Source organism: Rattus norvegicus, chromosome 1 (genome assembly GCF_021556685.1).
Source record: "Rattus norvegicus strain SHRSP/BbbUtx chromosome 1, alternate assembly SHRSP_T2T, whole genome shotgun sequence".
Taxonomy (NCBI): domain Eukaryota; kingdom Metazoa; phylum Chordata; class Mammalia; order Rodentia; family Muridae; genus Rattus; species Rattus norvegicus.
In genome coordinates, this window is record NC_141534.1 from 206,365,999 (window position 1) to 206,438,087 (window position 72,089).

General features: G+C 45.9%; 1 long non-coding RNA gene across 1 annotated transcript; it reads left to right on the forward strand.

Annotated features, from left to right (window-relative positions):
- Positions 1 to 10,200: 10,200 nt before the first annotated feature.
- On the forward strand, positions 10,201 to 36,543 carry LOC147996995 (uncharacterized). Its single transcript, XR_015655379.1, has 4 exons — positions 10,201 to 13,153; positions 25,821 to 26,003; positions 32,324 to 32,389; positions 36,495 to 36,543. It is a non-coding gene; the product is annotated as an uncharacterized LOC147996995 (long non-coding RNA).
- The last annotated feature ends 35,546 nt before the right edge of the window (positions 36,544 to 72,089 follow it).

Consider the following 72,089-nt stretch of genomic DNA (forward strand, 5'->3'; position numbering starts at 1 on the left):
GCAGATGCCCCTACCCCTGGCCTTGGAAACTCAGTGCCCACCAGTCCACATGCATGCCCTGCTGGTGTGAGATAGCCTGCAACCTAGCTTGCACTGAGCCAGCCCATTTCTGTTCTCCAGTATTCCTTCCTGTCCAAGTCAGGCTTAGGGGTGGGGCAGGCTACTGCGTCTAAAGTCTCACTCTCCTACCTCCTGTGCTCCTTCCTGAGTCTCAGGGCTGAGAAACCCAGCTCCACTTCCTGTCTGCCACATTTCACTGCAATGCAAAGCACTAAAGATATCTGTTTCCTCAGCACTGAGGTAAGCTTGTTGTACAGGATTTTAACTGTTAAATAAACAGTGGTGCAGCCAAGATTCTCAAACGCTCTGCTCTTAGCCAGCTATACATTATTTCATTTCCTCTTTGTGGTAATCCTACGTGATAGAGACTTGTTTCCATTTCAGACAGAAGATCAGAAAGGAGAGAGCTGAGTTCCTTGTCCAATACCCCTTACAGGCAAGGGTGGGAGCTCACAGGTAACCAGGGGACCAGGAGCTCCTGCAGCTAGAAAAGCCAAGAGGGCATCTTTCATTCCAGTGTGACAGAGAAGAAACCCTCATTCTTGTCTCTTTGCTTTCCTGACTCTGGTTTTTTTCTCTTTAATGTTTAGTCCATCTAGTACATTGACTTGGCATTCGTGCTGTGGAGTAAACTTGGCTTCTCCTCACAAGTCGAGCTGGTTATTTCCTATAGGCTAGCACAGTTTTCCCAACGGACCTTAGGGGCTATCAGAAGCACAACTTCCCTCTTCCAGGGAAGGATTACATGTTGTTCCAATGTCTGACTGGTCTAAGTCACTTTCCAATTTTACTTTGACTCTAGGAAGCATGTTCATGCCTACGAGACCTACATATGCCATAATGTGGGCATGTTTAAGACCTGCTCATCACTCAGCTGCCCTGATGGCCTTTAGACCTCCCTAGAGGTGCTGACTGGGATGGTGCTTTGAGATTAATTAGGAGAGAAATGACATCTTTATAATGTCATGTTAATAATCCTTCTATTTGTTTATCCTGGTTTATTCCTTTCCGTAAAATTTTATGACTCGCTTCATATGGGACCGCAGACTGCTGGAGTGTGCTTCCAGAACTCTACGTTCAGCTGATGTGAAGCCATTTTATTTATTATGCTTCCCAACTGCCTCTAAAGCTTTGCATTTAGGAAAATGATGGTGGTTTCTGGGAACAAGGTCATCACTGTAATCAATTCCCTGTACCAACGTGGTTATATAAACATTCCTCTCCCCATAATTTGTGTGATCGATTATATTAATGAATTCCTTAACATTAAATCACTCAATTACTACAATACCTGTGCACATAAATGACTCTATAAACACACTGGTTTTACTGTATTAGTTTCTGAGAGTTCTGCTATGATGCACCATAAACTAGGTGACTTACAACAACAAAAACTTCACCAAGTCTGGGTTTTGTAGGCAGAGTCCAAACCTGCCCCTGCACAAGGCTGTGAAGATGAGCCTCCCCATATCCACCATACCTCTGGCCCCTTTTCCTTTGGTGAGCAGCTACATCACCCCATTATTCATCTCTGTATCCCCGCAGTCACACACACTCCTCCGTGTCTTTATTCAGCTAGGTGTGAGCATTTATAAGAATTCAATGACTATGACCCAATCTTGACTGAGTATAGCTGCAATGAGCCATTCCTTCAAGGGTGGAAAAGACCTCCTGAAGTCCTACATTTGCTTACAGGGCTCTGAGGCCTTCTTCTGTCCCAGGCATTGTTCCTCATATACAGTCACAGGACAGGCGTGGAGCAGAAATGAGTGTTGCTTGTTTATATGCATTGGGTTGTGAACAGAGCCACATTCTGATACCCTGGCATTGCCAATGACATTTATTCTGTATGACATTGATATTCCTCCAATGGTTTAAGTCTCCAGAAGTGGACCATGGCCACAAGAAGCTAGAAATGGCACCCTGTGCTTCTTCAAGCATCAAACAAGAATTCCCCTCTCAAACCCAGGAACTTCTCTTGGCCATGTGTAGGCAGTGTAGTAGCAACCTAAATGTGGGGAAAGCTGCAGGTGAGTGGACACACACCATGGAGTCTGCAATAGTGCCTCTATTAATCCCTCTGAAGAAAACTAAAGACCACCAACCCGAATTGTTGGTCAAATTAAAGCAAGCTTTATTTCTGCATACAGTAAGAGCTGTCCAGCTGCTGTCTCTCCCTAAAGTGGGCTTTGAGAAAACAGTGCTGAACACAGAGGGTGTAGGGTTTTTATAGCTCAAAACCAAAAGGCTGGGGGATCTCCAAAGGCTCTTGGCAAATGAAATACAGAAGCAGATAGCAGTCTGAGATTACTTTCCGGAACATCTTGTGGTTTTTGTGAGGGTGTAGGTCAAGGCACCGTCAAGGTGTACAGCAAGTCAGATTCCAGGAAACAGAACTGAAGTTTTATAGTTAAACAGAACTAAACTTATTTCAACCTTGTAATAAGATGGTTTCTGATTTTAAGGAGTTAGATGAGTCCATCAGCTTCCTAAGCTGACTGAAGCTGGATGTTGAGAAAAGGCATAGTTACAAAATCACAAAATCTGATCTTGCCCATTCCTTAGGTGGGCCCATCTCATCCAGGAAGCATGAGACGACACTCATAAATGAAAATGTTCCAAGGTAACAAAGAGCAAGAAACCAGACCCACGGGAGCCAATCTACAGGCTTTGGGTCCCCATGGAAACAGACTTTGGAAAACTCAGATGTGGTTTCCCAAACAACATGGATAGCTAGAAAGTATCCTATTTTCATCTGTTGACCACGTACCTGCCCTTGAATGCATGCGTCTTTCTTATAGATGGGTCTGGCTCCTGAGGAGCTGGCTCTGCTTGGGCACAACCAGGCCCTGAGTGTGTGTCTAGAAAGTGGCAGCGAGCTCCAGATTCAGCAGCCCACAGCTGCCTACATGCTCCTACCAGGCTGATCCCATGAGCAGATCGGACACACCAGATCCATGCTCTAAACCCCTCCACACACCTTAGGCCAACATGGGGGCTGATCAATGATCCTTGTAACAAATGGCCCTGTCTGCATGCATGCCTGTTCTCCCCATGCCTATGATTGCCTGGGATAGAGGAATGTGGTCTGTACTTCTCCTGCAGAGACACCTGGAGTTCCTTTGTCTCCCATTCACCTGCATGGCTTTGGACATCCAATAAAGTAGAAATTATATTTGCACAGCAAGACTTTCCTGGTAGTGTTTTCTTATAGGAAAAGCACATAGAAGCAGGAACCAATAAGGGATTTTTGGTTATTACAGAACAGCAAATGTCCTTGTGGGAAACAGAACGAAACAAATATCGACACGGAACCTTCCATTGTATTTGGAAAGGTGAATTATCCATTGTGAGGACTGAGCAGCTGAAATGAAACCATGTCCCAAACCCAACCATGCCTACTATTTGTATGTTTTTCACCAAAATAAACAAAAGGTTTTTCTTGTGGAGGGGACATACGCCATAGAAGATGGCAATATTGATTCTCTGGCTGTATGGGACAAATATGACTCCTGTGGGTATGACACTTCCTTTGTGGTGCCAGGCAAGTCATTCATAAATGCTTGTAAAATGGTACGAGGATATCAAAGATTTAAATGTGATAGGAAATGTCCAAAGATGTGCAGTTCTGCTGAAGAGGCCACTTCCTGTAGCCAGGCAGGAGTGATAGGTACATCAACCCACCCACAAAATTTTCAACCCAAAATTTATCCTATCTGCGAGAAATGCAGAGGCAGGGGATGGAGCAGAGACTGAGGGGATGGCCAAGCAATAACTAATCTAACTTGAGCCCCATCTCATGGGCAAGCACCAATCCCAGACACTATTAATACTACTCTGTTGTGCTTGCAAACAGGAGTCTAGCATGGCTGTCTTCTTAGAAGCTCCACCCAGCAGCTGACTCAGACTCAAGCACCCACATCCAAACAGTGACTAGAACTTGAGGACTCTCATGGAAGAGCAGGAGGAAGGATTGCAGCCTCTCAGGGGGCAGGAACTCCACAAGATCAAACAAACAAACAAAAAAAACAGTGTCAACTAATCTGGACCCACCTTGGGACTCTCAAAGACTGAACCACCAACCAAAGAATATACATGAGCTAGACCTCGGCCTCCCCACACATCTGTGGCAGATGTGCAGCTTGGTCTTCATGTGGGTCCTGAACAACTGGAGCAGGGGTTGCCCAATAGCTGTTGCCTGTACGTGAGATATAGTCTTCCAGCTGGTCTTCCTTGTGTGGCCTCAGTGGGAGAGGATGCGTCTAGCTTCACAGACACTTGATGTGCCAGAGTGGGGGGGGGATATCCAGGGAGTTCCCACTCATTCCAAGAAGGGGAGGGGATATAAGGGGATGGATTGTGGGAGGGGAAACCATGAAGGGGGCAGTGAGTGGGAAGTAAAGTGAATAAGTAGTAGTAGTAATAGTAGTAGTAGTAGTAGTAGTAGTATTTATAATAATAATAATAAATACCCAAAGAAAGAAAAGAAATGTAGTTCTAAACTTTTAGAGAAATGATAGCTGTCCCCCACCATATAAAGAGAGTGACTGGACACTCCCCTCAACATCACAGCAGGTAGGAACTGAGTCTAACACATCCCCCACCTCTCAGATGTGTCTGACTTATTAATACCTTTTTCTGAGATCTGAGAAGAATGGGTATACCCATACTGAGCAAAGTAAGGAGAGAACAAAGCAAAGTTCTTGGAGCCCTGCAACTGTTTGAATTATATTTGAAATCTAGTCCTGGAACTTCTGTGCTAATGTCATTTGGAAGTAGGGACCCTGGAGAGTGAGTCGTGAGGGCTCCATACACGTGTAATTTGCAGGTTGGCAGATTAAAGGATTCATGGTCTGAAGGGCAAGTAACTTTCCTACAGAGAAGACCTCTCTAGCATGTTTCCTCTACCTTTGCAGAAGGCACTGTAGCGTGCCAGTCACCACCCAGACCTCCCAGGGGATGCTGAGCACATGCAACACACACCTTGTTCTCCAACTCCTACTACCGGGGAATTAACATCTATAGATCACATGCTCTGTAGACTTGAGTTACAGCAACAATATTCTGCAATACATAATGGCTAGAAGGAGTGCTGAGAAAAATGCATGCGACCCCTTCACAGGGAGGGCCCACCACACTACCCTCAGGGATTTTGCTACTCAGGGTCCACTCTCTGACCAACGCTGACTAACTTTGCCAAAGCTGCATAAAGAGAAGGAGGTCTCTACTGTATCCCCAACATCTCAAGGTAGTAGAGTTACCTGACTCAGTCCTGAGTGCTAACTGAAACCTTCCCCTCAGAGTCTGTGTCATAGCTGACACTGGCTGGTTTGGGGCATGAGCAGAAGGCTGGCCAGATCTTGAATGCCCAGCATGTTTTGAACATCTTGAGCCCTTTCTGTCTCAAACCTCAAGACTCTGAGCAAGTTTCAGAGAGGAGAGCCAGAAACAGGATATGACCTAATGAGCTCACAGAACCACCCAACACTGGACATGACAGGAGTTCATGTTTACCGGACTCTGACCAACATTGTGATATTCCATCTGGAAATATACACAGTTGGATCATCTGGGAGCCAGAGCCTGAACAGTTAGTGAAGAACTAACAGCTTCCACTTTGAAACATTTACAGTACAGAGAGAATTTGCAAATCAGACACATTTACCTGTATGACTATCAGTGACTGTGTCCTCCAGCGTCTACTGCAGTGGGTATGTACAAGGCAGTACCACATATGAAGACCTCTCCAGCGTCATCCCAGATCAGGACCTGAGGTGCTGGTATCTCATAGTGGCAAGCCTACTGAAGAGTGTGGCATGCTCTCAGGGTGCTGTGCGGACAGATGGCGTGCACATCACAGCAGCTGTCCATATCCCCAGGTGCTCATGAAGGCCTCTCTGAATGGCCCACGAGGGCTCTGAATAGTGGGTCTAGGAATTCTGTATCTTCCTCTTCTGTAGCTGTTTCCATTAGAATGAAACCTTTCCCAAAGATAGAGGGGAGGCTCGGAAACTCTCAAGAAAGAGGCAAAGCTCAAGAGGCCCTTCTGTGAGCTTGTACATGTGTACAAGCCATGTGTGTGGCCCCTACAACTCTGGGCATGCATTTTTCTAATTCATCACTTATGCAGGAGTGGGACAGCATGGGTGGGCTTTGTAGATACGCAGCTACCCTAGTCACCCATGCACTTGTGGTTACAATAAACTCATTGGTTCACCAAGCTAGACAGGGATGGAATCATTTGTCTGTCTGTGGTTCTTCTCTCTTTGAAATTAGACTCCCCAGGAAGCCACCCAACACTGACTGTGCAAACCACCCCCCCCACTCCTGTGCACAGGAACAGAAATCTTGATGCCAGGGTCTGCCTGGGTGGGAAGTGGCTTCTGGGGAGAGGAGAAGAATGAGCCCTGTCCAGTACGAAGCAGGGAAGCAGAGCCTCCTCCCTGACTCCAGCGCTCAGCCTACTGGAGAAAAGCCCCACCAGCCTCACAAAGCTGGGATTAGAGGACTCATGCAGAGGATTTGTTTTTAATTTCAGGACAGGATTGGAATGCCCCATTGTGTCTGCCTTCCAATAAACTGATAATACTCATATTTCGGTATCTCCATTTTGATGAAACGAATAGCAGTGCATCAGCAAACTATTAGTGACTCTGCGTTCTCTAGAACTTAATCCGTGGGCTTAATGAGTAAAAGTTCAAAAAGGGGAAAAAATTCAGGTTGTTAAGGCTGCATTTGCTTTCAGCTCTGGAACTTCAGTTCGTTGCAAAGTAAGCACGACGACGACGATGATGCTCAATTACTTTCCTCCCTGTGTCTTTTCTCTTTTTAACCCAAAGTGGAAAATTATCTCTACAAACCTTTTTTGGGATTACCAAACTGCTGAGCTTCTCAACTCTGTCATCTTCTCTTCTGTTTTAAGTACGAGCCCAGTGACAGCCTGTGTCAATGCCGTGTAACATGTTGGTGGCACTATCAAGGGGGGGTTGCTGCCTACCCACAATTCCCTGCTTCACTTCCTGAGACCCATGACAGAGCATGAATGAGTGCAGTGCCCAATAGTGTGGTGACCAACTGATTGGCCAGAGAGGTGTGACCTCTTGTCTCCTGAAAGAAGGAAGGTTTCCTTGATTAGCATGACAGGCAAGGCTTGACATTAGGCAACCTGGATGTTAATGTGCATGTTGGCATCAGATTGCCAGAGACGCATTTGAGGAAGGTAACAGCCCATCGTCACGCTGTCTGTTTTTATTTTGTTTTGTTTTGTTCTTTTATGTAGCCAGTGAGTCTTCTAGTCCATACTGCTGTCCTCATGAGATCATACAAACAAGACCAAAGAAGCTAGATTTGTGAGCCCAAAGAGATGAAGTTGGAGTCAGGGGGAGAGACTACCACCACACAGCAGGGTTTATCACTGTGTGTAGTCTTCACTGACACAGATGTCAAGAAGCTACATTAGCGTGCCACAGCTGCTGAGGGCAGGGAAGATGGTTCTACAGAGTGCAAGGAACCCCATGGGGCTGACACTGGTCTTGATCTTGTTCAGCAGGAGTTCCTTGACACAGAAGATTCTCAAATTACAGAAGGTGAAGAAACAGGGAGGGAAGCTCTCAAGGAAATGTTTAACCTTTTGCTGGCCTTTGACTCTGACTCATGACCAAATGTACTCATGTGGCCAAAGATGATGAATTCATTGCCCCAAAACAGCTGCTGACATTAAAAGCTAAATACTCTGGCCTATTTAAGGAAGACATAAATAGCAGTACCTGTTTTTTTTTCTTTCTATTTCTGTTGGTTGATTTTTAACATTTCTCATGACTGTGCCACCTCTCCACCCTCCCTATGGGCCACTGTCACCTTTTCACCTTTTCAGATTGGGCCGTGGGACTGGGTTATATCCAATCCTACATATCTCAAGGTCCCACCTGCTCCTGTGTGCTGCCAGCTTCTGGCAAACAGTTGTATGAATGTCTTTATTTCTGTTTGCATGGTTCCCCATTGCAGATAGGGAAGCAACAGAAAGATCAAAGAAACAATTCCACTCAAACCTAACTTAGGAAAACAGTAAGTTTCATTAGAGTTATTTACAAGGGTGTGGGCAACCTATGGGTGGCTATACTGCTGGGGAAAAAAATCTTTTCCCTTCCCAGCCAGTACTACCTGTCTACACATCTCTGGGGAAGGCTGAAGCCTTGTAAGCCCCTCCTCTAGTAGCCATTATCTATCTATATATCCTTGGGAAGGTATGTGGTCTCATGAGGTCCTTCCCTAGTAACTGTTAACTAGCTATATGTAAATCTTGAAAACAAAAAATGGAAGGGTATTGGGACTTATGAAGGGAAACCCAACTCATAGAGGTTTCTTTCCGTAATTTTAGCAGCTGATCGTTCAAGAAGCCAATGGCCATGCTGTACTGGAAGGCAACATTCCACAGCATGGGCATACATAAAAAATAAGGTCACAGATAGCAGGGACAAAGATGGGACAGTGGCTCACATTCAAGGACAGACATGGTCACCATGAGGCAAGTAAGCAGTTGACCTTCCAGTTACCCTATTCCTTTGTTAAACTTTTTCTGGCCTGTGACTCTGAGTAGTAACCCACTAGTGGAGAGCGACTTCCCAAGCTCACCTTCAACTTTGAAACCTGCTGCATCCAAAGCCAGTGACCCAGCACTGCCCCATGCTTCTTAAGTAAGTTCTGAGAGCGTCAAAGGACCAAGGAAGCCGGATGTGTGATGAGCTGTTTCCAGAGCCTAAAAGGATGAAGTTGAGGTCAGAGGGAGAAACTATCACTTCATAGAAGACTTCATCAAAATGCGTAGTCATCATTGACTGAGACGTCAAAAGGCTACATTAGTGTGATACGGACAAGGCCTTTTCGCTGATGGAGAGGTGAGCCTCTCCGACTCTGCAGGGTTTTAGGGGTCACTGGGAACACAGCATCCCCTTTGGGCAGAAGGAATCATTGCACAAAAAGATAATGGATGGAGTGTCCACCTCTGGCCTAGCAAGCAAGAGCCAGAGATGAAAACCTAAAGGTAAGGAATTTGAATAGCCCTGTCTTCCTGTTCAAGTGTTTGATGAGCCTGACCCTGAAGCCTGTTTGTGCAGGTGCCTGCCAGACTGTCAAGTGAAGAGAGAGAGAGAGGGGGGCGGGGGGGAGCGCTGTGGGTAAGAAGACAATGTGAGAGTACAGTGTAGAAGGAAAGACTCAGCCTCTGTGTGGGAAAGGCAGGGCAAGGAAGCAGGTGGTCCAGAGTTGACATATATAGATGACAGGAACTCCAAATCCCACTCACATAGCGGAGGAAAGCGGGGAAGCAAAGTCAGCCAGCAGAACACCCACCTCCTACTTCCCCCACCTTCCTGAAATGATCCTGCCTGAGGCCCCCACTGTACCAAGCAGTGGCCCTTCCCTGCCAGTGATGGGCAGGTCTCAGGTCCCAGACTTGTGGTCCTGCACACATGCCTTAGTCCCTCTGATGGTACTTTCTAAAATATAAACTGGATGTCACCAGCAGATGAAAGCAGTGGGGAGGGGGGGTCACAGATTGTTGATCGTGACTTGGGAATACTAGACTGATTCCCTCACAATGGCTCTCTTCCCCATTCTATTGATACCTTCTGGGTCGTCTTTTCCCACATATGGTTTCCATTCGTTCATTGCAACACCTGAGAGCTGTCTCTTCATTTTACATTTTGGCAAGCAGAGACAGAGATGGGTGACAACACACACGTGCAGAGTCACACAATCTCTGAGACATTCCATCCATCAGCAGAAATGGGCCACCAGAGAAAACATGGCTGTTAGGAGGGAGTATTCCCTAGCCAGGCCCTAAGACTGAAGCCCATTCCTGCCCCTCCCCCTTCTTGGCACCATCTCCAACTTGGGAACACTGTTTAAGAATCAAGCTTTCAAGTTGCTATACTGAGACAAGGTTCAAAACTCCGCTTCTGAGTGGCAGGAGCTCAGCAGGCTGGCCACCCTCCCTGCACAGAGCTCACTGTCATTGGGTAATGTTGACAGCCAAGTGGAGTCATGAGGAGAACATTCCCCATTCATTGGGAGTTACATCTGTGGTCTGAATCTGGTCATACACTCATGCCTGCCTATCAGAGAGGTCTATGTCAGGAGACCAGAGCCAGCAGGGAACAGCTGGTGGGGAAGAGCCTAGCTCTACACAGACTAAGAGGCAGAGGGGCAGCAGTGGAAGAGAAGCAGAGAACTACAAGTGAGTAAGGCAAAGAATCACGCAAAAGGGAAGCCAGAGCCACCTCTCAGAAGGGAGGAAGGCAAGGAAGACCACTCGAGTGCATGGATGAGAACTTCATGTGAAGTTGGGATTGTTGTAAGGCCTCAGAAATGTCCAGAGGGTGACATTTGGAAGACCTTCTAGAATCTGAAGAACCTGCCTGCTGCATCAACTCTGGGACAAGCAGGAGAACCCAAGAAGGAAACCCCTACAGGCTGCTGAGCTGCTGTCTCCAATAAGCCTCTTCCTGCTCACTTCAACAGGGAATTGGAAACAAGTCAAAGGTAGCTGTGGAAGAGGACGCCTTTCCCAGAAGCCAAGCCCACTGGGGGAGACCATCACCACAGAGCATAACAGTAACACAGCTCCTCTCCCTGATCCTAGCACTGGGGGCCAAATCCAGGACCTTGCACGCCAGTCAAGTGCTCTACCATTGAGCTAACTCCCCAGCCCGCAGGCACAGAGCCTCTTGGTCTGGCTGTGGTGAGGCCCTGAGAGCAGCTGTACACACAGGAATAGAGGCTTTATTTTCCTGAGCTTTGGCTCCTGCTCAGGGCCCTAAAGAGAAGAATTCACACCAATCTAAAAAGGGATTTATCAATCTTGCCTCCTGCCAAGCCTTATCCTTTATAAAAATAGCTGGTGGTTAGATTTTCTGGGACAGAGCTCCACCAGTTAGTTACCTGAGGCTTTGGGAGCTGAGAGAGGAGGAATGCTGGCTAAGATGCCAAGAGCCATGGCTCTAACTGCCCATGTCACTGGATCCATGCCAGAGCTCACCCTGCCTGCCTGCCCAGGACTCTAGTGAGTGCAGATAGGGACACATGAGTCTCTGTTCTGCAGAAGCCATCAACTTCCAGTCCACCTTCCCACTTGCTCAGTGCACTCCTGGTTTTGTGTGTCAGGTTAACACAAGCTAGAATCATCAGAGAAGAAGGGGCCTCGGTTGAGGAAATGCCCCCAGGAGATCCAGCTGTAAGGCATGTTCTCAGTTAGTGATCAATGGGGGAAGGCCCAGCCCTTGGAAGGTGGACTATCCCTGGGCTGGTAGTCCTGGGTTCTAGAAGAAGGCAGCGTGAACAAACCAGGAGAAGCAAGTCAGTAAGCAGCATCCTCCATGGCTTCTGCAGCAGCTCCTGATTCTTCCCTGTGTGAGTTCCTACCCTGACTTCCTTTGATGATGAACAGAAATGTGGAAGTGTAAACCGAATAAACCCTTTCCTCCCCAGCATACTTTTTGGTCATGGTGGTTCAGTTGCAGTAATAGAAATCCTGACCAAGACATTCGGTAACTCTGTACACCTATGGAGCACCTACCTAAACCAGCTACTTTTATGAACGGTACAGTCAGCACCCAAGCCCTGTGAACTCTTAGAGTCTCATTGGAGAGACATAGGCAACTTGGATGTCTCAGGATGCCTGAGGAGCACTGGTGGCTGTGTGAGGACGAAAAAGCTCCTCAGGGTAGTTGAAAAGAAGCCCATGAAGGAATGGAAGCCAGAAGAGGCTACTTGGGATCTGTGCCGACTGCACTCCTAGCCCAGTCCAGTGGGAAAATTGCTCTGTACCTGTGAAACTTACTTTAGCCTGTGGAGAGATCACATGACTGGGGACATGACTGTTTGGCCAATTAGGCACTAAGTTCACGTTTTAGCCAGTATTACTGAGAGTGCGTGTTCACAGTTAGCAGCTATCCCAGAGACATTTGGCATGTTTCAGATCTGTCGCTGCTAACTTCACCACCACTGTTAGAAATAGCATTTTGTCAATGTGATATGCAAATAAGACCCAAATGTAATTTCTTATGTAAATAAGTCACAATTCCCAAATAAGAACTGTGGAAACAGAGCTTCTTCCAACGTAAATCCATATGGCCGTTTATGTCACTTATAAAAATCTAACTCAGGTCTGTCGCAGGGCTCTGATATACGGCTGCGACGATTGAGTGTTACAGCGTTCAAAGGAAGATTCACGTTGCAAAGGCTTAAGCGGCTCAACCGGTATGCTGGGTTAATTACCTTTGTGATTGAAGTTGGATGGTGTAAAAGCCCATTTTCGCCTTCATGCAGTGAAGCTGGGTGTATTGTACTCTGAATGTATTGAGAATAGCCTTTGAATGGCTGGTTCATATTTCCTTAAATGAAATACAGTAAAATCTCATTATAACAGACCTCTCTATTTATGGCCTGGATTCGGTCAAATGTTTGGTTAATTCAATCATTCATTAAATACAGTGAGTTCTCCCGGCCTTACCTGTTCAGATCAGGGCACAGCTCCTGTCTCTGGCCACTGAAAATGAGACCTATCAGCAGGGACCCAGCTCTTGGATTTCCTCCATAAGCTTTTTTTTTTTCTGGTCCCAGCCCTCGTTTGCCTAGCTCCTGGCAGCTTCCTCTGTGCTCTGAGTCATGAGGATGAGGTGTTGGACAACTGACTGAAGCTTGCTTTCTGGAGCTGGGGTCTTGATGTTCATGTCATCTATCCCGGGAGATAACTCTTGGTGCCTGCCTATGGGCCCTGGGCAGATGGTCACCTAAAGACCCTAGTGCTGACTGTGAGAGGCCAACACATTTGCAGATGACCTTGTCTATTGGAAAGATGGCCTGCCAAGACAGAAAGGGGCCAAGAGAGAGGGCCTGTCATCGAGTGTCATGAGCACCTCCACCAGCAGACAGTTGACTCTGCTCTTTCTGTCACCTGCTCTGGGTTCCATGGGAAGCTGGACAATTTGCTCTTGAGCTGCAATGATTCTCCTTGATTCTGATGAGGGGAAAGGATGCTGCTACCTTTGCACTTAGGGTCCCAAATGAAAGGGATTGGGATACTCCTGACTCCCAGGTGAGACGTTTTTCTTCCAGGTCTTTGGAAACTCCTAAACTCTCTTAGAGGGCCGTAGACAGCCATGCTCAGCAGTGCCTAATATAAAAGAAGTCAGGATGGGACTTCCCTGTACTTCCCCATTCCCTGCCTACCCACACACTCCTTACATTTCTTCCCTCCAGGTATCAAGAGTTTACTAAGCCCAGAAGCCAGAGGCTGGAAGTTCAGATACTATTGCCTGCCATGAACAAGCAGGCCCCATGACTCATCCCTCTAGACATTTGTTCTCTGGGAAGAAAGATATTGCCATAGAAATCTAGGCACCAATGCCTGCTTCAGGCCACTTCAGTGCCACTGGGGAAGTAGAGGGAGGTCAAGGTCAGGAAGTTAAGATCCTAAAGAAGAGATGTGCTCATCTGCCTGGGGCCTCTAGGCCCTCTGCTCCTGCATGGAGGACAAGGTCACATGGAAGCATGGGGATCCTCACATCCCTACTACACATAACATGCATGTATTAGTTTTCTGTCTTGACAGAATACCCAACAAGATCAACTTGGGGAAGGGGATTTGTTGTGTCTCACAGTGTGAGGAGATGTAGTCTGATATGGTGGGGCAGCCATGACAAGGAGAGTCTCAGGCTACAACTAGAGACTGAGGCTGTGGCTGCTCATAAGGGTAGACTAGGAAACAAAGAATAACACAGCCCAGGACTAGATGTGGCTTTAACCTTCAATGGCCTGCCCTAATAGCCTACTTCCTCAAGTCAGGACCACATCCTAAAGGCTCAAAATAGTGTCACAAGCTGGGACTAAGTATATAAAATATGTCCCCATTGGGACATCCCATATCAAACACGTTAAATACCAAGAAGTAGCTCCAGTCCCAGGAGCCACTGTGACAGCACATACATTTCTCATAGCTACTCTCACAGGTGACAGAGGATACATGATCAAGTGGCCAGGGGACTTTCTCTAAAGGAGCAGTAGATGCCAAAGGACTCTTCCCAGTAGACTGGTGGGTGGCCTCTCTTGAGACTTGTATCTTGCATGAGTTAGAGATGGAGTTTGATCAGCCCTGGCTATGTTGTTCCCTGGCTGGCCTTCTGATGAGGAGTCTGTCTATGACCATGGCCTACCTGAGAGGGGTTATTCCATATGCAGCAAGGAACAGAAGGCAGCAGCCGCTTCACACAATGGCCTGAGTATGGCCAGACAGTCACAGGTCATGTGGATACACCAACCTGGTGTCAGGGATGGAGGTCCAGGCACCAGGGCACACCAGTACCCTGGAAGTCTGGTAGCCTCTTGAGTATGCATCAAAATGCAAAGAACATCTCTGGAGACCTAGACTTAAAAGTCACATTTTTGTATAAATCGCTGGAGGCAATTTTGTTCTAGTTTACAGTTTAGGTATTACAGAGGGATAAAATAGCATGGGCTGAGAAACCCAAAGGCAGCCAGCACCTGCCCTGTGCAGTCATGAGTGAAGGCTGCTGGAGGCACAGGCTTCACCAATGCCCCAGTGCCTTTTCAGTAATGACTTTCTGCTGGTGTATATGGAACGTCTGTTTATTCCCACCATGTACATGCTTATTTAAGGGAAACAGGTACAAGACAGAATCCAGGCTCACAAGAACCCTGGGATGGATCTACATAATAGCAGCAAAGACTCCCACCTTCTATGTTCAGGCTTGTACCAGGTTTTTAGGACAGTAGAGCTGCCTAGGGTTGGGCAACAGTCACTACAGGGAGTACACACAGGTTATGCACAGACATTGGCAGTCACCCCAAGGCACAAAGGGCTTCAAGTGTTTTTATTGTGGCTAATATGGGAGACCTATCTAGAGGGTTCGAGACCCACACTACAGGTTAACTTTACATTTTTGAAAAGGCCTAAGTGGGTCATGGCTACAGAGGACAGGACAGAAGGAGGTAGGGCAGCCAGCAGGAGAGCCTGGCACCTGACAATGAGCTGTGTCTCTGAAGTGAAGCAAGCAAATCACCTAGGCAAGGGGAGCCATGCAAACCCGAAGACAAAGAAAGAACAAGGTTTCATGAGTTAGGGACAGGAAGCAGAAGCACACTCCTTTGGCAGATGCAGAAAGGGACAAAACCCCTGAGACTCCATTAGCTGGACGCTCTCAATGTCCAATATCATGAGGGCAAAGGCAGGTAGGTGAGTATCCAGAGGAAGTGAGCTGGCCTCATATCCTGCAGGAACATCCGACAGTGGACCATAGTCCCCTCCTCTCTCCCTCTCCTGACTCCATAGCATACGAGCAGGGTTCTCCCACAGTTGTGGTTTCCAATACCTCTGAGCAGAGAGGATTTTCAGGTATGGGGGGGAACCACTCATAAAATGGAGGCTCCAATTTCAGAGGCGTGATTGTTGTGTGCCCTTTATAAAACAAGGCAGTGCAGGAGAACTGCACCGAAACACAAATGGGTGGGTGTTGCTGGTAATTACAGGAGAGAGCACATGGAATGAGGTTCCATCCAGAGCTGTTACTACAGCAGAGCAGAGCAGAATGCCCTCTGCTTGGGGCACCCTAATTTGTTCTTCCACCATTGTGCTTATTTCAAATTAATATGCTTAGGATGGGGACCTTGCCTGCATTCTGTCACCATGGGAGACAGACAGCAGGAGCTGAGGCAATTAGAACCAGAACCCCAAAGGAGTTTCACTGTTCAAGAGCACCCGATGCCGAGACCACAAGCACTTTCCCTTTACAATCCCAGATTACACAGGAGGCTTAGAATCCACGGGCTGACAGGTTCTAATCATGGAAGAGCTGTGTAATTACATGAGTGTTCTGTAAACCATTTAATTCCACCAAGACTGTGATAGGCAGAGTGACTTACAATTGTATCTATAATTGCCTGGCTTTAAACTTTTATAATATACTAAAGCAAGACACTGATAAGAAAAAGTGATGTGTTCTCCTTTCTTTGCCAGATTAGATCTAAGACCAGTGGGCACTGTATAGAAGGAAAAAAACCACAGCACATGAATTTTTGAAACTTATTTTAACAGCTTTTTTAGGTGTAACAGACATACCATAAAGTGCACATATTGGAGTACATTATTTAATGTTTCTAAGTCTACAGATACTGTAAATCCATTATTCCCATCAAGTGTCACTCTCAGAGGTTCCTCTTGCTTCTTTGTCATCTCTCCTCCTCTTCCCTCTCCCCTCCTCCTCCTCTTCTTTCTTCTCCTCTCCTTCCTCTTCTCTCCTCCTCCCCTTCTCCCTCAGCACAAGTAGAGATGCTCTAGTGGGCAGTCTATAAACAGGATCACAGAATGGGTTTTTAGGGAGGACGGAATCTGGCTTCGTCCACTCAGTATAATTATTTGGAGATTCGGTTGTGCTATCACCATGCCCATTGCCTTTTACTGCTAAGTGGTTGTCCTAATTTCATTCTGTTGCTGTGATAAACCTCTCTGACTAAAAGCGACTTGATAGAAGAAAAGATTTATTTCACCTTATACTTCCAAGCCACAATCCATCATCAAGGGAAGTCAGGACAGGAACTCAAGCAGGAACTTAGCGGAGAAAGCACAGAAGAGTACTGCTTTCTGGTTCACTCAATAGCTTATGCTCAGCTCCTTTTCATATATACTCACCCCCTTAGGGATAGCACAGCCCACCATGAGCCAGGCTCTCCCATATCAAGGATCAATCAAGACAATCGCAGGCAGTCCCCAAGCCAATTCACCTGCTGACACACTTCCACTGTTTGCACTGCACTGTCACCAAGCCAGCTGCTGTGTTTATTCACAGGTTGTAGAGGCCCATGCCTTCCTGCCTCTTACATAACTAGAGTGACTGCAGTCTGAAGAGATACCTCAGTCAGTGAAATGTTTACCTTGCAAGCCTGAGAACTTGAGTTCCATTCTTCAGATACCACGTTTTAAAGGCCTAGCTGTAAATGTTCATAATTCCAGCTCTGGGGAGGTAAAGGCAGGAGGATGCATGCGGCTCTCTGGTCAACCAGTCTAGTTTACTTTATGAGTTCCAGGCCAGTGAGAGACCTTGTCTCATGTCTGGAAGAATGACAGTCCTGTGGCTTCACACGTATATGTACATGCACACAAAGGAACACACACACACACACACACACACACACACACACACATACATGTACACACTGGGTCTTAGAGGTAGGTGTACGTTTGCATTTTTTTAAGAAGATGGTATGATGCTCTCTAACAAGCTTATCATTCCAAGTGCCCACCAGTAGTTACTCTGTATCCATTTGCCAGCACTGGGTATGTGAAAACTTCAAATTCTCGACAGTCTAGTAGGTATGTCTTGGTGACACATTGAACTTCAAATTTGCATTTCTATGATAAGTAATGTTACCAAGACATTTTGTGTGCTTCTCATATATGAATCCTTTATTCAAATGTGTCATTTTGAAAGTAACTCCTGCAAGTTTATTTCTCAGCAGTACTTTTCAAAGAGCCAAATTATTGGGGCTGAGGAGGAGAGAAGGCTCATCAGGTAGGAGCACATGCTGCAAGGGCAATAGAACCAGAGTTCAAGTCCCTAGCACCCACACAAAAAAGCCAATAATGATCGCACATACTAGTGACTCCACCCATACTAGTGACCCACCCTCCAGGTGGTGGGTGAAGAGGCAGGTAAGTCCCAAGAGGTTGCTAGTTAGCCATCCTAGTAAAAATTGCTTTGGGTTCAGTGAGGCTTGTCCAAAATAAGGTGAGGGATAACAGATAATGATATCAGTATCTTTCTGTGGCTTCTGCATATGTATATGTGAGCATGTACAACTGTGCACACATACACACACACACACACATGCATCTACACACAGATACACACACACACAGAGAACATACATTAAAAAATAGTCAAATTATAAAGCTTGCTATAGTCAATTTATCAATCATTTTAGCATCTTTTATTTATTCTTTGACAATTTCATATATGCACGCAGTGTGTTTGGATCCTACCCACCCCAGTCCCCCCAGTCTCCTTGGCATGGCCAGGCTTCTTCCTTCTATACATGAGCTCTCTCTTTTTGGGTAACTCACAGAACCCAATAAGTACTGCCTGCTGGCATGCTGGATGCTTTAGTCAACTTGATCAGTTGCTGCAGGCCTTGTAATCTCATTCTTATACAGACTTTTTATGGCAATTAATAAAACTTCTTGGCACAACCCAAATTTGCAATGACTTTCTTTACTTTTTCTTAGAGATTTGGGTTTGAGTCTATGATCTGTTCTGAGTTGATTTCTACATATGATGAGATATTGAAGTTCATCTATCTTTTTTTTTTCCTCAAAAGGTTGACCAGTTAGCCCAAACCCATCTGTAGAGGAAATTACTGCTTCTCTCTGTGTTTCCTGTGGACATTTGCCCACAGCCAGTTAGCCATACTTGTAAGTTAGCTCTCCAGATTCACTCTTCTCTGTTGTTCCATTTCGTCCCCTCAGAATCCCCATGCCAGTTTTACATATAAGCTGCCAGCTCAAACACTAAAAGGCTGGAATTTCTGTGGGGCTCACATCAATCAGCAGCAGTGGGGAAATCAACACCATAATATACAGTTTCCTGATCCACAAATTTGCCTGAGCGCTCTCTCTCTTCATTCAGTGCTTTCGTTTTTCTCAGAAAATGTTACATGGCTTTCATTCTATAGTATTACACCTCCTTGGTCAGATTTATCCTTAAAAATTCCATATTCTGAGACTATTACACATGGGATTTTAAAATATTAATCAGAATTGATGCTTATAAATGGAAATGCAGTTGACCTTTGTCCACAGACCTGGTTTTCAGTGTTGCTGAAGTTATTTGCTAGTTTCTGAAAACCCTTTTTCTTCAAGCTGCTCTTGTCAGTGTGCTTTGTCACTTCCAAGGAGAAGCAAGGTGGGACAGACACTAAAATCTACAGCTACCATCATCCATAAAGTATGGGAATGTCTACCCACACCAGGTCTACTAAATCTTGAACCAGATCTGGCCATTGTAATAAGGCAGAGAAAGGAAGCAAAAGGTACCCATTTCGGAAAGAGTGGAATAAAATGTATCTCCAATGGCGGGCCCTCTTGTGTAGGTCCCAAGGGGTGTAGTGGGCTTTCGGGTGGCTTTAGACCCTGTCAAATGGACAGTGAAAGCTGGCCAGGGAAGTGCTATCATTAAGTCATGAAATTTCTTGTTATTTTAAGTGTGCCAAGATTTTTGTTTAGAAATGAACACTGGGTTTAAGTTCATGCCTTGCTATTGTGTACTTTGTTAACTCTTCTCCGTGTCTGCTTCATTTGGGGTTTGCAGTGGCCCTCCTCCCATGACACAGTGAACCATTTCTTCCTCCTGGTTTTAGATAATGATGTCACATGTACAATATATGATCCCCACCGTGTACTGTAATTGTTTTGCCTCAATTAATTATTAATTTAAAGCACCTTTAGAAATAGCAGGGCTAAGTCAGTGATCCCCAATTCTGGCGCTCTCCTTTCTGCGAAGTCATATTTACTCCTCACGCAATTTCTCTTCTGCCTGAGGACTTTAACGTTTCTTGTGTGCACATCTTCTGGGAATAGATGTTTTTAAGCTTTTGTATGTACAGAAAAGTCTATTTTGACTTTATTTTTGAAAGGCACTTTTACCTGCTATGAAATTCCAGGCTGAATTATTTTCCCTTTCAATTCTATACAGAGTTCTTGGCTACTGTCTGTCTTACAACATTTCTGAAGGAGAGTCTGCTTCAGTTGCTGTCTTTGCTTTTCACAGTGTGATATGAAGAGCCCAGCTCATGCTGCTTAATCCCTTTAGGGATCTTTAAATTTTCCCCCTGAGAATTTCTTTCACTATGTGTGCAGTTCCACAGTCGCTTATGCAAAGGGTTTTGATGTGTTTCTGACCCACTAAGGCGCATTTTCATCTGGTTTTCATGTCCAGTTCAAGTAGAACCCATTTTCTTCTGCATCTTTTCTGGTTCTCTCTCTCTCTCTCTCTCTCTCTCTCTCTCTCTCTCTCTCTCTCTCTCTCTCTCTCTCTCCACACCACACACACACACACACACACACACACACACACACACACACACACACATATGTATATATATATTAGAATGTGGTCCCAATAGTTGTTCTAAAATATCAGTCCTGTTATTATATTACCTGCCACTCTAAATTAGTTTTGACTGGCATGCCTGCTTCCTTGCACACATGATCTTTTTGACTAAATACCAGATATTGTGACTTTTATTCTATTCTACTGTGTATTGTAGAAGTTAGGTCATTCTTCCTCTCAACTCCATGCTCCTAGAAATGAGACTCAGACTCACAATATATTTACAAATACCTTGGTCATACAGCTAGGTTTTTCTCTTATTAGATCATAACTTAAATTATCTCATTTATTCTAATATATGATGTGACTGATTATCTGTGCTCAAGTACCATGCATCCATCTCATCACATCTTCCTGGGAGAATCTTCCCACGCATGACTTTATCCCAGAATTCTTTCTGCCTCCCAGATGTCCCACCTACTATCCTAACCTTTCCTATAGGGCATAGGGGTTTTTTTAATTGACAGGTGATACATCCATACAACACACAAGATATTCTCTCCACAGTGTATCTTCGATTCATGTATTCCTCTAAATATTACTCTGGAAACAGCCTGCTCCTCTGACTTGCATGAAAGCTTGATTAGGAAGAGCCAATGTGATAAGAACTGAACCAGCTTTCCTCATAGCAGAGGAGCCCTGCGACATGGCAGCTGGCAGGAAGGGCACTGCTCCCTCAAATGCCTCTGTGTACTTTTTCTGTCACCCTCCCTGTGTTCACATTCATGTGGTGACCAGTCTTCAGCATGGCTTCGGAAGGTCTTCCAACTCCAGCCAACTCCAACTTCTGCAGACTTAGAGCTGTCTTAACAGGCCAGGGAGGTGGGGAGGCTCAGCCTGAGATCCCACACACCCACATGCACCAACCTTGAACCTACCAGGTACCACTGGAATTGTGCTCAACTCTAATCTGTCATTGTCCATCATTAACCAATATTCAGTATCCTGACCTTAATCGTTTCTATATTTTCACCTTTTTAAGATTAATTTTTTGTTCTGAGGGTAACTCTGATACTCTTAGTAAACCAAAAGACAGAGAAACCATGAGAAAATTTTAAGGTCCAATCATATGAAACTTACATACAATTAAAATGACTGCTGCAGACTTATTAATTGCCTCTACTAAGTAGAATCACGTTGTGGTTTCAGAAAAATGCATGTCATTATAATTAACAATATATTTTCCTCCGATGTAATGTTAAATAAAGCGATAAATTAATGTTTTAGTGAAAGCATGAAGATTTCTGGTTTTTTGTTGTTTTTGTTTGGTTTGGGTTTTTTTTTAGCTTAAAAGTATCTCAGGTCCTGTTTGTATAAATCCTATATCAGGGCTGCCTCGTTAGATTCAAGGCAGTGTGTCTGACACAAGGAAAACAGCTAACCATACTCTCCTTTCCCCATAAATCTTATCTTTTTACTTAGCTTTTTTGAGTATATCAAGAAATTATTCTGAGGTACAGTGTGGTACCACAGCTTGGCTTTCTCTTGTTAAGAACATCATGGGCACATTGTCACCACAGAGAAGCAGAACACCGACTCCATCACTTAAGCATCGTCACCGCAGGGAAGCAGCACTGACTCCATTATGTGAGCATCATCACCACAGGGAAGCAGGGCACTGGCCTGCATCCCATGGGCAGCATCACCGAGCACTGTCCTTGAGTGAAGTACCTGCGTACTTCCTGCTGTGGAGCCAGGACTCCAGTCTAACTATAGTTTCACAGACGCTTCAACTCCATCACTTTGCAGTCCTCTTCACTAACACTCCAAGGGTGTTTAATCTTGCCTACCATACTGTATAATTCAGACTTGCTTGAAATGACTGACAAGCTGCTCAATGTGTTTTCCTTAGGGCAACGATTCTCAACCGTCCTAACACTGAGGCCCTTTAACAGTTCCTCATCTTGTGGTGACCCTAACCATAAGATTATTTTGTTACTATTTCCAAACTGTGAGTTTACTACTGTTACATATCATAATGTAGATATCTGATATGCTATTCCTGAGAGAGGGTCTTTCAACCTTCAGAGGGGTCGGGATCCACAGGTTAAGAACCACCTACTTTAGGGCACTAATGACTCAGGACTTATCCTACTGGGGCTGAGATAGGAGCTGCATCCCTGGGTTGGTGCAGCAGTAAAGTTTTCGGCTCTCTGTTCTCTACAGCCCATCAGGGGCTATACCATCAGACCCACCATGTTCTACCTTGACACCAGCACACTGCATAGTGACACCACGTCCCACCTGCCCACCATTCTCTACTATGCCCATCCTATGCATGTTGCTCCATTTACCATGTTCACTATCATATCCAATGCCCACCATGCTTACCATTTCCAAGTCCAAGTCCCACCACTCCTGCCATTCTCTACCATACTACCTCCACATCTACCATGTTCTGCTGCGACACCATGCCCTACCAGCCCACCATACTCTATCCTGCTCCATGCCTCACCATCACCATGTTATCATTTCCCACACTGCCCTGAGATACCCTCCATGCCCATTTCATTCCACCAAGATCCACCCTACCTGCCAATGTTCACCATACCCCACTAAACTCTTCCAAGCCTCCCACACCTTAAGTCTTCCATGGCTTCCAATGTCCCCACAATCCCCAGTTCAACTAGAGCTGTAGCTGGAGGGATGATGAGGTCATATTCCAAGCTCAGCCTTAGGCACTGAAGCAAGGCCTGTAACACCTCAGCGCAGCTTTGTTCAGTCAAGCAGAGGGAGGATCTTAGCTCCCAAGAGGCCACAAGGCTATTGGGTCCTAGCTGCCTGCAGCTCACTTATGTGTCCTGGATGGTGAACTCTGTGGGTAAGTTTGATCACATCCTCACAAACTAACCCAGAAGCCATGGTCAACAAGAGATTAGTACTGAAAACAGCAGCCCAAGTCCAGAACACAGTTTCCAGAGAGCAGAGACCTTTGAGGGCCTACACTCCTTGTCTCCTGGCCCTACAGTACCACCACCCCCACCTGTTGACACAGAGGCCATCATCCCCACCTCTATTGTCATAGAGGGGAACTGAAGAACATATACCACTGGCTCTCCTGGGTTTCCTGGAGGTTCCTGGACCTCTCCGCTGCCATAGTCATGTATCCAGCTCCTGTCTGGCGTGAGCCCCATACTGGCTCCCCCCATCCCTATATTGCTTTCCTGGAAGTCTCGAGTTACTTTCAGCCCCATCTCAAAGAAGCCACTCACAGAGGAGCCTTCTCTCAGGATTGTGATTAAGTAGGGGGAACTCCAGCAAGAGCTAAGCCGTTGTTTCGAAATAAAACACCACTAGTTTGTTTAACATCACTGAAATCTCCTTTATGGAATACTATCAGTCCCACACATTGCTTTACAGAGTGACATGAAGAGTCCTCTTGTGAATTCCACTGTTGTCTTCAGCTTCTCTTAAGAATCTGTTGCACTGAGTTTAGCTTAGGAGCACACAGCCTGGGCAGTTATTAGCACTGCTCGTAATGTTGGCTCCAGCTTCATGAATAAGACATCCTGCGTGTGCTTTCTCCTTTTGTTCCTTTTGTTCCATTTTATTGGTTTTCAATTTTTACTTGGCCTTAGCCATAATCTTGTTTAATGATTTTTGTAAGAGTAAAGGGATAGGAAGCCTCAGACAATGTGTTGTCTTGCCCCAGTCTGTAATGAGGATGGCTATAAAGTCCTAACAATTAAGGCCATAAATTACTGGTGTAATTAGAATGGTCCAGAGAAGCAGCCAGGCTCAGCTGGGTGCAGAACTCAAAGGCATTGAGTTCTCTGTTTGTGGGGTGCAGGAAGGAAAGATGCCCTGAGCAGAAAGCAAGAGGATGCTGAGAAACTGACATGGCAGACTTTAAGACAGGAGCATGAGGGAACTCACCCAGTCCCTCCAGAATAGATCAGAGCAGTTAAGTTATTTCTGAGACTGATGTGAGGTACCCCTGCCTGGGTATTCTCAGATGAGGGATGAAGAGACAGAGCCTTCACCATTGGGGTCCTGGAAGAAGCTAAGCCCTTAGTATCATGGTCACTGGATAGAGAGAACATCAAGGGGTCAATGGCAGAGCTGAGTGGTAAAACAGGAAAGATAGTGTCACATGGGGTCTAGAAAACAAGATAGGAAGATAGAGATGGGAGAGGGAAGATGCAACTAATAGTAAGGTTCAGCATATCAGAGGTTGAGAGTTAATTCTCTGTGTGAACTTGCTTGAGCCATAGTGCCCAGACCTCATACCAAAGAATGTGCCTCATGAGATACACATCTATAGACTGAAACAATCAATTAGATGAAGACTGAAACAGAGCAAAAGACTGGCCTGCACTTGTGTGGCAACCTTGAGCTGAGACCATGGCTATCCTGAGTCTCCAGCTTGCCAGCTTCTGAGGGGGAACATTCCATGTCAGCCCTGTTGAATCTTTAGCCAAGCACACCCCTATGGTAGGACCACCTACTTTTGTAAAGAACCATGACCAATACAGGGTGTGCTGGTTAGTCTTCACTGCCAGCGTCACTGGATTTGGAATCATCTAGGAGACACACCTCTGCGTGTTTGTGAGGGAGTTTCCAAAGAGCTTTAACTGAGGAGGGAAGACCCACTCTGCACATGGGTGGCACCATGTTATGACCTTGTGACTAAGGCTGAGTAAAGGGCAAAAAGGAGAGATTGAACTGAAGTCAGCAATCCTGGCCTCTTCCCTTTCTTGTTTCTTGACTAAGGATGCAGTGCAATCAGTCACCTCACACTCTCCTGCTGCCATGCTCACCCCACCATGATGGACTGTCCTCTCAAATGTAAGGCTTAATAAGGACTTCTGCCATTTAATTGGTTTTGCCAGATATTTGGTCACAATTATTAGAAAAGTAACTAAAACGCAAGGTGAACAGAGGCTCCGAAATCCAGATGGCGGGTAAGAAGGATGTCCACATAGGTACTGAGTGGCCAAGAGTAGTAGACACACCATGGGGCCAAGTGAGAGATGCACTGGATGACGAGCTGTTTTGTCAACTGTGGAGATGAGAAACGATGGACAAAGATCAGCCTTGAGAGGCCAAAGGGTCTACAATCTTTATCTCGTCTCTGATGGTCTATCTTCCAGTACTTTGTTTAGGGTCACATAGCAAAGGTTTGTATATCTTCCTAGAGACTCAGCCCTGAATCTATTTTGAGGCCTGGATGCCGGTCCACCCTACTTTCTATCTCACTGGGATGAGAGCTTCACCTTACTGTCTGTGATCTCCCTGTCAGTACAGCTGCCTCTACATGGGAGGGAAATAGATAAGTTCTCACCTGTAGATTTTTTTTCTCCTGAAGGCTATGTTTCCATCATGTTGGAGGATGCCATGTGATCTTTTGTTGAGCATTGAGCATCTGAAAAGGCAAACGCCTTCCCTTGATCTCTAGGGTCTTGCTCTGTGTAGGGAGATTCTCACTGAGTCCTGGAAGGTTGGATGTTAGAGAAATCTGCTCAACTTTTCGTGGGCATGCTCATCCCCAGGCATGTACATGCATTTTTTAATTGTTCCATATTCACAGCTGCTTTTACATGTTTAAATTTTCCATGAGAAATTAACTCTGCTTTTTTCCAGAGGCCATCCTTTGCCAGCCATCTCTGACCGTCCAGCATCTGTGACCTGTAGGCCCTGCATAGACTTTCATCATTGTCTATGGCTGCCTTTTAAGGCTTCTAGGCTGAATCCCAGAGTGTGCATTTGTCCTGTCCTGAGCTCCAAGTAAGAAACTACAGAAGCAGTCCTTTGGAAGGACCCCAGGTAGGGTAAGAATTGCTAATAACCTCTGCCCTTCCCTTCCAGTCCATGGGCTAGTACATCACCTCTCTCACCTCTGTGGCCAATGCCTGAGAAAGTAACAACTTGAGAGAGGGACGATTCATGCTTTCAGAACTTTCAGTAGATAGACTCAAGGCTCCATTGATTCCAGACATGTGCTCTTGAGGGAGAACTCTGTTGCAGAGAACCATGCTCAAATAATGCTGGCAGCCATATGGCAAATGGCAGGCAAAGACATGGGAAGGGACAGGAACAGGAACAAGATGCATCCTTCAGACAGTGACTTACTTTCTCCAAATAGGCCCCATCTCCTGTTAACCCATAACCTATCAATGGGTTAACTCATTGAAGAAGTTGGAGCCTTCATGATCCAATACCCTCTCAATATTGCCAAGAGCTGGAGATTAAGCTTACCAGAATGAGCCTTTCGGGGTTATTTCCCACACAAATCATAACAAGTGGAACTTGAATAGCTTCCTCCCTCCTAGAACTTAAGACAGGAAGAGATGGAGGCAAAAGGAGATGGAGGTCTTCCCGCTGTTTCCTGTGTGTAATTATGTAGATTGAACACTTGTTCGGTTGCTGCAGGTCTTTGACTGGTTTCTGGAACTCCCACAAGCCATTGCTGTCAGTTTGTAGTTGTAATATTTCTGTGAGGAACAAGAACACCACGAACACCACACGCGCGCGCACACACACACACACACACACACACACACACACACACACACACACCTTGAAAAGCAATACTTTTTAAAACAAACCATTGGCTCTGACTTTTGAATACATTAGCATCACAGCTCAGAGCCCAGTAAAGTTTTTAAACTTACTGAAAGTTTGCCAGTGTGGGTATGCTGCTTAGTTTTGAAGTGAACTTGACACAACTATAATCATCTAGGAAGAAACTCTCAATGGGAAATTATGTAATGGGGGCTGGAGAAATATAGCTCAACAGCCAAGAGTGCTGGCTGCTGCTCTTCCAGAGGACCCAGGTTCATTTCCCAACACCTGCATGGCAGCTCGAAACTGTCTTTAATGCCTGTTTAGAGGATCTGACACCCTTACACATACATACATGCAGTCAAAACACCGATGTACATAAAATAAAAAATAAATAAATGATACAAAACTTTAAAAAAGAAATGTAATGGGCATACTTACGGGAAATTATCTTCATTGTTAACTGCTATAGGAGGACCTACCCCACTATGGGTGGCACGTAAACTGTGTAGATATAAAAACCACCAACAAGCAAACAGGCTGCGTGGGTGTGTACTTTTCTCTCTGCTCTTGACTTTGGATGTGGTATGACTAGCTACTTAAGTTCTTGCCTTTACTTCAAAGAATGGGCCATGACATGGGATTATAAGCCAAATAAACCCTTTCGTCCCCTACGATGCTGTTTGTCAATGTGTTTTGTCACAACAGAAATCAAGCTAGGACAATAGGCCAATATTTAAAAAATAAAATTGTAAGTGCATTAAGTCAGTTGGAGATTCTAACCATGCTGACCCTCCTTCCCTGTGGCCTCTGCCTCCTCCAAAGGTCAGGGATGGGGGAAGGGCCGCTTCCTTGTGTGGGTATGGGACTGGGATCAGTGTCTCAGGAACAACCAGCGCACATATCAGGCAAGTTTATGTCCTTCCTAAGAGTGGATTTATGACCCACTTCCCAATCCCTGAGTCTGTGGAATTGAGAACCTTGCATGTTTTAAAGGGTTTTAATGGTAAGTAATTGTACATTTATACATATATATATGGAAGGAAACAAGCAGCAACCTGGTGTCTCAGCCATGACTTTGAAAAATAGAGTTTCTACCCGTAAGGTTACAGTCATGGTTTCATCCCCAAATTGTGTCCCTCCTTTATCTCCTATGGGCCTTTTTTGAGCGGAACTTAAGGCACCACGGGTGTTTCGATAAAACTTATTTTGAACCTCATGTATTTCATTACATAGAAATGGCTTGCAAGCTGCTTATCCTAATTATGGAAATGACACTATTAACTGAGTGTCTTCCAGCAGATGCAGCCACATTACCTATGGCTAGCCACACACAGCAACAGCCAAAAGATGTTCTTCTGCATGAAAGTTAGGGGTTCAAAGTCATTCTGAGGTCATTTACGCACCTGTTTGTCTCATTCCCGTTTGTTTCATGTAGCCCTTAGCATTCTTGTTTTTAGTTTACAGCCTATTAAACCTGATAAAATTGAAGTGTAGGCTCCCTGGGTCATCAATGAATACAAAGCACACTCTCAGACAAATGAAATGCTCTGAACAGAAATATTTACTGCACGTTAGTGAGAGGTTTTCATAAAATGTCTCAAGCTGTGCTTGCTGTTCTTTGTAATGGAACATGCCAAACCCTTCCTGAGAGAGCTAGCTCTGAGTTCATTCTTAACAGGAAAGAAGCCATTTCTACTTCCACCCCCTACTCCTACCCCCACTCCCATGCAGAGAAGTGCCGGCATCCAGAAAGCCTCTTAGCACCAAGGAATGGGGACATGTTCTCTTGCTGTAATATCAAGGTAGGGACAAAGGACAGATGACAGTCAAGAATATTCCCAGCTGGCACATCCAAGGCATAAGGCAGAGCCCTGCTTCCTGCTGCTCCTTTGGACAACCGGAAGTATTTCCCTCCAAAAAGATGCAAAATATGCCCTCCGGGGCAGACTCTTATGTGAAAGTCGGTCATGGCCCCTCATCCTTGGACAATGAGGCATATATCTAAGCAGAGAGCTGCCTCCCTTCCAATACTCTATTCTGGTCCCTGTATACAAAAAAAATCATCATCCAAGAGATCATAAGGCAGCCGGAGGCAACATCCTCAGCACGCCAAAGTTGATGGTACCTGGGGCTCAGGACTCACAGCACGACCCAGCATACTCAAAGGAAGTAGGGAGCTGGTGCTCTTTGCCAGCTAGGTATCGCAGGACAGCTTATGGATATATAACATTCAGAGATGGGCCTGTGACCTGGGCAAGTTATAGTGAGACAGATTCATCACTCCAGACCTGAGCAGTAGGGAGAGGAACAAGGAAGGCAGGTGTGCTGAGGGCTGCCCCAGCCCCTTCTAACCAGTGAGGTGGCATAGCCAGCAAAGCATATCTGCTTGAGTAAGGAAGAAGAACAAGGACACTGATAATTGGGTTTTGTCAACTTGGCATAAACCTAGACATTATCTTGGAAGAGGCACCTCATTTGAGAAAAAAGTACCTCCGTCAGATTCCCTCTAGGTATGTCTGTGTCTGCAGGGTATTTTCTTGATTACTGATTGATGCAGGTGGGGGCAGCCCCTGGTGGTTTGTGCCAGCCCTGGGCAGGTGGTCCTGAGTTGTATAAGAAAGCAAACTGAGCAAGCCATGAAGAGCAAAGCAGTATCGCTCCTCCATGTCCTCTGCTCTGGGTGCTATCTCCAGGTTCCTGCCCTGAGTTATTGCCCTGACTTCCTGTGATGACAGGCTGTGCTGTGGAAGTGTAGGCCAAATAGACCCTTTCTTCCCCATGCTGCTGCTGGCCAAGGTGTTTTACCACCTCCTTAGAAGACAGACAGGGACATTGAGCTTCATGGCCTTCTCTGCTTCTGATCAGGGATGACTGGTCCACCCTGATTTTCTGGGACTTTCCTATGCTATAACTGAAAGTCTTGGGTCTCAGAAAGGAAGCCCCTCTATTCAGGACACTGGAGTGAAAACTCGCCTGCCCTCCTCCTGCAGCTGAGCTGACCCCAATAAGAACAGAGGGCAGGGAGCTCAAGGGAGGACCATAGATAGACTCAGCATATAAACCAGATGGAAGGGACAGGCCAGGTCAGCATATGGCCCTAACATAAGGCAAAGTAGAGCTGTCAGATGAGCTCAAGCTTGCATACTCTCTACACACACTGACACATCTCAATAGCTCAATATCTGCCCCATTATTTCAGATTACCAATCATTGAATTAACATCATTTGTCATGAAATGTCAAGGTTCTCAAAATCTCCTTTCCACTCACTCTTATTTCCCAGAGTAACAACTGTACTAAACACAGTGTCACTCCTACCCAACCTGTCCCATTCAATAGAAAGACGTGAGTTCGCAAGCACTTAGAAAATGTCTAAATCCTGTGTTTTATGTCACACAGAATGTTCCAGAACTATTGCTACTCCATAGGATTCTGTATAATTCTGTGTCTTGGTGGTTGTAGCTGGTAGCCATCCATTTTTCTCTGATGTGTGTGTTAGTCGACTACAGCACAATGTATGTGTGACCCCACCCAACTGGACATTTAAGTCACCACCAAGTCTTTGCTATTATTAAACATGATTCAAAACAGACTTGATGCACCCCATGTGTGTGCTCAGAAGGCTCATGGAGCACGGTACCCATGGAATGGAACAGACAGTCACGGCAGGGCATCTCTAGCCTCAGCCACATCTGCAGCAGTAACATCGTCAGATGTTAAGGCCTTTTAAAAGATGAATGTGGAAGGGAGATACATCTGTATACTTTGATTTGCTTGCATTTTTATCTTATTTATACTTTCTTTTGAAATAGTTTCAAACCTAGTTGCCCAATCAATAAAGAGACTTCCTGTTTGCCTTCATTCAAATCTCCCCAAATGTTCCAAATTACCATATTTGCATCATTGTTCTCTCTTGTGATAGCTTTTCTCACCTCTAAGAGAATAGATTTTTGAGTAATGTTCTTTCAGCCATAAATATCTCAGTACATATTTCCTGAAGCAAAGACATATTTGCTTGTGTAACCACAGCACAATGATCAGGATCAGGAAACTGACGTTGCTACAGTATTATTATCTAATTTCCAGATCTTACTCAAAATTTACTGATTCTCACACTAATGTTATATATACCATAAGAAAATCTTCCCAGAATCTAACTGTGCATTATGTGATGTGTCTGCTGTCTCATCGCCCTGGTTTTGTTAATGAAGGCTACCTCACCATCTGTTTTGTTCTTCTTGACCTTGACATTTTGGAAAAGTGCAGTCCATTTATTTCGTAAGATACTCTTGCCCAGTTAGAGTTCATTTCGTGTTTCCTTGTGCAGTGTAATTTTGGAAGAGTTTACCAGGAAGTGCCATGTGCCCTAGTGTACACTAATGAGAAGCACATGACACATGATGGCCACCTGCACTGGTGTGGGTAACACGCTTTGCTCCTTGGCCACAGTGGTAGCCATCAGGTTTCTCCACTGCAAAGGCCTTTTCTTTGTTGTCTTCTTCAGTTAACAAATATTCTATGGCTTTTAAAGAATTTGTCTCAAAGAAAGAAACCTTACTCTCATTATCCACATCACAGTGTGAGTGTCTCTGTGTGTATATATGCTAGTGCATGTATGGGTATGTGTGTGCACTCAGATACACATATGTGTGCAGGTGAGTGTACATGTGTGTGCACATGCCCACAGAGTACAGAAGGTAACCTCAGCTAGCATTCCTCAGACCCTGCTCACTTGGTTATTTTAAAAGAGAGTCTCTCACTGGCATGGAGCTGAGCAAATAGGGTAGACTGCCTGGCCATGAACCCCAGAGATTTCTCATCTCCATCTCCCTGGCTCTGGGTTTACAAGCATGTGTCACTGCACCTGGATTTCATTACATGGATTCTGGGGATCTAACTTGGCTTCTTGTGCCTGTAAGGCTAAGCACTTTACCAACTGAGCTATCTCCCCAGCCTCTCATGCATTTTTTATTTGTACATTTCCATAAAACACATTTAAACCTTTTCTACTTGCTAACAAATACCACTGTGTATTTATTAGTGTCCCTTTCACCTCAGCCTGAGGGCATGAAGTCAACCATTATACTCAGCAGTCAACTGGGGTGACCCCTCACCACCACTGCTGCTGAGCTGAAATCTGAAGTACTGTGGATTCATTTCATCTGCCTGTTGATCCACTGATGTGGATGCATCAACAGCATCACTAATTTGTATTCATGAATAATTTGCATTAATTTGAGCTTGTGTGATGACACCAGGCATCACCCACACACTATCTGGCAACATGTTCAAGTCCTTTCCCACCTTTATCAAAGCATTTCTATCATTCCTACTGACTTGCAAGAGCTCTTCATTGACCCTGTATACCGTTCCTTTATCAGACACATGTTCTGATGTAGCCTTCCCCCAGCCGAGACTGGCCTGACCACTGTTCTCCTACAGTATTTTAAGTAGTGAACACTTTATTGTTCAGGAAGTACAATTTTTCTATTGCCTTTGCATTTCTGGTTTAGTCTTTCCTTGTTCAATGTAAGAAATCTTTTTCTAACCCAAATATGGCAATTATTTTTTTTTCTACAGAGTCTTCAAGAAGTTTTAATTTAATCTATGATCTATTTTTGGGTTAAATTTTATACACAGTATAAGGTAAGCACTGAGTTTCCATTTTCATATAGATATTCTGATTTTTCAAAAGCAATTGTTAAAAAGAACATTCTTTCTGCATTGAATTGGCTCGATGCCTTTGTAGGAAAGGCACAAAGCCATACATGTGTAATTCTATTTCCAGACCCTTCTTCTTATTCCATCCTCTGTGTCTATTCTTATGCTAATACCCCCACACTACTGATAAGTTTCGTATTAAGTTTGATTTCAGCCACTGTAACTCATCAAGTTTTCTCTTTTTCAAAATTGTTTTGGCCCTTCCAAGTCCTTATATTTCCATATCAATTTTCAACTCAACTTGCGATTATCCACAAAGGCTGACACCATGCCCCAGGCACTTGAAGGTATCTCATCTAAGCTGACACAGACACAAAGTGTCCTTGGCCTTCTTTTGTTCCAGGACTTCTCAGTTCTGTTTTCTGTACTCCTGTGAATCCCTGGCCATGTTCTAGAGAAGGAGCTGAACCACATGTGGTGGAGCCCTTGCCCTCAACTATGCAAAGCCTTGGCCTTCATGTGGTAGAACCCCAGACAACACTGACAGACTAGTTCTGGATGCCAGTGAAGTGTCATAGCCTGGGCGGAGTATTGGCAATGGGCCTCACTGGCCTAGAATCTTGGGACTACCAGAACTACCTGTCTTGATTCACACACCTAGGCAGAACCTTCAGTGACACCTGAATGGGATGCTAAAGCAAACATGGATGCCATACCTTCAGGATCCTGGCAGGTCTCACCTGTCTACAGCTTAGTCCTTAGAAATGGGGGAATGCTGCACACATGTGTAAAATATCTGTTACAACAGTTGTGGGTGACCATTTCATCATATGTGATGTATTCTATAATTAGAATCATGTTAAGGGTCATTTTTTCAGAAGAATCAACAGGTATTAACTGCCCTGGTTGGCATCATTTCTCTACATGGGCACACCACGGTACCTGGTGAGAGCTTAGAGGGGCATCCTCAGGATCTGAAGCCACTGGGAGAGAGGATGCCCTCAGCTCCTTGGGTTTCTTGATCCCTTACCCATCTCCTCATCCTATTACGCACAAGAGGCAGCCGGCCAGATGTTAGATCAGCACAAACTGGACACAATGCTGGACAAAAGTAAAGATGCCCATTCCCTAGAGAGACCAAAAGGTTTCCTCCGAGTCTCCACATGTGAACTGCACAGGACACTCCTGCTCTCATAGCTGTACCACCTAAAAATAGATGTTCTCTGGCATCTCTTCCCTCCTCTAAAAAGGGGGAAAGGCAAGGATATACGAAGGAGAAAAGAGAGAAGTCAGGAAGCTGGAGGATGGATGCGGATTATCAGGGAGCACAATCCTAGGCAATAGAAACCTTGCAGCTGTGAAAAGAAGCAAAACAGACAGAGCAGGGACTGGAGAGTTGACTCAAGAGCTTGAGCACATCCTGTAAAGTGTAGAGCCTTGTCCTTCCAAGACTCAAGGAAGCAGGGTACAGGGGTCCCTTCTGAACAGCAAGCCCTTTCCACATCCAATCAGAAAACCAGGGAAAAAGCCCAGTACATTTTAAATTAAAGTATAATCTTACTACTGCTATCTTAGAAATTAAAACTTTTATTTATGAGCAGGTTTGCATTGCTTCTAAAAAGGAGGGTCCCTCTTCCAAATGTAGAAACTGCATCGTGTAAGTCCCTGCGATGGGTAGAGATACAGCCACCAGCTCCCATATCCACCTCTTCCTCAGCTATGGTTGTTGTCATGGAAACTGGGTGGCAGCCAGCAGCAGAGGAACAAGGGCTCTTTCTTTTTCATTCTGTTACCTGGGTTCTTAATCTGCAGTCTGTTCCCATTTCTAGGAAATTCCATGCTGACTATGGGAGACTTTCGATGACCTTGGCCAATGAATGCTTCTTGTCCAGGCAGAAGTTGTTTCCTGTAGGCTGAATGGGGACCTCTAAAAGTCACTGGAGGAAGGAATTAGTCCTCTTAGAGAGTACAGGCTGGGCAAGGCCACTGTGGAGAGGAGCAGAGGAAAGCGATTCTGGGGAAGACACATTCTAGACAGAGGAAGAAACTCAAGGAGTCAGAAAGGAACATCTAATGACTAGTCTGTGGTGGACACGAAGCTGCTCCATGAAGGCTGGAGCAGATTTGAAAGAGGAGAAAGAGTCAGAGCCAGGCCCCTCAGGGCTAGGGAAACAAGAAAAAAGAGCTAAGACTCTGCCCACCGGGACCCATCTTCTATGGCAGGCAGTTGGCATAAATATGGACAAGCAGGCTGGACATCTCCAGGGAAGGGGGACAGGGAATTGGGAGAGGTCTCACTTTCCTGCTGTGGAGTCTGGTAAGCTAAGATCTGGAAATGAATGAGACACCTGGGGCTGGAGACACACAGGATGTTGGCAGGAAGATCTGTGTAGAACAGGCTGGAGAGGTAGCCAGCAGCCAGAAATCCTCAGGCAGTGCTTTTCTGCCTGCTTCAGGGTATTCATGTTATGAGCTCACAGGTAGAGATAACACAGGCTAAGGCTAAGACTTAGGAAGTAAGAACATGCCACACCTGGGGCCACCCATGCAGTGTTGTAACCAACCTCACAAAAGTTTGTCACTCTCGTAGGCAGCATGTGACCTAACTGTGAACACAAATGAAATCTTACACACATGGCTCTAGAAAGAGCTGTGGTGCCTTGTGGGTCACTGGCCTTAAGAAGTATAACTTTCTCATAGGGTCAGGCTTGATGCTCTAGCCCAGTAGTTCTCAACCTTCCCAAATCCTGTGATACTTTAATATGGTTCCTCATGTGTGACCCACAACCATAAAATTATTTCATTGTTACCTGATACCTGTGATCTTACTACCATTAAAAATTATAATGTAAATATCTGATATACAGGATATCTGATATGAGAGCCACCAAGGGGTCTTGACATAGATTGAGAACCAGTGTGTCTAGCCTATGCTCCAGTGAGGTGATGCTCTGAATTGGAAGCTTAACTCAGACCTCACCCCCTTGGCCACCACCTGCATGGACCCTTGTCCCATTGGTCTCTGGAAACAGACCATGGCAGGCAGATCACTTTCTGTGAGATTTTAAATCTCAGTAACCCCAAGGACTCCAGCATGAAGGAAATCAAGATTCCCACATGGTAAGGGAAGCAAGTAGCTGAGGTGAGGCAGGCTCACTGAATCTCTGAGGTTGTGATCATGTTTGTCTTGATCCAAACGGGAACATGTGGCTGATGGTCAGCTGGTTTCCATGGCATGTAGACTCTCTTTCCCGTGTCCTAAGATAGAGAGGGGTCCCCCTAGATTTGAAAATTTCAGGTCTTAACAAGGGAAAGGGAGAGAGATTGGGGAACACATATTCCTGAGATGACTAAACATGGTGGCCAATCCAGTGTCTGCTCCCCTTGCCCCAGAACACCCATGTGATTAAGGGTGTATGATTTCCATCCCATCAGACCGACGAGGAATTTCTGAAATCATTAAAACCCAGAGCATTTGGTGTGCTGTGATACCAAACACAGAAAAACACGGATATACCCATCGTTTGCTGTCTTGTCCCACTTATCAATGAAAACATCACATTTCTGTTTAGGAGCTGCTGTTTATCCTCTACCCATCATCACAAGTGTGATTTGAAAAACAAACAGAGTTCCCAGCTGCTCCACGATTAAAGCGCCTGACAGTTTATGTCTCCTGTTTGATGTGTGGCCTGGGAGGTGAGAACTGCAACAAATATGTCCTTCCACATTTCTGAGCTGGGCTGTCCTCTGCCTCCTCAGGATGCTCTTGAGTTTTCATCAGGGATGACATTGGGGGAATTTGAGATGATCTCCTCCACCCCCACCAAAAAATGGCCATTGAGTTACATGACAACTCCTAAGTGACTTAAACTGTAATACAGAATTAGAAAAGAATGATTCAAGAATAAGCTATGTTTCGAAGTGACCTCATATTGATGCAAGGTCTCACAGTGAGGCAAGCTCCCATAGTAAGGCAAGGTCCCATGGCGAGGTCTCAGAAACTATCTTACAAAGAGAGATTTGGACAGATCTTGAGAATACATGGGGCCTCATCATGGTTCCTCTCTTTTCTATTCATGTTGTTTTACAGTGACAAAGTATCATGGCGGAGTGGATAGACAGAGTCTGAGCCCGTCCAGGTAAACAGTGGTGGACACTTGCGAAGGACCAGGTGTTGAGGTCCATACATGCCCATCCAAGCCGGAAACACCTTCCCATACAGTACGTAAGCTTGCTATCTGAAGACACAAACTAAGTCTTTTGATTTCTCACTTATGAGGCATGCAGCCCCTCTACTCAGCAACACACTATGTCTAACCAGGACTCCCAAGGAAGTAACATAGTTGGGCAAGTGAGCAGCCCTGAGGAATGAGGAGAGATGTCCCACTCTGGAGACTCAGGCCCAGGAAGTCTGTTCTGCCTAAGGCCAGACTCCAAAGGCATGCAAGGATCCTTGTCCTGAGGAAGGAAGTCATCTGAGAGAGACAAAAAGAGAGAGAGAGCATCATCCCTCAGAGCAGTACACAGGGAGGGAAGCACCGAGGAGCCTGAACAGTATAGTCTGGGAAAACCTAGCACAAGTCCAGATCCTGTACATCTACAATGTGTCAGAACAGACTTCCAACACCCCAGGCTTGTTCTGGTCTGAGGTGGACACCATTTGGGTTTCCTACCACTTCTGGTGAACAAATCCCAGAGTACAGGATTCCAGAGATGCTCTGGAGATGCAGACCCCCAAATCACAGCAAGAGACTGTACAGAAGCCCAGCTGGCAGAACTGCATTAAGCTGGGTGCCTAACATGTGAGTTGTTCTGCATTTCAGATCCTGGTACCTGCTGGCTACACAGCTTGCGCCATCACCATGCTGAGCTAAGCACTGCTACCACTGTCCAACAGCCAGCCTTCCCACTGATCTAGCCTGTGGGTCCTATGAAATGGAAACGTCTGGTTTGTTTGTAAAGTCAGTTATATCAAGTGATGTTTTGCTGGGACATACAGATAAAAGGATGTCTTGCTAAAGTAGCCACAGGAAAGGACGTTTTCCTGAAGCAGACACAGGGGAAAGGATGTTTTGCTATAGCAGACACATGAAAGGACACATGATATAAATATGAGCCCACAGGCGGTGGGAGGCGGAGCATTAGTTTGGTTTGTGTCTCCTCACTATTCTTTGCTAACAACATGTGTGTATCGGTTCACCTTACATAGCATCATTATTGAGCTCCAGTTGTGGCAACACTGCCATTGAGAGAAACATGACCCATGAGGCTTCTACAGCTGATCTCTTGCTGCTTCTGTGGTCTCAGGCTTGTTGGCAAGCCTTGCCTGCCAAGAGGACTGGCCTGAAGATGCTGGTTTATATGTGGTGTCTGCCTGCCGAGAGGACTAGACTGTAGCTACTGATTTGTATTTGGTGTTTGCTACAGGTCTGAACTGCTGCCCAAGAAGACCAAGCTCACTCCCAAAGAACTATTGCTGAACAGGTCTACTCCCCCCATATCCTAATAACTTTCCTCTTCCATTACCTCTGCTGGAGGTTGAATGTTCATTAAAGTAGGCTGCAAAAATGCATGCCTACAGTTTGGATTAGATATTTCCATAAACAGAATCTCCCTGTATCATGCTATTGTACCACAGTCCTGTACTCTGCGGTCCAATCATGTGGCCTCCTGGTGACACACCTCAATCAAGGCTTTAGCATCCTTTCGGCCTAGAGATCTAACCTCTGCAAAGTTCACCAAGCGCATGATGAATGCCTTTCCTCAGCATTGCTGTTCCTTCGTCTTGAAGCCCACATCCGTGAGCTTGCCTGCACGGTAAACACACACAACTCTATCTAAATGTCTAAGTAGACTTCGCCCTGGTGTGCTCACTGAGCTCTCACACCTGAGAAGCCACCTAAAATAAAGGAAAGCAAAGATGAGGACGAGGCAAAGTCACTGGCCTCCAGCACATGGAGAGCTACACCCACCAAGGACTCGCAGGTTGTCATTGATAATACCCTCATGCACTGGTCACGTGTTCAATTTGATCCCATCCCAGGAAGTAACCTCACTAATGCGTGGAATCTGATATCCAGCTATATTGCAATAACGGATAAAATATCCCCTCAGCCACCTTCCCCCATTATAAGGCCTTTATGCCCAAATCAGTTTAAATTTACTTCTTAATTATGTACATAGCTTTCTTATGTGATGCTTCTGACTAGAAATATGTATCTCATTTTATTTTATGTTTTTCTATCGACCCAAACACAAAGGCATTTTTCTTAAATACTGAATGCTCATGTACCTTTTTAATTAAAGCTTAAAAAGCTCTTAATTAAAACCATAAATCACAGACAGCAATTTCTACGTAAATTGTCTGGCGAGCCTTCCTACTTCTCCCTTCAGTTCCAGGGTGACCTATGGGGTAATGGACAGGCAAGGATGGCATTCGTGTTAACGGATTTCAGAGCAGCAAGAGTGATAGGTAGGCAAGCATGCTTTCTGACCAGTCTTGGGGCTGTGCCACAGTTACTAGCCAGGTGCCTTCTCAGAACTTACTCAAGACACATCCTTACCACTCTGCTGTCCTTAGCTGCTCCAAGAGAGAGCAGAGCCCCAAGTCCTCTGTTCCTTCACCTCTGGGATATGTAAGCAGTTTAGATAGAAGAGCTAATGTGTTGGAAGGAACTGGCCACATATTGATTTTCATTTTTTTTATAAGTTAATAAGCAAACCTCACAAATCCCTGGTGTCCTGTAGTATAATTGGCAGTCCATGGATTGCTCACACTTAAAGGTACAATTTAATAAGCTTTCAAATGTTTATAGACTCAGTGCACCAAAATCAACACGAGGAAAATGCCTATCCCACCTCAAAGCAAATGTCTCTTTTAGATTTTACTTCTTAATTTTTAAATGATTTTTAAATTGGTTTAAATTACTTCTTGTTTAAATTATTTTTAAGTGTGTGTGTGTGTGTGTGTGTGTGTGTGTGTGTGTGTGTGTGTGTGTGAGAGAGAGAGAGAGAGAGAGAGAGAGAGAGAGAGAGAGAGGTTCAGTATGTGCACCAGGAGATGTATTAATTAACTCAAAGGCACTGCATCTGGTAGAGCAGCTGCAATCACTGTCTGATTGAGTTTTCAATAGTCAGCTTTCATTCTCCAGGATCCATCTGTCTTCTGCACTGGCCAGATAGGAGTGTTAAAGGGAGATGTGGTGGGAATCACCACCCCTATATCTTTCAAGTCCTTGATGGTACCACTAATTTCTGCAAAGCCCTCAGGGATGTGATACTGTTTTTGATTCACCATTTCCTTTGACAGGAAATGTCAATTGAGAAATTGCCTCTATAAGATCCAGGTGTAGGGCATTTTCTTCATTAGTGATTGTTGAGGGAATGCCCAGCCCATGGTGGGTAGTGCCTTTTCTCGGAGGTCATCACAAGTTCTATAAGAAAGCAGACTGAAAAAGCCATGAAGAGCAAGCCAGTAACCAGCACAGTAAACCTTTATGGCCCGTGCACCAGGGTGTGTGTGTGTGTGTGTGTGTGTGTGTGTGTGTGTGTGTGTGTGTGTGTGTGTGTGTGTGTTATTGCTACTGCTGGTGTTGTTGTTCCTGTATACCCTATAAACTCCCAAAGTGTTTTTACTTTAAGCAATCAACAACCCTTTAAAAGTATTTAACTAAAATGCATAGGATGTCTCTGCATTTATCCATTTTTAGGACTCTGGAAATTGAGGTTTCCTTCTGGCATTATTGTCTTCCTTCCTTTTACTGTCCATCATTGCTTATCTCTTCTGGTGATGATGAATGACCAACTTTTGCATCTGGAAATTCTTTGAACAATGTATCCATTACTGAAGAATTCTAGGTCAGCATTTCTCTTTTATTTCGTTTGTTTCCCTTCCACTGTTTTCTGCTTCCATTGTTTCTGATGAGAACTCTGCTGTTGCTCTTAGATTGTTCCTCTGTGTGCATCGGTTTCCTTCTGGCTACTTTTAAGCTTATCCATCACTGATTTAAACAATTTTATTATCGCAGGCCTACTGTCCCGCACTTTCTGTGTCTCTTGTGGTTGTGGTTTGTTGAGTGTTAGTGTCAGCAATTGAACGGTTATCACTCACATTTCTATTACCCCTTTGCAGTGCCTCCCTACCCCACTGCCATTCTAATTACAAGTTTTTAGGTTGTTTGGCATGCATATTATGGTTCTAATCTATGTCATTTTTTATGACTTCTATTGATCAAAATTCAAGTTCAGAAATGCACTGCTTGCTGCTGCTAGACACGTGTGTCTATTAACTAATGACTGTCTAGGACACAGTGGCTTAATATGCAGGGTAACATCATCTTCCCCAACACTTCCCACTAATTTTTACATGAACCTGCAGTCTTCACCCTAAAGGTTTGCATTGGAACATTTCGTGTCTTTCATGCCCCAACTTCAAGGTGTTCAAAGTTCCCCTAGCTTCCTACAGACACAAAGCAGAGTCGTAATGACTATTTTAATGTCTGTTTGCCAATTGTACCATGTGTCATTTATGAGACAGCCTTTCTGTTGATGTTTTCACTGTGTAGGGCCATTTTCCCTGCTTCTGTGTGTGGATGACAATCCTTGCTGCATACGAAACATCGTGCTTTCATTTCTTGGGTCAGCGTGTGCCTGTGTTCTTGCAGATAACCTAGCTGCCTGGTGAGAGAGGAAGCTCAGTTGCATGGAAACAATTTTGTCCTTTCAATCCTTGATTTTAAGCCTTGCCAGACAGCAACAGTAACATTCTGCCTAAAGTTGATTTGCCAAACCCTGAGGTACCAAGATGTCCTGTGCACCAAGAAGGGATCCATTCTGGAGGGTGAGGATGGACACTACAATGTAATGAGAGTCTCTCCTTTTGTTGCAGTGTTCTCTGGCCTGGGTGGTTTCCTGGTGTATATGGTCATTGATCAATAGTCAGCTAAAGACCTGAGGGTCTCCTCTAGAAGCTCCTGCCATCTTCCTGTGGTTGGCTATTTCCTCTATAATGTCCTGCCTATGACCTTGCCTTGGTCTTTCCAGAACCCAGCATTTTTTTAAACTTGGAGACCCTAGACCTACTAGTTGCCCTTCCCCACAGCTGGAGGAGATGCTGCAGAACAAGGTGGGGAGAATTTCCTGAACTAACCACTGCCCATAGCCTGGCTGGTAAAAGGAAAGTAGTGAGCTCTGTGCTCCTGAGTAGTACTTTAAAATTCACAAGTCTGGATTGACTCCCCAACACAAAGATTGTATTCAAATTTTCCAGTGGATGTCTACTAGCTCTCTTGGAGCACTCTCATCCCAGAAATTCATACCCCAAGCTCAGGAGGTAGCATGAACCCTCAGCCACCTTCTGGCTGCTTGAGAATTGGATCCAGTGCCTTTTGGGTAGGGATGGAGGACATCAACTGCTATCCACTGTAACTCCACTTCTCTCAAGAGGAGTAAGCATCAGCAAGTGAGTGAGAGGAGCCTGCTCTGTGGGTGTTTGTTATGCATGCCCAGAAAGACTCCTCTTGGTAGCTGCCTAAAGGAAGAATAAGCCCCCTAAGTTGTCATCAGATCTGCAGCTCATCTTCACAGCTGACTCCTGAAATAGCTATTAATGGAACACCAACCATCTAAAGATGTCTCATGGGAATCCTTCCTGGCGATAGCTCCCACTATTGGAAGAGACACTCCTAGGAACAGAGGAATGCTGAATCTGTTAAGACATACAACTCTGACGGGGACAGACCCATCCCTGTCACTCTACTGAGATGCTATCACCTCATCCCCATAACACCAGAACACTCACTACTAATCCAGGTACCGAGTCAGGACAATTACATCCCAGCTCAGCTTCCCCACCAGGATGTCTGTTCTCCACTTCCATTCCAGCCCAGGTCTTCACCACTAGTTTTGGTTCTTACCAGTAAGAAGCCATTCTAAGAGAGGTACTTTTTACTGTTCCTTTTGGACACTATTTGGGGGGATAATTGTTGACTTAATAAGTATCACCCATTCTGTATGTGTCCTACCCTGTTGGAGAAGAACCAATGAGAGCTGTGTATCTTTCTCCAGTCCAGTCACCACCAATGAGTATTATGCTGAATCCGAAGGCTCCTGGCTTTGAAATGTTTTGAGAGGTGGATTTCTAGGGTTACTTTTCTCTGTCACTAGGAGTTGGATGTTAACTGACAGGACTGGGTGGGAAGCATGTGTCCCTGCATTACCAGTGAGCGAGGAGTCCACAGGACTGTACCATGAGTAGCTTCACTGTCTCTAGCAAGCAGTGGATGCAAGGGGAGGGGACTGCATGTGGAATATGAGTCACTCCTCATGGGGGTCAGAAGCCAGGTATAATGCCCTAGTCACCTCAGCACATGAAGAATCATGTTCCCAAAATCCAAGCAAAATGGAAGCCACTGTCATGGGGGAAAGTCTAGTGATGATGTCCTGAATTCAGTTCACTGTGACATGGACATTTGGCAAACACATATGCATTCACCCAGTTCTACCAGGCCTGCATGAGCCCCACTAGCTATTAATCAAGGGTCTTAGACCAACATTGGTTACTGTGAATTGCTGGCCCTGATTGCATAGTTTAATGTTTGTGCACCAACTCTGTCCCCATGTCCCTAGAATGCCATGCTTATAAATAAGTCCCAACTCCTGCAACCTTCATCTCTGTCCAGGCAAATAGCCTACGGTCCATTCCCATTTGTTCTTTCTACAATATACAAAGTAGTAATGTGAGCCTTATGCTTGGATGGCATGTGGAAACCCTGGTGCTGGTATCTGAATCCACAGTGAGAAAAGCCTTCAAACCCACTCTTGGTGATGTCCTCAGAGGTCAGCCCAAAGTGGATGTGAGGAAAGGCAGAAGGTGGTCTGTAACACAGGGACTGACTCTCAATTTGCTCTCCATGCAGAGAAGTAAATGCCAATGCCATAAAACTCCTCAGCATGGGCTAAACGTCTGACTCTACAGTTCCACTGCCTCAAGTCATCTTAGACTACTGAAAGGCCTGCTGGGAAATCAACTTGGAGGTAGAAGGTGACCAATGAGGAAGGCTAAACCCTCCCCCATAGTCAGAGGATTGAGCTAGCCTGGAAGGGCAGGGCATGGCTGAAGAACCCTGTGAGCAAGCAGCTTGCTTTCTTGCAGGGAGGAACATTTTCCCTGCACTCACCTTACCATGCTCCCCAGTAGCTTCCAGAGATACCTGAGACAAACCGGTACCAGCTGGGTACTGGGAGCCTCAGGGTCTCAGCAGTTCTATTACATGACAGTGAACTGAACTATGGAAGAAATGCAGTGACTCTCCCTAAGCAGTGAAGCTGGGACCCCAAGGCCCACACACACGGCACTGGGACAGCACCACAGTCTAGTGGATGAACAAAAAGCAGGCTCAGCCATACCTCAGTCTGGCTGCAGGGTGCACTGCCCCCTGTCTGTATTAAACCTTCCTCAGGGGGTCGTGCTGGCTTTCCAGCCCAAACAGAATTATCACACTTGGCAGCCTGAAACAGCACAACTGTTGCCCAGGAGTCTGGTCTCACTCAACATGTCCTCCTCCCCACTCAGGCCTTGTTGGAATTAACCTGGGGCAGGTATTCTCTAGACTATCAGAGGAATGGCCTTCTAGACTCTCTTGCTGGCTGAAGCCAGTCCCACTTCCCAGAATTTTTTCTCAGGTCCCACCATTAGTTCTCCTCCACTCCCACTGTCAGAATTTCTGTCAGAGGGTCTCTCACACAATATGATAATTGCACAGACACTCCCAACAACCGCACAAAACTCTGTAGGCTGGAAGCAGGTCATGGATGCTGCTGGCTCTCAGAGGGGCAGGGAGGGGGCCAATGACACGAAGAATGAATTCTACAAGATGACTTCAAGGTTCTGTAGAATCTGTTTACCATGGACTGCTGGCTATTAGTAAAGCCGAGATCCCTCCAATTATCCAGACAAGGTCAAGAAGCACAGAGCGGGGTGTTCAGAGTCCAGAACAGGGGCTGGCTATGACTAAAGGGAAAAGTGGAACCTTGCAAACCAGGTAGGAATCAGTTCAGTTAAGCTGCCCGGTGGGAACTGTTTAGAAACACAGCTCACTTTATTTTCAATGATGGACAGTTTCATGGAGGCAACATTTAAAATGCATAGTCAGTGTCTGCAAAACACAGGACAATTTTACTTTTCATAAATAGTCATTACTCTGCATTTCCTGGACTACATGCAGCTCATGGCATAAAGTTCTCTCCCCAGCCCCAGGGTCTCATTTTGTATCCCTGACTGACCTGGAACTAGTTGTGTAGACAAGGCTGATCTTGAACTCAGAGATCCACTTGCCCCTGCCTCCCTAATACTGAGATTTAAAATATGTGTCACCAAACTGGACACAAAGTCTTCTTCACAGCTACAGAATAATAATGGAGTCCTCACCCAGGCCTGTGAAGGAATCACGGTGCTCCTGTGACTGTCAATGACACCCTCGAACCTACACAGGCAGGTTTAGTACATGGTGCTGAGAGAGCCCCAGTCCACTGCTTCAGGTAGAAACAGAAGCTACTCAACCTGCTGCTCCCCTCCTATCCGGGAGTGACCTGGCCTCACCTCAGACACAGGAGAGTGGAGAGACCTGGGCAAGTGCTGAAAGGGACAGACAATGAATGCAAAATGCCTTCCCAGTGTGGGAGATGTGAAGTCTGCACTTTTTAATTAATCTCTTTGGACAGTGAACACCATAAACAGTCACATAAACAATGACAACTGCAGAGCTTAGCTAAGCCAGTCTGAGAAAGGGAGGGGAGCCCTAGAGCCTCTTTCCAAACGACAGAATTGGAAGAGAAAACATGCACCTTACCACTTACTGAGAGGCCTGCTTCCTGTGGTCCAAAGATCTGCAAAGGAAACCAACACATGCCGGCCCAGTGCTCAGCCCTACCCTGTCGCCATCACTGCCTCCCAACAACCCACTACCAAAAATCTGATGTTGGACAACAGAGAAAGCTTTCTCATAAAAATATAAATTCGAATCTAGCAGATTTGCGCTGAAGAAACTTCTTTTAGAGAGTATTTGTGATTTTGTAAAATATTAATCACTTGCACAATCACCTCTTTTATAATAAACTATGTCGATCCTGTGGAATGCTTATAGAAACCACTGACAAGGAGACCTATGAGCCCATGGCTGTGTCTTACCACTGGCCAGTGTGTCTGCTTTCCCTGTAGCAGCTGGGGGCAGTATTTCAAATGTCAACATAAAAACAGGGCTCTTGTTCCAAAGAGAATGAAAGGTGGTTTAGTGTGAAGCCAAACGTGGGGGACTTAGGAGACAGAGCTAGATTATCTCAGGTTCCCTGTCCTACACGGAAGCAGTTTTATGACGTTTTATAGTAAAAGACTACATAAAGTCATAATCAAGGCAGTTTTAAAATATATCAGAGGAAACATCAGAGAGGCAGTTACAGCAAGAACTGTAGACCTCAGGTGTTTTGACATTCTTAGATTTGGGATTAGTGGAAACTAGTGGTCTGCAAGTTAATAAACTCCAAAAAGGTTTTTATCTTTTAGTCACAATATGTTAATTCTGACACAGAGGTGGACAAGTAATGGCTGGCTATGGGGGGTAGGGAGGTAAAGGTAATTAGGCTCTGGACCTGCAACATTCCAAACACACACACACACACACACACACACACACACACACAAACACACACACACACACAAACACACACCTTACTGTGATTCTAATCAGTCAGTCTTTGCAGGCAGTTTTTGTCCAAGAATTTGCATTCACACGGTGCACAATGCTGGAGGGATTTTTTTTTTATTCTGAGGGTGGGGGAGGGGTACCGCTACCATATCTTCAGCATCTGACTTTTCTCTGTCCCCTCAGCAGGGAAAGCCCTGAGAACCAGAGAAGAGGGCTTGCGAGAGGAAAAACTCCCACTGGTTGCTGAGACTCCCAGTCATGCATGGAAAGACCAAGCTGTGATGTCCCATTTCTACAAGGCTAATCCAGTGCTCCATGGCCAAGGAAGACTCGTGGAATGAGAGCAAGGGCTTTAATTACACCAAGTCCCCATCCTCACTGGAACACTCCGACCCAACACAGTGGTTTCCCTCGATGTCGTTCATGGGTCTAGCCCAGTCTAGGAATATAGAACTCAGGTGAGTTCCATTGCCTGCCTCCTCTGATGTGGCTCCCTATAGATCCCCAAAGCATGGCACCCAACAGGGAAGTAGGAGAGTTCATATCCTCTTGGGAGATCACATATGCAGTACAAAGTGTCCAGTTCATTCAGTGCAGGCAAGCCCTCTGCAGCTTGCCCATATACTTGGAGTCTCCAGCTGTTTGTTGAGCGGACTTGGTCCTCAGAGCATCCCTGTGACCCTGGGACACTCAGGCTCGTATGCTAAAACAGCAGCATTGACTCTGATGGTAAATCGAACCTGCTGCCTTCATGGAAACCCACCCTTACTGCCAAAGCATTCAATGGCTCACAGCACCACATCAACTGCTCTCCAATAAACAGTGCTAATAATGTTACGAAAAGTCACAACCCATGCGAGAACAAACAAATGATCAGTCATGGGTACTGCACAGAGTGCCAGAGAGGCTGGGATAAAAAGCAGCCGGAGGCAGGTGGCAGGCAGACCTGGACTCAAATCCAAGGTTAAAACCATAGCCAATGCCCACAAACTTGAATTTAGCTGTCTATGCAGAACAGCAATTTCATGAGAACTGAAATAATGACGAGAACATGTGCCTTATAAAGTATGTGCCTGCTTCAGTGTTAGCAAGCTCCTTAATGAGTCCAATGATTGTGTGTGGCCAGGTACCCAAAAGGACCCTGTGCACAACCTTCACCTTTCAAACACCTCCATTCACCATCCCACAAGCATCTCCTATTTCCCTGCACAGCACAGACGTGGAGGATGTCTGCATCAATGTTCTGCAGACACACCTGTTTCCTTATTTCCTCAAGACTCGAGTTTGCTTTGCCCCACAGCTGCCAAACAGCTGTCACTTTCCAAATACCACTAGCACTTGAAATGTGTAACCTATGCGTGGAGTACACTATAGGCCTCATTGTCCCTCAAAGGCTCCTGCAGGCTCACTGAAAGCTTAAGAGTGTCTTCCTCGGTACCACATGCAATGAGTTTGTTAGGATCATCGCAGCCTGCCTCTTGCTCTAGACAGAATGGGTCTGTATGTTCTCCTAGATTTCCTCAAAAGGGATAAGCCTGTTTACCTCACAATGGCCTGTGTCCCCGTAGAGACAAAAGGAGTACACTTCTATACATGCCATCTTCATAGAGGAAAAAGCAAACAAACAAAAAAACAACCTTGCTCTCAAAAATAAAAAGTAAAAAGTGACTGTCTGCCCAGAAAAATGGAACCATGCAACCATCTATTTTCCTGTCACCATTCATGAATCGTGAACATTTTGTTTGGTGTGTTAAAGAGAGTAGCAGTCACAGACAGTCTTCCTGGACCAGGCATGCATGAGAGATTTTGCTCGGAACACCCTAGCTTTGTCACAAGCTCTCAGCCCCCTTCCAGCCCACAACACAATCTCACTGTACAAGTGAGATCACCTGAGGCTGTCTAAACTGTGCCAGACTGAAGCACCTACCACCAAGAGACCCCCACAATGAGGGGTCTCTAAACCAACTTCTTGCCTCAGATCAGTCAGCGAGGAGACTTTAGTAAGCAGAGACCAAAAGTGGAAAGAAACACACTATATCCCCTCTTCTGTGGATGCTTCAGTATTTGCTGACTAGGCTACTTTGGGAATTGTAAAGGCCATATGTGATGTGTATATTTTTCACAAAAATTTGTTGACTGGATAATTTTTTGAAATTGTATTCAGTGTATGGAGGCTGGGTGGTGATGCTTGGGTATCCTTTGATTCAATTCAGTGAGTATTTATTGGATAATTCCACCTGCTCTGTTATAAAATAAGAAATAAACCAGGCCGCTGTGCTACATAAAGACAAGCCTAAAATTTTTTTTCCCAATGGAGAACTTAAATTATAATATTAGGATTACAGAGACATTTTACTCAATTGATTTTGTGTGTGTATGTGTCTGTGTCTGTATATGCACATGTATGAGTGCATGTATGTATATGTGTGTGTGTCTGTGTATACACATGTATGAGTGCATGTATGTATATGTTTGTGTGTCTGTGTATGCACATGTATGAGTGCATGTACATATGTGTGTGTGCCTGTGCATGTGTATGTGTACATGTATGAATGTATGTGTGTATATCTGTGTATGATTGTGCATATGTGTGTAGGTGCACATGTATATGTATGAGCATGTGTGTGTGTGTGTGTGTCCTCAGTCAAGAGCACTGGCTGCTCTTCCAGTAGACCGAGGTTCAACTGGCAGCTTTCAACAGCTTATAATTCTAGTTCCAGTGGGTCTAACAACCTGTCCTGACCTCCACAGGCACCAGGCATGCACAAGATGTATAGACATACATGCAGGTAAACCCCACACACATAATAATAATAAAATAAAATTCATATATTTTAAAGACAGAGTCATGAAGACTAGGCTGGTCTGGAACTTAAGTTCCTTTTCTCTCTGCCTCCTGAGTACTGCTTACAGGTGCTCAGTGCCATGCCTGGTTTCCCCTGAAGTGCTAATAGCATGTGGAGGTTGCCTTTCCATGTCAATGAAGACATAGCCATGCGGTCCTCCTCCACAGCTATAATGTGTATGCTGGTGCTCACTCAGTCTTCTGTATGATTTTCTCATTATATTGGGCACTGTGTTGCATTTTAGGCTCTGACAGCACGATACAGTCTTGTACAGAGTACACCAGCTACATTCCAGATGACAGGGAGCACGGAATGTAGGACTTTCTTTTAGGGCTGTTCTGTGGACAGAGCCACAGGTCTGGCAGGTACCATCCAGTGACTCAACAGGTCATGGTCCACCAAGCCACCTGCGACAGAGTGTGAGGCAGTGCTGTCCTAGATGAGTGGTGAGCCTGTGGCACACGGTGGCCCAGCATCTCTGCATGCTTAGCAGAGACAAGTCATTGCTCCTGGCCCTCCAGCCAGGCCTGCGTGTTAAAGGGATGAGAGGTTGGGAAATTTCTGGAAGGCTGGACTGCTCTAAGAAAACTAGAATAAGGATGATTGCTCTAAACAGCTCATCTGGCCTCTCGCCTCTGGCCACCTATCAGTCATACCTGCCCTCAGAGTGAAGCTAACAGTACCCTCAGAAGATCCTGAGCCCAAACCCAGCAAAATGCTGGAGCCACCTACATAGCCTTGTTGCCCCACTTTTTCCTGGGCTCCACCCTTTTGGTGCCCAGCCTTTCCCATAAGAACAACAACAGAAGGCATATGCATCATCCTCCATGGCTTCCACACAGCCCCGGGCATGAAGGAGGTCTGCATAGGGACTGCACTGTGTTCTCAGGAGAAAATGCAAGCTATGTAGAAGACTTTTTATAAAAGCAAAAGTGAATTACTCTAAACACTTTGGTTGAACACAGTCACAAAGCTAAATCACCCCCTAGGCATGAAGTCTTCTATACACATCCCCACCTGATGACTCCCACTGACAACCCCCCACTGAAAAAGCTGCCCTTGGGAGGGAACCTCAGAGCACTGGGAGCAGATACCTGACACCTGTGGACTTCACCTGAGGGCTGCACCTGTGGACTACATCTGTGGACTGCACCCATGAGCCACACTCATGGACTTCACCTGTGGACTACACCAGTGGACTGCCCCTGTGGAGTACACCTGTGGACTGCACTCATGAATTACATCTGTGGACTGCACCCATGAGCCACACTCATGGACTTCACCTGTGGACTACACCAGTGGACTGCACCTGTGGAGTACACCTGTGGACTATACCTGTGGACTATACCTGCAGACTACAGCTGTGGACTACACCAGTGGACTGCAGTGGGAAAAAGGAAGCCACTGGGTCCTCATCTATCTCTCTAACAGGTCAGGAACATACTTCTCTCTTCAGACCATCCTTGATGTTGCTTTACAAAGCACACACTCCATGCTATACCCAGCAACAGTCACAGCACCTCTACTTATAAGGCTGTTTGAAAAGAGAAATCAGAGCGCATTCATTACACACAAGGCAGACTGGATTCCATATGTACCACTCCTGAGATCAGTAAACACACACCTCTTCAGCTTGGACCAATGGCAGCTCAACCTTGGTGGAGACGATCAGGAGCTCGGGGTTTGTGAGAGATAGAATACTTTGTTCCATCCAGGGTCCTGTCCTCTAAGGATGGGTACTGTTTTGTTTAGGGGTTGGGGTAAAGGGTGGCATGTTCTTGTAGGACTTAGAGTCAGAGCATCTACGCCACATACATTTATGGCCTGGTGGTATCTGTCACTTGCACTAAACAATCGATTATTTGACCCTGGTAACTTTGACAGGGTAAGGCTAAGGTAAGCAACAAGTACAGAGAGGAAGCTGCTTTTCTATTATTAGGTGCCCATCCCCCAACAGGAAGAGAGCTGCCTGATCATCAACTTGACTGATGGTTCATTCTGCCAAGTTACACATCAGAACACCTGTGCTGCAGGACTGTCTCCGATGGGTCTGTCCCAGCCTTAACATCGATCCATTGAGATTGGCAGTGCACAGAATGGCATAACACTGGGCTTTGATCCAAGTGTGTGCCCTCAGAAGCATTCCCCATGACCCTGATGTGACAGTGTCTTCGGAGTAAGACATAAGTGTGCCTTGCATTTGAAGGATTTCCTTCCGTATTCTGCTCTGAAAGGGAGCTGGAACTTCTGGGATGTCCCGGAGATCAACCAGGCTGTTACTAATAAGAAGACCCAGGGTCCCTGGCAGCTTTATCGTTCCTTTCAATGAGCTTAAAATTTCCAGGGCAGATCCCAGAATCCTGGTACCACCTGTAATCTCAGCATTTAGGAGGTTGAGGCAGAAGATGGACGCAAGTTCAAGGTATATAGTTAGACCCTTTCTCAAAATTTAAAAAAAGGAGTGCTACTTATTACATGCAATGTTTTCAATGACAAAAATGTTCATTTATCTGGAGACGACTGTATAATCACTCAAAAATGACAAGACCATGTGCATGCATGAACCTGAAATTTCTGCACATTATGGAGGAAATACACACACTAACAATTCAGCTGTTATTTTAAAAATGGCTTCCTTCCCATGCATGAGCCCTGTGCACAGACCTGCTGTCCGTGAGGCTCATGAAGTCAGGATGGACATAGGAACATTTTTATCCTGCTTTGCCACCTTGAGGCTCCACCACTCCCAAGGGAGCAATGGTCATCTGGAAAGCTTCTTCTTGAAGTCACCCTTGGAGGAGGCAGTGAGCCTCTGCCAAGTGCTTTCCTTGCAAATCTTCTTGGGTATCTCATGGCCAGTGTCACAGCTATACTGTTGTCCACACTGACTGACTCATTCCCCAGAAAAGCAGAGAATAACTTTCTATTCATTTTCCATGGCAGGGACTTTGAGGGATCTCACTGACGTGTAATAAATGTTTGACAGGGGTAAGAATGAGGGAAAAGCACATCATCTGCTTGCATCTGACTAAAATATAGGCTCAGCTGCACCCTATACCTTCAGAAAGCATGCCAGCACTGCGAAATTTTCACAGAATAAACACAATATTCAAATATCACAGTTTGCCAGCACATGAAGACACAGTGGCTGTTTTTGTAATTACCTTTGTGTAACTTTATCAACTATCCATTCCAAAATGTAATGGCCTTGGCATTTGACAGAAAGTTTGATATAAGATGATGACAGACTCCATGCAATACCCAGCATGGAGTTGAGGCAGAGTGAGAATCCAAGAGCAAAGACCAGTGATGAAGAGGACCACCAGTCCTCTAAGGAGGAGAATCATAAAGTACAGCTTGTCCTTGTAGAGATTAGAGGCAGGGCATCTATGTCACATACAATAGCTGTGAATCTGCCTTCGTCCCTGTCTTCTTTTGTAAGCTGGCCCCACAAGTGGATGACATTTATCTGCAACAAATAGCCCCATGCTTACACAGGAGGACATCTCAGTTGTGTGAGCATGGGTGTGAATGTGCACACACTTTCAGATGGTGTGATGGTTAACGTTAGCTGTCAGCTCTAGAATCCCCTGGGAGATGGTCCTCTTTGGGTCCCTAGAGGCTGAGTGTTGTCTTAACTGAATGAACTGTCATGTGAAGATCTGCTCATTGTAGGCAGATCCTGGCTGAGATACCTGACTTTGTAGGTAGAGAAGAATTGAGCAGCAGGATGCATTCATCACTGGGCTTTTTGACTGTGGATAGAATATGATTAGCTTCCTCAGGTTCCTGCTGCTATGACTTCTTCAGTGGGGCACACTGTAACCTAGACCTGTGAGCCAAAACAAGCCCTTCCTTCCTTCCTTAGGTGACTGTTTTAAAGGTATTTTTATCACAGTAACAAGAACGCCTGGGCACTGAGCATCTCCAGGCTACTGGTGTCAGGACTGCGTTTTCTTTTCCAGGTCATGCATTCCTGCCCTTTATGGTCTCTTAAAATCAAGTAGAGAAATTAGAAAAGGCTAATCAGAGAGGTACACCCAGGCAATTTTTGTTTTTATTAGATTAAGCCCAGGATCCTACTATTAGGACTGCCCTACTTTCGCAAAGGGAAGAAACATGTTGGAAATGCCCTGGCGCCTATCGCCCGCCCAACTGTCATGGAGTGAGCTGCATCAAGTGTGATGCTGGAGACTTTCTAAATGCCCCTTCCTTCAAAGTAGGAGCAGTATCTGACCATCCAAGGACGTGGCTCCAGCTCCCTGCTGCCCACTGCAAGATCATCCTAAAGGGTCCCTAGCTGTCCCCTCTTCTAGTAGCCAGTTTCAGGTCTGATATTTCAGCCCCATGGAACATGGTGGGCCTCTCTGCCCACAGTACATCACCAAGCCTAGATGCCACATCTGGGATATCGCTGAGCCCCTTGGGTGATGTTTTTCTTCCTACACATTACAAATTAGGATTTGTGTATGCTTGATGACTCTCACACTTGGAATATTAATACAACATAAGTGCTAGTAAATGATAAATCAACAGAGTAACACATGACCACATGTCAAGTAGCCCAGATCTCGAATAATTACCACTTGAAACAGCTTTGAAATCTCTAAGCGAGCACTAATTATCAACCATTTACATGGGAAACCACGGTGATTTTTAAACTTCCCACACACTGTTGTTTGTTAGGGACAGTGACAGTGACTAAGATTGGGGGAAGGGGATAAGTCTCCTGAGCATATGCAATAATTAGTTTGTTACTGCTACATCCCAGGTCTTGGCTTGGATGTCCACTTTGAGACACTTGTACCTGACAAGAAAAGAGACTCCTCAAGGCCTGTGTGTGTACACCTCTCCTGTGGGATGGGCTGGCTAGCTTCCATTTTGTAATTGTTTTCCTTATTGACACTTAGATTAATTCACCTCACACGTGTAAAATACCCTCCTTTCAGGAAGTCCCCTTGATTTATATAGTCACATCGGGTTCCGTCCACCAGCAGTATTGATCTTTCATTATTTTCCTATCTGAGAAGTTACCCAGACCGTCCCAGTGGCTAATAAAAGGCCTTCTTATGTGCTTATTTACCTTATCACTTGTCATTGTACATTTAGGATTTTTATTTAAATATTGTCTTTGTAAAGATTAATTCGAGGAAAAGATCAATAAGTCACACCCTAGTAACCCTACCGTGAATGAGATGCCAGAGGGAAGCTTATAGCCCACGTGGCTATCCCCAACTTCACCCTGCCCCTGGGTCTCGGAGATGTCTGCTTCCCAGGGGCAAGGGGATATGTCAGACGTTGGTGGGTTTCCCTGGTCTGTCAGTGAGCACCTCACCCCACTCCTTTCTCCTCGAGCCTTGCTTCCCCAAAGTGTTCTAAAGCCAGATGAAGCCTCCTTTCCATGCCTCTACCCCAGTGCTTATACTCTACCAGGGACTGAGCCTGTACCAGATGGGAATGGTGAGCCCTAGGCTCCCAGAACCAACAGGAGCCAGCCTCAAAGGACCTTTGCCCTAGGCCAGCTGCTGTGTTTCAGGAAGTCAGTGCTCACAGGGAGGGAGGTGGTATACAACACCTGTTTCCAGACCAGCCTCCCTGAGACTTTGCCATTCACCAGAGGTCTAGAGAGTTCTTTAACTTGTTTTCCCATCCCTACAGGAGATTGCAGGGCCACCAAACTTTCAGTGGCTTCTCAGCATCATAGTCCAACCTTTAGCCAGGGTCCTGGGGTAGCATCTCAGAGAACATATGCCTATCAGACCTCAGAGAAAGGCCAAGGGCCACAACACCTTCACATACCTCTGGAAGAGGGGTGGATTTCCACTATAGTTATGCTCTATGGTGATAGAAACAGACGTCAGGTACAAGGCAATATCAGACTGGTGAATTATGATATGCCTTAACCCCAGTCTTATGCAGATGGACACTCTAAAGGCTCCATCCTCAGCGCTCAGACCGGAGGCAGTGTCCACCCCAGCAGCCCAGACCACAGGGCATCTTGTTTCATAATTTGATAGCCCCATGTAAAGGGGGAACTATTAATCACAGGGGACTGTCAATGTCATCACTCCAAAGAGAAGCTTGGAGAAGCCTCTTAGGAATGAAAAAGCGAGTGAAGAGTGGAAAGCTAGTTAGTTTACAGAGCCTGTGACCATGAACTGTATACTAGAGCTTGTGTCCCCTTTCAGTGACAGCCTAGAGCGCTGTTTCTCTCCAGCTGCACACTGGATATAGGCTTCCTGATATCCTGGAGCAGAGAGGAGCCAATGCAGTCTTGGCTTCTACAGCAAGAAAGTGCTGGAGGGGGGAGGGGGCACTTCTATCTCCTTGTTTATAGCAATTTGCATTTTGATCACTTGAGACTTGAAGGAGACTCAAAGGAGACAGCCAAGGTCCCTTCTCTCCCTCTGATTCATCTGCATCAGCAAATCTGCATACAGATGGCAAAGCCACCTCAGCTTGAGCTCACTCTCCAGCTGCCATTCCTGCCTCCTTCCTGACCCTTGCTGCTGCCCCACATCAATTTGCACTTGCCTGTTGCCAAATTAGACCCAGTCATTAGGTTGCAGCTGGCAGCATAAAGACACACCTAGACTCCTGTCTACTCTGCTGACCAGAACACACACTGGTGAGGGAGGCAGAATTGAAGACAGGGCCCCCTCTGACATGGACAGCAGCCAGCCAGTTATCACTAGGACAGTAGCCTGGTCCCCCTGCCAGGGACACCAGCTCTACTGACTGGCTGGGGCCATCTCGCAGGAAAGACATCTTGATAACACAGGAGGGGCTCCTTCCAGATGAAGCTCTGAATTCGCAACTTAGTGGAAGGCGAGTTCTCTGCTGTTTTTATGGGGTGTACTTATCACATTTTCACAGACGACATAAACATAATTTTAAGTATCAAGCATCTTTAATGTCTTTATTCCTCAGGAAGTGACAGTAAACGCTTCTCTATTAATGGGCTGTTTGCTGTAAGGAGAAGATAAAAACCCCTATTCTTCTCAGCTGGGCCAATCAGCGTGCTTTACTTTGGCTGCAGGGGCATCCATCTCCCTGCCTGTTCTCCCTTCATCGCTAATTTGGAGTTATGACGCCATGCACAATGCCCTTCAAGTTGAGCCTGATTTGAATCCCAACTTTGAAAACAAGGTTCAAGGTTCATTCCGTGCTCCTCCCCGGCTATTACTTGGGCCCTCATTTAGGCTTCTACAAACTCAAGTGTTGAAAATTGTCTTTGTGAAGCTCCACAGAGAAAGCAGCTGTGTGGAAGGGCAGGCAGCCTTTAGGGGATGCAGCCTTATGGGGCCCAGGTTCAAGGAATGTCCTCAGGGTGCCCTGGGGCACAAATACCTGGAAAGCAGCTTACCAACACAGGGAGAAAGGCCTGTTCATTTTCGTAGTTGAAACTCAGTGTCTGACAGTAAAGATTGTGACAGAAGTGGCTGGTGCCAACTTCTTGGAGTCTGTCTGACCATAATCCTAAGGCTCAGACTGTCTCCTCCACTTACATACCTCCCCACTCAGAGATAAACTGCCTATTTTTTCAGGAACACAGCCATGTCTCAATTTGCATTCTGTTTCTCACCTACTCCAGAAAGTGAATGTGAGCACTTGCCTGTCTCATTCCAGAGAGTGTGCGTGCTAAGAAGCTTAGAGTCCTCCCACCCCCAGTGACATCAGAGCAAGGACATCATCTGCAACCCTGTCTTCCAAAGCAGAGCCCACCATTCACCAGTGAACCAGAGGGAATCCAGGTTCCCTCTGGCATTCACTAATCCAAGCAAGGCTTTCAATCACTTCTTGGGTCCTGAAACTTCATTCCTCAGCAAGGTGACTTCAGGTCTGAAACTTGACCCATGTAGAGGGATCCTGTGCCATCCATGGATTAGACTATTGTAGACCTAAGGAGCTGAGGTGTGTCAAATCCTAAGCAAGCCTTGTACCCCTTGAAAGGTCACCCACAGGAGTCAGTTGTGATACCTATGGCCAACCTGTTGCAACTAAGCCTCTCACAGCACTAGTACCAGGGTCCTTGACCAAGGAATGATCGAAACTCTTGCTCAGATCAGTGAATGCCAGCTGAGAGCCTTGACAGGGTCAGACTTTGGAATCAGAGGACACAGCTCTGTTCTTTTTTAATACTGACTTTATTTTAGCTGAGGATGACACCAAATTAACCTTCAACCTCCTATCACGGAGACCAGTGAATGATGCCCCTGGACATTGGCAGGTATTCAGTGGGCATCTTGTTTGCTCAAATTTGCTGGCCTTTCCAGGTACCACCTACAATCTATGAAATGGTGATTACATGTGTCCTGGCAAAGATTATGTGTTCCGGATTTTGGAATCAGATGAGCTGTAGAAATGCTCACACCAGTGTGCAGAGATGCCAAGTTGACTATAGTCCCTCTCCAAATAGCATCATCCTGAGACCCCTAGTCTACAGTGCAATGGCCACATCAGGGATTCATGATAAGTAGACCAGGGACACTAGCTGCTGCAGTGATCACACCCTTTCACACAGAGAAACCTGCTAGTGGTACACACAGCACTGACACACCAAGCACATACATAGTCACTCACAGAGGAGCAAACATCCAAAGACACACAGACACACAGACAAACAGCACTCACACATCAGCACAACACAGCACATACATACTCACATAGAGGCACACAGACTAGGGTACACACATACATCAGCACAGCACAAACTCATTCAGAGGAGAAAACACACCCTAAGACACACCACACATAAACACACAAATATACATACTCACAGAGAGAGACAGAGATATATCAGTACAGAAATATACACTCACAGATGAGCAAACACACCCAAGAACACATGCACATACACATCAGCACACCACATAGACACACAGATACACACACATACTTGTGAACACATCAGCACAGCACACACAGAGCACACACACTTGAAGACACACAGCACTCATACACACACATACACGAAAGCACATGCACACACACTTGTGCCCACAGCTCTCACACCAACACACACACACACATACACACACACACACACACACACACACACACACCTTCATAACCCATATGTGCCCACTGGAGCATGCATACGCTTGTGCACATACACAAACATACACAGCACATGCACACCCACCAGAACATGCACATGCTTCTGCAAACAGCATCCACACATATTTGCAAGCAAATGGACTCATCAGTGTCCACTGGAAGCTCATAGCCTGGGCTCCATGGCTCTCATCAGACTCAGCTGCACTGGGACCTGTTAGGAGAGTGAGCCAATCACTGTGGTCACTGGGGATCACAAGGTTCAGGAAAGAGCTGGGCCAGTGGAGAGGTAGAAAGCCCTAGCTGCAGGGCCCCATCACACAGTTCTGGGATACTATCTACTTTCTCTCTTGAGCCTCTCATGGCAGCCCCAGGATGGTGGAGCTGAGCTGAGGCTGTGGTCCCAGGAGTTCTTCTAAAGAACACAGGGATATAGAACCAGGAACTCAGCAGAGGACATGCTGTCCCTAGGCTCTGTGAACATTACAGGGAACTGCACGTGAACACTTCTTTACCTGAGCTGCTGCTCTCAGGGAAGAGGGTCCAAGGGGCTGGAAACCCAAGGCAGGAGGTACTCATGTCTTATGGATGCTGCCTAGAGTGGTCAGACACAGGGGAACCAGGGAATACCAGCCTAGGACCATTCCACTCCAAGTTGAAGCAGATGATGACTTTGGGAAGCCACTTCATACTCTAAGGGTCAGCTGAGCTCAGTTTCTTGGAGAGGAAGCAGGGCAGGAGGAGGCACAGCATTAGGCCCTCACATGGAATGCCTTGCTCCCTTACTGAACTGATTCTGTGGGGCAAGGGGGAGGGGGACCTACACTGGTGCCTAGCTCTCCTGCTGCAGCCTTGTATGCTCTGCAGACCTTGTGTGCTTTCATGAGCCAACTCTGTTCTCATTTGCTTCCTGTAGCTGTGACAAAAGCAAATCAGGGAGGAAATGGTTTATTTCATCTTCCAGGTTATAGTCCATCACTGAAGGAGGCAAAGCAGGAACTAAGTGCTGGAGCTTGATGCAGAAACACACAGAGAAAGGCTGTTTACTGGCTTTTTCTCAGGCTCACTCACATTCAGCTACCGTTCTTCTAAAGCCCAAGCCTAAGGATGATACCACCCACTGTATCAGTTAGCAATCAAGAAAATGTGCCACAGGCCACCTGATGGAGGCCGTTCTTCAAATGGGGTTCCCTTATTCCAGGTGTGTATCAAGTTGACGACCAAGATTCGCCATGACAGAGCCCATCTCTGAGCTTATATCATAGACAAGCAAGTCAAGAGCCCTTATGAGAGCAGGTCCCAGCCCCAGTATGTATGATGTATGTGCAGATAGATAGATAGATAGATAGATAGATAGATAGATAGATAGATAGATAGATAGATAGATAGATAGATAGATAGAGAGATGTGTGTGTGTGTGTGTGTGTGTGTGTGTGTGTGTGTGTGTGTTGGTATGAGTGCAGTGCCACAAACATGTGCTCATGTGCTTTTGTGTGAGAGAATATGTGTTATGCTGTGTGCGTGCATGCGTGTGCATGCATGCATGCGTGTGTGTGTGTGTGTGTGTGTGGTGTGTGTGTATGTGTGTGTGTGTCTGTATGTGTGTGTAATTACTATGCTGTGTGTATGTGTTTCTCCTTTCTGCTCCCAGCCTGGCTTCTCTCACCAGGCGATTCTCACTGTGTCCCATGCCCAGGGTGGAGGAGGGAGTTTAGGACCGAGGCCACTCAGGACAGTGACACAGAATAGCCAAAGCTATGTGATACTAACCGAGGTCCTGTAAAGATCTGGCCAGCAGGAGGCCCAACTTGGTCAACCATGGTGGGTTGTTTGTTCCTCCCTGAGTCCTGGAGTCCAGCTTGTGCACCCAGCACTCCATGTTTTATACAGGAGGAAGCAGAGGCAGTTAACACACATCAACAGTTACCCCAGAGGCAGTTAGCACACACGGACAAACATCAGAAAGTAACCTGGAATCACAAGGCACATCAGTCTCTGGATACCCCACACCCCCACAGGCTACTTTGTGTGTGGTAGGGGAGAGTCTCAATGCAACCCCTTCCCCCATTTCCACCACAGTCAGCATGACATGTGTCTGCATTAGTTCACATGTGACTGGAGAAAGTGGCCCCGTTTAAAAACAAATTTGCCCATGAATATTCATGTCTTGTGGGAACAGAATCACTGGCAGATGAGTGCTTGGTCCTTGTTTTGAACATTTTTCTGATTAGGGAAACCTGCAGCTTCCTGGTCACCCCTGTCCATGTTTATGGATAATTACTTGTCTAGCTCTGTAGCTTTCTCGAGCTAGGGCCTCCTTTTCTTTTCTGGGGTCGGTTCTGCTCTGCATTTGCTGTGTGCTTGCACCATCTGGAAGGTGTAATTTGCGGCTCAATTACTTCTTAGGCTCTTAAGAACTGCTTTTCCCCAGTGGGTGTTTCTCCTCAAAAGTTTCTTTCCTTTTTTAATACATAATTTCCTTTTAAACTACCTCTGAAACTCACGTTATGCTTTGCTCTTGAATATTCTATAAAAATGACACTGTGACCTCTGTTTGTGAGAGGAGGAGAGGTTAACCCACTTGGCACACCAGCTCATTTACTTGAATCATGAGTAGACCATTCTCTAGTCCTGTAAGGCTATCTATGGGTCTCCTGCACTAGATCCCAGGACTTTACCCAGAAATTCAGTACCTCGTACACTCACAAAGACAAAGGCATTCAGGATGTGACAAGGACTCCCAAGGTCAGGACTACAGTGTGGCACCTACCTGCCTGAGGTTGATACTGACACTGAGCTAAAAACTGCAGCTCAGGAGGGAGTTGGCCAGATATGGTCCCCACAGCAGCATTCTGGATCACAGGAACAGAGTGTGTAGAAAAACAGAGACCAGAGAAGAAGGTAAGACCCATTGATGCCCAGAGAAGTACCAGGCTGTAGAAGCATGGTATGGGCAAACAGTGTTCAGGGGAACAACCCAGAACACCAAAGAACAGAGACTTGAGCAGCACTTCCATGGACATAGTTTGGACTAGAAGACGATGCTCAGGAACTCAGATGGATGGAGATGTTCCTCCAGTCTCACAAGATCTAGGACCAAGGATGAAAGAAATGGGGCTGAACAATAGGTAAGTACATCCCTCTGGGTCAAAGAACTCTCCAGAATCTCATTGAAGGGAGACAAGTCATTTCTAATATACATAATATTCTCTCTGGGTAGAAGGTTCTAGAGAGATCCTTTTAGGGTTTCCCATTAGTGGCAAAGATGTCCATGTGCTAAAACAAAAGGACCTTGACCCTCCCTTGACCAAGGGCTCTTCCCTCAGGGAATAGACTCCCTAGCAGTTGCCTGTTACCAACTCTGAGAGCTTTTCCATACCAGAAATTCTGTTTTAAAAAAAAATCCCAGATCCAAAGGACTCTTGATTCAAAAGAGCATGGGGATAGAACTTGCCTCAGGAAGGGGCAGCCCTATCACTAAATGTGCCACTCGGTGACACAGAGGTAGAACTAAATAGAAACCAGAAGGAAAGCAAAAATCACTGGTTCAACTTTTTGAGATCAGTAAATATAATACTGTGTTGACGAATTCAAGACAGAGAACCATATGATTGCATCATTTGATGCAGGAAAAACATTTTTACAAAATCTAAAACTCACCCAGGATTGACAGGGGGTGGGGTATAGAAGAGAAGGGGCTGAGCTCTCAACAAGAGCAAGTTAAGGATAAGAGAGAAATAGCTTCAAGAATATTAGTAAAAATAGATCTATTGCTAACAAGTCAAGGCTCATAGGAGAAGCAAAGCCTGTAACCCCGCACCGTGGGGACTCAACACAGTGCTGGTGTTCCAAGCCACATCTATGTGCAAGCCAGAGCATTCAGGTAGAGGTCAGAGAACATCTTAAAGGGATCAGTTCTTCCCCTTCCACCTGGAGGAGGCTGGGAGTTAAACTCAGGCAATCTGGCTTGGCAACAGGCACCTTCACCCACCAGGCCATCTAGCCAGCCCAAGAACATGATTTTTAAATGCAGAGGAAGAAATAGACACATCTCTGCTTGCACAGTACCTTGGTTGCTTATATAAAAAGTGTCACAAATTATACCAAAGCAAAAACTTCTCAGGGCTAATTGATGAGCTCAGTGAAGATACAAGGCTCACACACAAAAATTTCATTGTATTTCCACTGACATGTGTGATTACACGGAGCAACGAGACAAAAAGAACCACAGGGCCACTGCACATCTCAAATATTACAAAGGAAAAAGAAACTCTATAGTGAACATGCCGTCAAAAGCATGTAAATCCTCACGGTGCCAAAAACTTCAAAATACTGCCTGGCACAGTGATGGAGGCAGAAGCAGGCAGCTCAAAGCCAGCATGGTCTACATAGAAAGTTCCAGGACATCCAAAGCTATACAGAGAGACCTCGTCTCAAACAAAAACAAAATAAAACAAAAAAACAACCTACAAAAGAAGTCAAAGAAGATGCAAATAAGTGGAGGCATTCATGTTCTGGGATTCAAACACTCAGCAATAAATATGTCACTTCTCTTTAAATTAGTACATTTAACACAACTTCTGTTTTTAAAAAACGTAGCTATTTTTGTAGATTTAAACACACCCACTTAAAATGTACATAAAAAAATACAAGGAACTAAAATAAGGGGAAAAACTGAATCAAATGATAGAATTCAGCCCACCAATGTTAAGACTTTTATGTAGCTACAGCAGCCAAGAATTTGTGGTGCCCCAGAGGGATGGATGCATAGGTCAAAGGAGCAAATATAGAACTCAGGAATGAATCCAATTCGTAAGTATATATGTTTGACTGATTTTTAAGGTCCTGAAGCAATTCGATGACAGAATTTTTCAACAAGCCACTGGAGCAATTGAGAAAGGAGGGTGGGAGGGGGAGAGAGAAAACGAACGAGAGAGGAGAAAGACATAGAGAGAGTCAGATTCTGGCTTAACTTTCATACCTTGCAGAAAACTAAACCGAAAATAGATGCTGAACCGGAGTGTGAAACCACAAGTTAATTGTATTAAATGTAGAAGACATTTTTAAAGGATCTAAATCCAAGCAATGAGCTCTTTTTTAAATTGTGTGTCTATGTTGGGGGTGAATATGTGCATATATGTAAATGTTGGTGGCCACAGAGTTCAAACCAGGGCATTGAAGTCTCCTGGAGATGGAGTTAATGAGCAATTATGAGCTGCCCAATACATGTGCTAGGAACCAAGCTTGGGTCCTCTGCCAGAACAGTGTATGTTCATTACTGCTGAGCCAACTTTCCAGCTCCTCAAGCACAGAGTTATTTGACATCTAAATCACAATCTAGGGAGCGGGGTTGATGGCTCAACCAGTAAAGTGCATGTCGTGCAAGGACCTAATTTCAGATCCCCAGCACCCACATAAACATCTGGGTGAAGCAGGGCACACTTGTAATCCCAACACGCAGATCCCAGAGCTCACCATCCAGATAGTCTAGACAAATGAACGAGTTCAGTAGTCAGTAAGATATCTTGGTTTAAAGACATAAGGTGGAGAGCAACTTAGCCAGCAACCATAACCTCTGGCCTACACACACACACACACACACACACACACACACACACATACATACACATACACACACACAGACACACACACACGAGTGAGAGAAACAGACAGAGAGAGAGACAGACAGACAGACAGACATAGAGAGTCAGAGAGAGACAGAGAGACAGAGAAAACCACTTGGAACCTAAAAACCCTTCTGGAAGAGGGCTTTAGATATGAATGGTCACTTTACCAATGAACATGAGAGAGCATGTGACAGCCAAAAGGTCACAGAGCAAATAATGCATGAAGGTGTGGGTGACTAATGTGGGGGTGCATGTGAAATCCACAGCAAAGCATGGCTTGAAGGAAAGACTATGATAGCTAGTGCGTGGGAGGATGCTGAGATACCGGGTCTCTGTGACTGTGCTGCTGTGACTGAACAGGGAGCCCTCCCAGTTTCCTAGAAATACGATGCCCATCACCCCATAGCCCAGTGACTGTATTTATCCCAGGGCAATGAGAAACAGAGAAACTGTGTTCACACACAATCCTATAAGTGAGTGTTCACAGTTCCCACCTGCAGACCTGATGCCGTGGGAACTTACTAATAACTTACTAATTCAGCCAGTGTCACTTACTAATAACAAATAAGAGTCTGAATGGATCTCCAGAGATCTACACCGAGTGAAAAATAATCAAAATAAATCAAGAGGATAAAACAAGCAGGCACCCCATCCAAAGAGAGCCCTGGGGTCAGGAGTCTAGACACTGGCTGTCCAGAGAAGTTCTCAGAGCCTCAATAGGCCCAGCTTATGGTGCCTGCCCCATCATCATCCTTATTAGAGCTCAGGAACGCCTCATGACCCTGGCCATTGTGGGTTTCTGCCATCCCTTCACTGCATTTAACTATGAAGAAAAGGGGAGTTTCGCCTTCTGCCTTTTTCTTGCTCCCCTCTAGCCATCCATCTTCAGAAGTCATCAGACGATTGCATAATAAAGAGGAAGATATGCAGTTAGCAGAGAATTGGCATGCTTAAGTCCCGGGCTCCAGCATCATTAGTGCCAGACTTAGAAGAAGAAAATGTTAAATGGGAGTTTTATTTAGAGCATGAAATACAGGGCTGAATCTTGCAAGTCTAGAAGGAAAGGCAGAGGCTCCACCCCTTCTGTAGCCAACAGCCTGCTATAGGTGGGGCTCACTGAGTGCTTTACCCTCTGGGTCAGCATTCGTGCACCAGCACAGAGACCCTCAGGGAGCTCCTCCCCACGGAGCAACTTGATGGGAGTAGACGTCAGAAGTGGACTCTGGCATTTTCAGAAAGAGCTGCAGCAAACAGGCTGCAGATGTTCAGCCACTGGCCCTGGAACACCCAGGAGCCACACAGGACTTCTTTTCTTAGAAACAGATCCAGGCCTGGCACCTTGTTTCCCTCTACCCATGCCCTAGCGCTGAAGGTCTGAGTCAAAGCCCAAGGTGTCCCACCTGCAGAATTCCAGGGTCCCTTGAGAAGTTTCTTCCTCAAAGACTGCCTCCTCACTGCTAACAGGAGATGCAGAGCCAGCGGACCTCTGCAAGCCTTTCCACTCCCTGAATCTGCAGGGTAGTAGTATGGGACCTTAAAGTTCTTTGCTGCAGCTGCTGGTGGTGTCAGAATCTGGGGGCGGGGGATGGTCATTTCAGCATCTAGAGCGAGATCACCCCATTCTCCTCATTAGGAAGCCACTGATCTGTGAATGGCAAACAGAAAGAGAAAACACACATATAAAGACAAACAAAGCCAGACAGGACTCTGAAATAAGGCTCAAGTGCTTTCACGGCGGGACTGGGTGTCCACAAACATGGGGGACATTGGGGAGGTGCCCTGTTCCATGAAAGATGGGGCCGTGCTTCTGTGCACTTGAATGACTAGCTAGAAAGCTCACTAACCAGATAAAAGCCACAGGTTTACCTCTTTGATGCTGTTTGAAATCTGATTTCAAACCGAGCTGCACATTCGCCTGTCGACAAAGGCCTTTGCCAGACTGCACCACTAATTTTTGCTCCAGGAAATAGAAATCCTTCATATTTTGTCCTGGATTTGGTCAAATCATTCTGTTTTGGCTGTGGTAACAAGCCATGGATAAAATGCTTAAATACTAACTGCTCTAGAACCTGCTAAGTCCAAAACCAAGGTACCTGGGAGGTAGGTGTCATTCTGGGCACTCTTTCTCTTGACTTATAGGCTCCCACCTTCCCACTGTAGGCCACTGACCTCTTGTAGGGTTGTGAGGAGATGCTCCCTGGTGGACCTTTCTTTAAGAACACACAGGCACCACCTCCTGAGCTCATCTAACTTTAGTTACTACTCAGGCCCCACCTAGTCCCATCACCATTGGCCTTAGGACAGTTTTGTTGTTGATATTTTTTGTTTGTTTGTTCTTCGCTGTGAAAGGACAAAAGTCATTGTTCTTGTGGAAAGAGAAACCTCCTTTTTCCTGCTTACCTCCTTTTGGATACATGTTTGATCCTGGGGAATAGCATATACCTGCTAGGTGTGGAGAACCAGGAAGACTCATGAAAAGATCCGGAGTGACTCAGTGATAGAGTACAGGGCTCTGAAAAACCCTAGCTCAGTCCACAGCATTGTAAAGAAAATCATGAAAATCTAGTGGATGCATGAGTGGATGGATGAGTGGGTAGGTGGAAATGTTTATAGGTAGGTGGCTGAGGGGGTAGGTGAATGAGTGTGTGGGTAGGTAGGCAGATGGATAGATGAGTGAAGATGGATAAATAGGTGTATGGGTGGGTGAGTGGGTGGGTAGGTAAACCAGTGAGTAGGTAAGTAGATGAGTAGATGATGGGTAGGTAGGTGGGTGGGTGGGTACATGGATGAGAAGGTGGATAAATAAGTAGACTGATGGGAGGGCAGGTATGTGGGTGAGGACTTGGGTAGGTAGATAGGTTAGTGGTGAGGGATAGATGGCTGTGTGGATGGGTAAGTGAGCAAATGGATGAATGTATAGCTAAATGGGTGCGAAAGTAGATGAGTGGGTAGGTAGGTTGATGGATGGATGATGGATAGATGGGTGGGTGAGTGGGTGGGTAGATAGATGGGTTGGTGGATGGATGGGTGGATGGACATAATTTTCATATCCCTCTCACTGTAGTCTCACACAGGATACCAGGAAAGTTTGTAGCCGCTCTAAATAACCACCTTCTCTTACCCAAGAACCCAAAGCATGACTGTGGACCTTTGTCCTTAACCTAAGGACCTCACCAAAGTCTAGCCCCCACAGACCCCAGGCTCTCACTTATCAACATGGAGTATCCATCCCACGACAGCCCAAGTCACATGCAACTGTCATCTGTGAGCTCACCATAGCACTTCTACCAGCTATGCTCCACATGACTTTAGGGATGCTGGCAGCTTTAGGAAGAAAGAGAAGTCTCCTTAGAGTCCTGGTGCCAGCATCTGTCTCTGCTTTGCACAGTCTTCCCTGGCCAAGCACAGCCCCAGTCTGCCAGGCTGTGAGACAGCATGATGCACAGTGCACGTGGTTATATCAACTGTCTAAAGCTAATCTCTGCGTTTTATTTGACACTAAGAGAAATGAGAGATTGCTGGCTGCTGCTGACCCCTCACGGATTCTGGTGATTGGCACTCTCCTGCCTGAGAACAGCCAGACTTTCCCTAGATACCCATGACCCACCAAACACTGCCAGGCTCCTTGGACTTACCAGCTTATCACCCTAACATTTAGGGGCTACAAACGCCCGTGCTCCGCAATCCATCCTGTCTGTGGGAGGCGATTGCAGATGGAGGTCCCACTTTAATCTTGCCTTGCCATTTTCACAGCCTTGAAGCAGCTCAATCACAGTGAGGAGCCCAGGACTTCCTTCTGTAGGTCATGGCACCAACCCACTAAACTTAAAGTCTCCCTTACTGGCAAGGCAGTCTTCCAATAAAGAGTTTTGTGTTCCTATAGTGACGCTAATCTCCTCCTCTAAGAGGCCTCCTCTGCTGAAAAACACAAAAGGGGCAGAAAGCTAGTGCAGGCATTCGGTTGCTTGAGGGGCATCTAGGAGCTAAGCTGAGATACCCTGGGAGGGAAGCAAAGCCCTAGGAGTCTCTGCAGGAAGTAGTATATTTGTTCTGTGTGAGTCCTACCTCAGGCTTGGTATATCTAAACAGACACCCATACCCTAGATCATACCCCGCTCACACAGAGATACACACATACATGCACATTCATGCACACTCACACACAGACACAGACAGACAGACAGACAGACACACACACACACACACACACACACACACACCAGGCTGAATAAGATTGGTTGATTTCATCCATGCTGGCTGACACCCAGGTTATAATGTTATACAATGTTATACAGGACAGCACATAGTAGGGACATAGCAGGTTCCAAGCCACCTTAAGCTACATGAGATCCTACCATCCCCCTTCCTCTCAAAGAGCAAAACGGATCACTATGAACTAAATAACAAAGCCTCACTCTTCCTTAGCTTCTTCCTTAGCCTTAAAGGCTCAATTGCTGTGGGAACTGACCTCCTTGTGGAAACAAGTAGAAAACCCAATTAAATATATGAAATAGCAGCTCTCAAAGTACTGGACAACAGGTATCAAATCAATGTGATCCTGGGAAGAAGTAAAGCTGCAATGGGGAGCCCTGTAGTTCCTCAGTTCACAGCTGGAAGCCACTGCAGTAGGAGGCCTACAGGTTCCCAGCTCATAGCCCAGGGGCTGTTCCAAGGAGCAGAGCCAAGGGACCTCACACAAGTCTGGTCATCTGGTTTTGAAAGAGGCAGAGCAGACAGAAACCTGGGGTAGAATATCAGGAGGGCAACAGGAAGTGCAAGCAAGCACCCAGGCAAGCTGGGGAGAGAGCTGAGTGTGTGTGGTCATCACACCCGACTCTGAAGGCCCACCAGAATGCCGTAACTCCAACAACCCCCACAGGGTTGGGATGGGTGGTGTTCCCATTAGAAAAAGGCCTTGGGTACACAGGGTATGGGGTGAACATAGTGGAGCACACACGGCAAGAATTACAAATGAACTTCAGCAATGAGGTTCTCAAACAGCTGTTACAAATACTACAGGTTAATTTCCATAGTTGTAATGTATAAACATACGAAGTTGAAGATGGGAGCTAGAAATGTCAGGGTGGGGGAAAACACAACATTCTGCCATACAAGCCAGAAAGAGGACGGAGGTGGTCAATGCTCTGGGAAATGCCTCCCAATCTGTGCCCTACTCCCAACAGATTACCTAAGGAACAGGCAGACCATACCTGGTGTGGGGTATGCTTGGCCAGCATGCCAACCATGTCCTAAAGCTGCCCACCGGCACATTCCTTAACTTGCCTTTACGGACGCCAACACTCAACAGTTACTTGGGACAACATCTCCTTTCCTGTCTGCTTCCTGCGTATGCTAGAACCAGCTTCCCAGACCCAGTCATCCTGCCTGACCTGTGACCATGGCTCTGCCTAGCCAAATACTGCCTGAGGGGCCCATGTCTGTGCCCTACAGGGCTCCTCCAACCAGCTAGGACCTCAACCTTACAGCCCTGAGTATGAAATAATACATCCTCACTCACTATTTTTAAAGCATGATGAACTCGGGCAGGAGGAAGGAGGAGGCCATGGAACCTGAAGGGACTCATGTCAGCCTCTTAGAACTGTCCAGCTTTGGCTACCGGTGGCATTAGTGAGTGCCAATGCCAAGCGCTCCGTGGAAGTCTCATTGCCACCGCAGCTAGCTGCCAGCATGGCCCGCTAAAAGAAGTGAACCAGGCTCCCTAAAGAATCCTTCAGGTGCATCCCAACACTTGTACATATTCAGGGCCTTTCTCATTCTTTGAAATTTCAAACTAGACGTGGAAATCGTTACTTAGCAAGATAAAGTTAGGCGCTAGTACACCGTCAGGAGAGAACTGGACACTGATGCCGGTAACTCCACCTAGACAGCAGGAGCAGGGGAACATAGAAAATGGCAGCTAGAAGGCCAAGCCCCAAAGAGGGATAGTCACAGAGGACCTAAAGATAGGCCCCAACCAAAGCCTCCCACAAAGCATGCTGCCACCAGACAGAGCTAGGCTGCCCAACCAAGATGTGGAGGCAAAATCAGAAACCCACCTTGTGCTGAGATGCCAACACATTCGTATGTCAGCTGAAAAGTTCAACATCATTTTGTTCAACATTATCTTTCTGGTTTCTGATTTTTAAAAAAAGGGTTATAGTTACTGTGTGCATGATTTTAAATCTTTTACCCAAGGAGGTGATTCTTTTTTTTTCTTCTACAAAGGGAGAGAAGATAGTGCTGATAAAATGGAAGGAAGTCAGGGAGCCCAGTGCCCAGGGCCTGACCACATAGTGCTCTTGGGGCCAGTTAGCTCACTCATAACTGTAAGTGTTCGGGGAGGAGGGAGAGGAGGAAGCTGCATCAAGAAGGGAGGAGGAAGGGGTATGATGCTGAACAGTACACTGAGAAATGCAAAATCTCATTAGCAAACAAGATTCACTGCTGCATAAAATCGTGTGTGCTGTGTGTACTTTAGGATGCTGCTTTCGAAAAATTAAGAAGCATATTACATGGGGGAAAAATGTCTTTGGAGCTAGGGCCGAGTGAATTCATGAGAACCACAAGAAACTGAGACGAAGACCTTCAAAGGCGAGTGAGAGCAGCTAGCCTGTTGGCTGTTTAGCTGGGTGGTGTTTTATTCTCCTAATGTTCAGTGGTTTCTGAATGTTCCCTTGTATTGAGTGGAAGAAATACCACAGTCCTTAGCTCATCCTGGCCGTTTGCAGTCAGGAGCATCCTAAGTTACCAGCAGGCATCTGTGGACCTTGGATCCTAAACAGTTATTCTGTTTCCTTGCCTAGAGTACACTCAATCCAGCCAAGGCTCGTCTCAGCCAGCCCTGGCCTCCAGAACTCCATTGCCTAAACAAAGATATTAAGCTATTAAAATGCAATGAGTAGCGGTCGGGAATCATTTAGCCAATTCTGTGATTCAAGGACCCGTGGCCAGCCTCGGAGCCAGTCACAGGCAGAGCCACAGCTCCAACTGGGAGACCTTCCCAGTGTCTGAGTTCTTCCATAGATGATGTCTACACCACATTTCCCTCTCCACCCCAACACAGAGAAAAAAAGAAAGCTGTGAAGATGCTGTGAGCTATGGTGTGCACAAACTACAGGACTTAATGTCACCTGCGGCTCGAGAAGACAAAACAGCTCCGAAGCTAGACTCAGTCCAAGAGCAAAGTAATTTAGGTGCACATATTACTAAGTCTTCTGGCTGTGGCCCCGACATCAGTGAATAAGAAATAGTGGGGCCTTTGCCAGAATGGCCAGGTCAGGCAGCTGGTTACATTTAGAAAATACCTGTTTTAAATGCAAAAACGGATTTGTTCTTCTAAGTGCAGATCCTCCTTCCTCAGAGCATATCCCAGGAAGAACAGCCTTCAACTTCAGCTAGGAAGGTGCTAGTCTTCATAGGTCATGACTACAGGCCGGAATGTGTCCAAAACCAACCTGAATCCAGGGAGGTGTCCAAAGCCAGAAGCTGCACACTTCTGTCCACTGTCCATCTGTGAAAGGAAGCAACAGCTAAAAGGTCTCCCCTCTGTCCTGGGGCTCCGTATCCAGGGATATCACAGCTATGGGTGTTTGGAGTCTAGTGCTTGCTTGGGACCAGACCCTGTGTCCACTGCTTTGTGACCTAGGGCACTGATAGATGGTCAGTGAAATCTATTCCTGTGAGCCAACCGAGGGAGGGAAGGATAAGCGAAGGGTGGACAGGCATGGAAAGTCCTCACCTGACCTGCCTTGTAAGGACACTGAAAGTGGAGACAGTACAGAGACAGAGGAGAATACCTGGGCTTTGCTCACATAACAGGCTCAGGTACAGGAAGGAGAACAGAAGCAGCTGCCTGTCCTCTGGGTTGGGATAGAGCCAAAATGCAGAGCAGGAAGCCAGAACAGGAGAGAACTATCTGCCTCTGGAGATGCAAGGTACCCTACTGTTCAGGCACCTGAACCTGTGACAGCATTTCAGGAAATGTGGCCAAGGGGATCCTGCACTCAGCTCTAGGCAGTGCTGGAGAAATTGCTACCACTGAGAAGTCCTAGATAGGAAGGTAGGAAAGAATTGGGCCAAAAGGCTGAGCTGGACTCAGAGACTGGGGTAGAGTTTCACCTAATTCCCAAAGCTTTCTCGGCGCCCACAAAGCATGTTGGTTTTTCCCCCACTTGGTGGCATTATCTTTTCTGTTTCCTGTCTTATCACAATGGCTGCAATACACAGCCATTGCCTACTATTTGATGAAAACCATACAGGCTGCCAAGTAGCTAAGGGGACAGAATTTGTGGAGAGACACTGGAGACTGGTACAGCAGTCGTGAAGTCCCTCTAAAATTTAGAGTCTGGGCATGGGACAGGATGAAGCTGAGAGGGAGGGGCAGGGACACTTCTGAACAGATCTAGAGATATCCCGTTCTGGACATGTGCAACCAAAATAATCCCTACAGGCTCCA